This window comes from Spinacia oleracea, chromosome 4 (assembly GCF_020520425.1).
Source record: "Spinacia oleracea cultivar Varoflay chromosome 4, BTI_SOV_V1, whole genome shotgun sequence".
Classification (NCBI taxonomy): domain Eukaryota; kingdom Viridiplantae; phylum Streptophyta; class Magnoliopsida; order Caryophyllales; family Amaranthaceae; genus Spinacia; species Spinacia oleracea.
The window spans coordinates 151,135,976-151,208,064 of record NC_079490.1 but is presented as its reverse complement, the minus strand read 5'-3'; the positions used below and the strand labels follow the sequence as shown (position 1 = coordinate 151,208,064).

The 72,089-nt window shown below is 36.1% G+C and overlaps 3 protein-coding genes and 1 pseudogene across 6 annotated transcripts; 2 read left to right on the top strand and 2 right to left on the bottom strand.

The window, feature by feature from the left end:
- The first annotated feature begins 14,050 nt into the window (after positions 1 to 14,050).
- On the top strand, positions 14,051 to 15,764 carry LOC110783585 (uncharacterized). Of its 2 annotated transcripts, XM_021987939.2 has the most exons (2): positions 14,418 to 14,557; positions 14,634 to 15,764. In XM_021987939.2, exons 1-2 carry the CDS (start codon positions 14,553 to 14,555, stop codon positions 15,589 to 15,591), a joined length of 963 nt encoding a protein of 320 aa, XP_021843631.2. In that variant the 5' UTR covers positions 14,418 to 14,552; the 3' UTR covers positions 15,592 to 15,764. The 2 variants fall into 2 exon arrangements, with proteins under 2 accessions (XP_021843630.2, XP_021843631.2); XM_021987938.2 differs by having other exon boundaries at positions 14,051 to 15,764.
- Positions 15,765 to 26,093: 10,329 nt separating this feature from the next.
- On the top strand, positions 26,094 to 27,018 carry LOC110783625 (germin-like protein subfamily 2 member 1; annotated as a pseudogene).
- A 1,214-nt stretch (positions 27,019 to 28,232) lies between these two features.
- LOC110783626 (uncharacterized) lies at positions 28,233 to 33,017 on the bottom strand. Of its 3 annotated transcripts, none has more exons than XM_056827616.1 (10): positions 32,732 to 33,017; positions 30,764 to 30,867; positions 30,524 to 30,655; positions 30,360 to 30,433; positions 30,151 to 30,256; positions 29,638 to 29,706; positions 29,394 to 29,458; positions 29,153 to 29,251; positions 28,580 to 28,679; positions 28,233 to 28,500 (listed from the first exon to the last, which is right to left on the bottom strand). In XM_056827616.1, the coding sequence occupies exons 1-10, from the start codon at positions 32,886 to 32,888 to the stop codon at positions 28,423 to 28,425; spliced, it is 984 nt and encodes a 327-aa protein (XP_056683594.1). In that variant the 5' UTR covers positions 32,889 to 33,017; the 3' UTR covers positions 28,233 to 28,422. The 3 variants fall into 3 exon arrangements, with proteins under 3 accessions (XP_056683594.1, XP_021843670.1, XP_056683595.1); XM_021987978.2 differs by having other exon boundaries at positions 28,233 to 28,485; positions 32,732 to 33,015; XM_056827617.1 differs by having other exon boundaries at positions 30,764 to 30,887; positions 32,732 to 32,941.
- An 8,441-nt stretch (positions 33,018 to 41,458) lies between these two features.
- LOC130472030 (uncharacterized) lies at positions 41,459 to 42,520 on the bottom strand. Its single transcript, XM_056842436.1, has one exon. It carries the CDS (start codon positions 42,518 to 42,520, stop codon positions 41,459 to 41,461), a length of 1,062 nt encoding a protein of 353 aa, XP_056698414.1.
- Positions 42,521 to 72,089: the final 29,569 nt, after the last annotated feature.

The following is a 72,089-nucleotide window of genomic DNA, read 5'->3' as shown; positions in this document are numbered from 1 at the left end:
GATAGACATTTCTTAGTCACAGGACTGGTCCTGACAATCTATCTTGAATATATCGTCAAATTGAAGGGACTCATCATTTAATAAACCACAAATTAAATGGAAAAATGAATTCTTTTCATTTATTGTGAATGATTAACCAATAATGTTTTACAAAGATTTAAACTCTAAAACTTTAAAACATTAAACAGGAATATCAAAGCCATTCTCCAATATGCTTGATTCCCATAGCTGCAGTGTGCGAGTTGTGCTTCGCCTGCGGCAGAGGTTTAGTCAATGGATCTGATATGTTGTCATCAGTTCCCATCTTGTTTATCTCGACTTCTTTTCTTTCAACGAACTCTCGTAGAAGGTGAAATCTACGAAGTACATGCTTGACTCTCTGGTGGTGTCTAGGCTCCTTTGCCTGTGCAATAGCTCCGTTATTATCACAATACAGGGCTATTGGTCCTTTAATGGAGGGGACTACACCAAGTTCACCTATGAACTTCCTTAGCCATATAGCTTCCTTTGCTGCTTCATGTGCAGCAATGTACTCTGCTTCAGTTGTAGAATCCGCAATGGTGCTTTGCTTAGCACTTTTCCAGCTTACTGCTCCTCCGTTGAGGCAGAAGACAAACCCAGACTGTGATCTGAAATCATCTTTGTCGGTTTGGAAACTTGCGTCCGTATAGCCTTTAACAATTAATTCATCATCTCCACCATAGACCAGGAAGTCATCTTTGTGCCTTTTCAGGTACTTCAGAATATTCTTGGCAGCAGTCCAATGCGCCTCTCCTGGGTCTGACTGGTATCTGCTCGTAGCACTGAGTGCGTACGCAACTTCCGGGCGTGTACATATCATAGCATACATTATTGAACCAATCAATGATGCATATGGAATCCCATTCATTCGTCTACGCTCATCAAGTGTTTTTGGGCACTGATTCTTGCTTAGAGTCATTCCATGAGACATGGGTAGGTAGCCTCGCTTGGAGTCCGCCATCTTGAACCTATCAAGCACCTTATTGATATAAGTGCTTTGACTAAGTCCAATCATCTTTTTAGATCTATCTCTGTAAATCTTGATGCCCAATATGTACTGTGCTTCTCCTAGATCTTTCATCGAAAAACATTTCCCAAGCCAAATCTTGACAGAGTTCAACATAGGAATGTCATTTCCGATAAGTAATATGTCGTCGACATATAATACTAGGAAAGAAATTTTTCTCCCACTGACCTTCTTGTATACACAAGATTCGTCTGCGTTCTTGATGAAACCAAAGTCACTGACTGCTTCATCAAAACGTATATTCCAGCTCCTGGATGCCTGCTTCAATCCGTAGATTGACTTCTTTAGCTTGCATACCTTTTTAGCATTCTTTGGATCCTCAAAACCTTCAGGCTGTGTCATAAACACAGTTTCTGTTAAAACGCCGTTTAAGAAAGCAGTTTTGACATCCATCTGCCATATTTCGTAATCGTAATATGCAGCGATTGCTAACATTATCCGAATAGATTTTAGCATTGCAACTGGTGAAAAGGTTTCATCGTAATCCACACCGTGGACTTGCCTGTAACCTTTTGCAACCAATCTAGCTTTGAAAACTTCAAGTTTCCCATCCTTGTCCTTTTTCAGTTTGAAAACCCATTTGCTTCCAATGGCTTGGTAGCCATCTGGCAAATCGACCAAATCCCATACTTGGTTTTCAGACATTGAGTCTAATTCAGATTGCATGGCTTTTTGCCATTGCTTGGAGCTAGGGCTCGTCATAGCTTGTTTGTAAGTCGCAGGTTCATCACTTTCAAGTAATAGAACGTCATAGCTCTCGTTCGTCAAAATACCTAAGTACCTTTCCGGTTGAGATCTATATCTTTGCGATCTACGCGGGGTAACATTTCTAGATTGACCATGATTCTCACCAGATTCTTCTAAAGATCTCTGAGTTTCATCCTGAATGTCATCTTGAGCATTATCTAGAGTTTGTTGTTCGACTCGAATTTCTTCGAGGTCTACTTTTCTCCCACTTGTCATTTTGGAAATGTGATCTTTCTCCAAAAAGACACCATCTCGAGCAACAAACACCTTGTTCTCAGATGTATTGTAGAAGTAATACCCCTTTGTTTCCTTTGGATAGCCCACAAGGATACATTTGTCAGATTTTGGATGAAGTTTGTCTGAAATTAATCGTTTGACGTATACTTCACATCCCCAAATCTTCAGAAAAGACACATTTGGAGGCTTTCCAAACCATAACTCATATGGAGTCTTTTCGACAGCTTTAGACAGAGCTCTATTTATAGTGAGTGCAGCTGTATTTAGTGCATGTCCCCAAAATTCTAATGGAAGTTCGGCCTGACCCATCATTGACCTGACCATGTCTAGCAAGGTTCTGTTCCTCCGTTCCGACACACCGTTCCATTGTGGTGTTCCAGGAGGAGTCAATTCTGATAGAATTCCACATTCTTTAAGATGGTCATCAAATTCATATCTCAGACATTCACCGCCTCTATCAGACCGCAGTGCCTTAATCTTCTTGCCTAATTGATTCTCTACTTCACTCTGAAATTCCTTGAATTTGTCAAAGGATTCAGACTTATGCTTCATTAGGTAGACATAACCATATCTACTGAAGTCATCAGTGAAAGTGATAAAGTAGCTGAAACCACCTCTAGCATTTGTACTCATTGGTCCACATACATCTGTATGGATTAAACCCAATAGTTCATTTGCTCTTTCTCCAACTTTAGAGAAAGGTTGCTTTGTCATTTTGCCAAGTAAACATGATTCGCATTTACCATAATCCTCTAAGTCAAATGGTTCTAGAATTCCTTCCTTTTGAAGTCTTTCTAAGCGTTTCAAGTTTATATGGCCTAATCGACAATGCCACAGATAGGTGAGATCTGAATCATCCTTTTTGGCCTTTTTGGTATTTATGTTATATACTTGTTTGTCGTGATCTAATAAATAAAGTCCATTGACTAATCTAGCAGATCCATAAAACATCTCTTTAAAATAAAACGAACAACTATTGTCTTTTATTAAAAAGGAAAATCCCTTAGCATCTAAGCAAGAAACTGAAATGATGTTTTTAGTAAGACTTGGAACATGGAAACATTCTTCCAGTTCCAAAACTAGCCCGGAGGGCAACGACAAATAGTAAGTTCCTACAGCTAATGCAGCAATCCGTGCTCCATTTCCCACTCGTAGGTCGACTTCACCCTTGCTTAACTTTCTACTTCTTCTTAGTCCCTGTGGATTGGAACATAAGTGTGAGCCACAACCTGTATCTAATACCCAAGAAGTTGAATTAGCAAGTATACAGTCTATAACGAAAATACCTGAAGATGGAACGACTGTTCCGTTCTTCTGATCTTCCTTTAGCTTTGGACATTCTCTTTTGTAATGGCCTATTCCATCACAATAAAGACAGCTTGATGTGGACTTGTCCTGCTTTGATTTGGCATTGCCCTTGGACTTTCCACCTTTCTTGAACGGTCCCCTTCTAGCCTTGAGTAAATCTTTGGCTTCACAGTCCAGTATTATTTCAGCCTTTCTGACAAGGTGAACAAATTCTGCAACTGTTTCTTCTCTTGGTTCACTTAGGTATAGTTGCTTGAAGTGACCAAACCCACTGTGTAGTGAATTGAGCAAGATAGAGACTGCCATCCTTTCGCTTATTGGTGTTCCTAGTAGACTTAGGCGATCAAAGTATGAACGCATAAGATCCACATGAAACCTCAGTGGGACGCCTACCCTCTGTTTAGTGCGAAGGAGCTGAACATGTGTTTCTTGGACCTCCATCCTATAACACCTGTTGGGAGAACTAACCTTTAGACCAGACATTGATTCAATCAACTCATGGACGTTCAGGTCCCTGTCCTCCGTGCATCCACGACAGATATCCCTCAGATTCTTGATGAGCGTAAAAGGTTCATAGGCTACAAACCTTCTAGCCCAATCATCAGGGATATTGTTCAGCATGAGACTCATAACCTTTTTGAGATCCGCATCCCAGGCGTAAAATCTCTCAGGGGTCATGTCTCTGGCATAGTAGCTTGGCATGGGATGTGACAGTACATACTCAAGTCCATTGAGTTTGACTATTTCAACTAGCTTAGCTTCCCATTCAAGAAAATTTGCCAGGTTCAGCTTGACCATAAGCTCAGAACCTATGATGATGTTTTGATTGTTGTTTGCCATATTTAAAACTACAATTGAAAAGAATAAACAAATAAATAACCATTCACAGTTTCTCTTAATAAACTTAAATTCTAGCATACATGCATAATTCAATGTTTATTAAGCATTATATTCAAGTTATGTGTTCCGGCAGGTGTGAATAAAATGATTCCAAGATCCTAAAATCATTGAAGAACTAAGCACAGTTTGTCGACTTAATCCTAAAACATCTTAGGTAAGCAAAAGCCTTTTGCTAATAGTCTAGAAACTATTCTTGGTTGATAGGTACGTCTAAGAACTTATTAGGTAAACCTATCGATTTTGCCACGACATAAAAGGACTCCTTACTTATATCGTTGAGTTTCACCAAAACTAACATGTACTCACAATTATTTGTGTACCTTGCCCCTTTAGGACCAATAAGTAACACCTCGCTGAGCGAAAACTATTACTAGATTGATGTAAAGGATATCCAAGCAAGTGTATATTTTGGCATGGCACCTTTTAACTCAATTTTTAAGTTTGGAACTTAAGGCTCTTACTATGTTGGTTAGATTTTAAGTGAACTAAAGTCCTTAATCATGCAACATAATCAAGCTTTTAATCTCATGCATTTTAAGACATATTTAAAGCAATAAATAACTTAAAGCATACATAAGATAAATGTGATCTAGTATGGCCCGACTTCATCTTGAAGCTTTAACTTCAAAGTCCGTCTTGAAAATCTCCGTGGGAGGCACCATTTTCTTCAAATAGGATAAGCTATAATTAAAACTAATTACAACTATTTGATGGTACGCAGACCATATTTGAATTGAAAAACAACTTTGGTACTTTAGACCAATTACATTCAAATTAATGGTACGCAGACCATATTTTCTATCCTATTTGGGCCATACTAGTCACTTCATAACCTGCAAAACAGTACATATACAATATATACCATTCACCCATTCATTATCATGAATGGCCCACATAGCTGGTTAGTAAAACACATTATGCATCACGTAAACATTTGCAGCAATTAATCAAGGGCACCAATAATCTACCAATTATTCAGTCCTTATTAATTCTAATCAAGTTGTTTTAACCTTAAGGATTTGTAGACCTAATCAAGAGTTTATGACTAAAAAGGGCTCCCACTTAAACCAATAAATTCATATGCTTTACTAATTTTAAACATAAAAATGTATTTCTAGTCTAACCGGAAACATACAAATTTAATTAAAATTTAAAGCTCATATAAATTTATAATTGAATCCAAAAAGTTTAATTTAATTTCAGTCGTATTTAAATTAATTCATGATTTTAATTTTAGTAAAATAATTAGAATAAATAAAATTTATTATAATTACAATATTCAAAATTAAAATCCAAGAAAATAATTTAAATTATTAATTTTAAAATTAATTAAAATTACGTAAACTGAAAATTTCAAATTAAAATTTCAAAACGATCTAATCGCAACGCAACAACCCCACGCAACGTACGCCCATGGGCCACACGCACACAGCCATCGCTGGCCATGTGCGCGCAGCCCATGCGCTGCGTCGCATCGCTGCTGCTGCTTTCCCTCGCAAGGCATCACGCGAGCTGGTGCTCGCTGCGCGCGCCAGCACTCGATGCACGCGAGCCATCGCTCGATGCGCTCGCTCGCCAGGGCTCGCTTCATGCGAGCCAACGCTCGCTGCGCGCGCTTGCCAGCGCTCGCTTTATGCGGGCCATTGCTCGCTGCGCGCGCTCGCTGTGCGCGCTTGCCAGCGCTCGATCCTGCGAGCCATCGCTCGCTGCGCGAGGCATCGACGCTGGGCGTAGCACTCGTGGCACGCGAGCTTGCGCTCGCTGCGCGCGAGGCTCTGCACGCTTGCTGCCCACACGCGACTGCTGTGCCTTGCTTTCGCCCTCGCCCATTCGTCCATTGCTCACAGCCCACGACACAAGGCAGGGCTGCTGCCTTGTGCTCGTGCACCATGGCCTTGCTCATTGCATTCGTGCCGCATGGGCGACGAGCTCCCTTGCTCGTCGTCACATGCCCGCACTATACAACACCCCTTAAGGGTAACACGTAGCGTTCATTGCTTTGTGCGTGCAAGTTATATGGGCGAATCGCATAAAATTTAAAAAATTTATATTTAAAATTAATGACAAATTAATAAATAATATTAATTTCATAATTTTAGGGCGAAAAAATCGAAAATTTATTATTCAATTGATTTCCGATTAACATGGATTCAAGTCTAGGTCATAAAAATTTAAAATTTATCATAAATTTACAATTTTTATGGTGGTTTTTAATCATAGGTATCTAATTAAATTATAATTAATTATGAAAATCAAATTAATTCTAAATTATTCTAATTTTCAACAAATTAATCATAATTACAAATTAGATTGCATAATTAACAAGGCTAGGCATTCAAACTTGTTAAACATATACAGTAGGTCAATCAAAAATTCAAGATTTATCAACAAGAATCGCAAACATTTAATTTAACATCTTAAATTTACGAAATTTTGCATTCGAAAAACTAAAACCTCCGAAAAGTCATAGTTAGGATTCGAATTTGAGAATTCTGGGTTCGGCAGAAAATTACTATTTTTGTCAAAATTTTAGAATGCCTTTTACATGCGGAATTGACACAAAAATCACTCGATTTGGATGAGTAACGAAGAAACTGCCGAAAAACTGCGTACGTATAATTAAATAAACGCAATTTGCAATTAATTAACAATTACGAAAATTAATCACCCCTTTTAATTCTTGCAAATTTGTAATATTTAACCATGTTCATGCAATTTAGATTATGAAAATAATAAGAGGCTCGTGATACCACTGTTAGGTTATGATACATATGACAATTCATAAATCATGCGGAAAAAACCATTAAGCCAGGAATACATATTATTTACACATAATCATTTAGCATAGTTTAGATGCATATTCTTTGTTGCGTGCCTTCCCTAGCTGCGCCCAAACCGAACAAGAACAAGTCTTTAGGACTCCAAGTGTCGTCCCTCCGTAGATAGTCCACAGCACGTCCGGATCCGCCTTAAGATTGACCAATTAGAATCGCCCTTAAGGTACTCTGAATTTTCGGCACTTTATAGGCAAATGTATGATTGATTTTTGCTCTCAAAAACTCACTCTGAATAATTAAATGCTCTATGTAAATATGTGACCCTAGGCACCTATTTATAGAGTTATGGAAAAGGATTTGGAATCCTATTAGGATACTAATTTATTTAATTATAATCCTACTAGGACTCTAATTAAATAAACTAAATCTTTTAGGATTAGATTTAATCATATAACAAATCCCGGTAGCTTTAGGATTCGAGTAGCACACAAACACACACGCACGCACAGCAGCCCACGAGGGGCGCCATGCGCGCGCGCGCAGCCCGCGTGCTCGCAGCCCACTGCCGCAAGCCCACACGCTGCCGTAGCCTTGGCGCGCGCTGGGCCTGCCTTGCGGTGGGCCTGGCGCAGCCTTGGCTGGTGCGTTTGTGGCGCGCTGGCTTGCTGGGCGATGGCCCGGCTTCGTGCTGGGCCTTCGTCTGGCAGGCCTCGTCCGATGCTAATTCGTACGATACGCTTCCGATTAATTTCCCGATTCCGGAATTCATTTCCGATACGAACAATATTCAACATTTCCGATTCCGGAATCAATTTCCGTTTCGAACAAATATTTAATATTTCCGTTTCCGGCAATATTTCCGATTCCGGCAATATTTCCATTTCCGATAATATTTTCCGATACGTACCATGTTTCCGTTTCCGGCAACATCTACGACTTGGATAATATTTATATTTCCGATACGATCCATATTTCCGTTTCCGGCAATATCATCGTTTCCGGAGTATTCATTTCTTGTCTGTGACGATCTCAGCTCCCACTGAAACCAAGATCCGTCGATTCCGAATATCCATAGATGGAGTATTTAATGCCATTAAATACTTGATCCGTTTACGTACTATTTGTGTGACCCTACGGGTTCAGTCAAGAGTAAGCTGTGGATTAATATCATTAATTCCACTTGAACTGAAGCGGCCTCTAGCTAGGCATTCAGCTCACTTAATCTCACTGAATTATTAACTTGTTAATTAATACTGAACCGCATTTATTAGACTTAACATTGAATGCATACTTGGACCAAGGGCATTATTTCCTTCATGGTACCGTTCCTATATATCATGGGTTTGTATTGTTCCTATATATCATGGGTGGGTATTGTTCCTATATATCATGGGTGGTGGGGATGAGATGCGAATTTTAGGCGGGTACGCGCGGGTGTGGATGCTCCGCCCCGACTCAAAGTCATATCTAGACGAATAAAGTAAATGGTGGTGGTAGGTGGTAAATGATCGGGTAATAAGGTAGATAGAGTGAGTATTGAGTGGGTGTGACTAACTATCAGGTGTGTATGGTAGATGATCGAGAATAATTTTATATTTAAGACAAGTGATTAATGAGGATGGAATCAATGTTTTCTTTGTACTTTTATTGATTTTTTTTTTTTAATATTGAAGACACCCCAAAATGAGACAATAACAAATTTGTACATAATTGATTATTATTCATTAGGAGCATCCAAGCTCTATTTTGATGATAATTGTCTACCAATAAGCTTAGTTTTCCTTTTTATATTTAGATAATATATAAAGGAGGCGTATTTGCTGAAATATTAGAGCGCCACCTAGGATTACTAATGGTTTCGGCCAATGAAAAGTAAGTTTTCTAATTTATTTTAGAATTAAAAAAATCGAGTGCCACATAGATAATTAAATAGGTGCCACGTAGATATTTTAATTAAGTAATTATTAATACATACAACTCCATCTAAAATCAAACACACTAATAATTAAAAACTAAATCTAAAATAAAATTCATCCAAAATCAAACACTAATCTAAAATAAAATAAAATAAAATTCAATCCAAAATCAAACATTAATCCAACATTAGAGCGCCACGTAGGAGATACAATCGTTTCAGCCAATGGAAAATAAGATTTCAAAATTAATTTTGAATTAAAAAAAGCCGAGTGTGCCACGTAGATATTTTTTTTTTTGAAGGTATATTTGTTTTATTAATTAATTATTAATATTACGCATATACAATTTCATCCAAAATCAAACACTCTCATAATTAAAAAAAAAATCTAAAATGAAATACAATCCAAAATAAATTATTAATCTAATCTAATATATAAAATTGGTATATATAAGGGTTTGATTTTAACTTAAAAATTTAATAGAATCCGTGCATCGCACGGGCTAAAATCTAGTTATAAATATTTAAAAAGGAAAATACTATGTATTCACCAGGAGATGACACGTGTCATTCTTGGTATTTTTTTTAATATATAGTAATAATAGATAGATAGATTACTACGTGCTACGTACTACTTCGACTTACTAGCAGTATAACATATTAACATTGCCTGGTAAGCTCAATTGGTGATCTAATGGAGTAAAATTTAACTATGTAATTCTCGGAGAAATTAACTTAAGGTTAGGATTTGAAACACTCTAGTGATAGGACGGTGATGATTCGAGTGCATTAGCCCGCAACTCTCCTCGAATACCAATCATTAATATTGATGCATTTGGTCATCAATTCATTAAAAGGCCAGGGAGCCTATCTTTACAACAATGAAGGGATTTGATTTATTAAAAGGGGAAGGAGAATTAATATAATAATCCCTCTCATTCTGGATCTTAATTTCCTTCTCCATCCTACATCTTATCCAAATAATAATAAAATGTAACCCTCTCTTTCCCTCCAATTCTTCCTATCTAGACTTAGGTTCCGTTTGGTAGGACGTAAAACATTTTTCTAGAGAACAGTTTCTCTCTATTTTCAATTTACTTGTTTGGTTTGCAAAGGAGTGTAAAATCATTACAACAATGAAGGGATTTGATTTATTAAAAGGGGAAGGAGAATTAATATAATAATCCCTCTCGTTCTGGATCTTAATTTCCTTCTCCACCCTACATCATTATGATCCAAATAATAATAAAATGTAACGTCTCTTCCCCTCCAATTCCTCCTATCCAGACTTAGACTCCGTTTGATAGGGCGTAAAACATTTTTCTGGACAACAATTTCCCTCTATTTTCAATTTTACTTGTTTAATTTGCAAAGGAGTGTAAAATCATTACTAACAATGAAGGGATTTGATTTATTAAAAGGGGAAGGAGAATTAATATAATAAAATAGTAATAATAATCCCTCTCATTCTCGATCTTAATTTTCCTTCTCCCCCCAGCATCTTATCCAAATAATAATAAAATGTAACCCTCTCTTCCCCTCCAAATCTTCTTATCCAGACTTAGCTCCGTTTGGTAGGACGTAAATCATTTTCTTGGAGAATAGTTTCCCTCTATTTTCAATTTTATATTGTTTGGTTTGCAAAGGATCGAGTGTAAAATCATTTTCATTATCTCTCTTGTACACTCCTCTCACTACCTACTCACTTTTCCTTTCGTTTCATCATTTTTCTTACATGGAACTAAACAATGGAAAACTAATTTTGAAATTGTGTTTTCCATTGTAAATTGTTTACCATAAAAACTATTTTACACCTAAAAATGTTTTACACTCAATCAAATGAAACCGTAGTGTAAATTGAAAGCTTGATTTCTCGTCACCAAATTGCGGTCGTTCATCAATCCATTCTTTTTACATCCATCCATATGTATCCGTTCAGATACATGCCAACTTACCAAGTTAAATGGGTTAGGCAAACAAACTTTTTACATCATCATGTTTGTTTGTCAAATACGGAGTAACATTCAACACCCTTTTCTCTTTATTAGATAGTCTCATAGTCTACTTAATTTGTAAAATACTAGCTCTATCTCTCTTTTCTCTCTCTTTTTAGGGTTTATAAAAATCGGTTTTCTAGGCAGAAATAACCAATTTTCTTCGGAGATTTGGTTGTTTCCGCTCTTTCTCTTTCAATTCTGTTGTTTTTTTGCGTTAGATCTCAATAAAACTACATTGTTTCAGTGTAGTAAGTACCCCTATGGTGGGGTTGATTGTTTCAGTGTAGTAAGTACGTACCCCTATGGTGGGTTTGTTTTTAAGTTAAGTTTTGTGTGTTTAATTTAATTAATTCAGGTTATTTCTTTGGAAAATATTTATGCGGGATCGAAGAGGATGTCAATCTTTCGACTACAATCAGACGAATCAGACGGAAATCATATTTGTCACGGCTACAACAGATTTATAGACCCCCTCGTCAATGAAGGCTGTAAATCACAACGATATAAAAGAGGGTATACAGAATGTTTGATATACTACGATCATAGCTATGGTGAAAGAAAGTTTTTATTTGATTCCATTGTTATGTATTTGTTAGATTTAAATCTTTATGTAGATGTCGTATGATTTTTTATCAATGAATTAATTTGTTTATATAAAAAAAAAATAGGCTCATAGTCTTAAGTTAATTTTACTTAACCTTAATTTTGAACTCAATACCTCATCCTAAACACTCATTAACTCCAAATTTAATCAGTTAAACAGTTTCACTTGTCAAGTTTAAGCTTACATAATCCGTATTATTATGTCCGACATGCCTATTAACATCGTACCTACAAAATCTCCATCATGTCGATCAGATCGATCTACTTGAAAATTATCCATTCGAACCATGCTCCAAGCATGAAAATTAATCAAGATTAACACTAATTCTGTGTACCTTAAACCATAATCTACAAACATTACACCATATGCATGAATTTAACTGCCCTAATAGAAAAACAAAGGTTACATATATATATATATATATATATATATATATATATATATATATATATATATATATATATATATATATATATATATATATATATATATATATATATATATATATATATATATATTTACATGTATGACATTAATTAATCTTGCACTAAAGCAATTATGAATACACATTTTGCATAATAATATCAGAGTATGATGATTAAGTTAGATACTCGTAAAATACACTCGTGGCTGTAACAAATCGTCAGATCATCTCACTAAAAAAAATGTTGTATATTTCAGCGATATGTGCGAGAATACCTCTTTTGGTTTAATTGTGTACTCTTTATTAATAAATTGATTTTACTATTATTAAAAAATAAAAATAAAAGCTAGACAACATGCACACAAACGAACTGTCAAAATCAAAAAATAAATGCCAAAGCTACTACCATGGAAATCGATCTCTGAAAGCTAGAACAGATTTCGTAAAATATTTTTCTTTTTTTACGCATAGCACACCCGGTTCAACGGGGTCGCACACCTTGCTTATGGTGGGTGAGTCTCCCAACAAGAATTTCTGCATACGGCGAGACTCGAACTCGAGATCTCCTTTAAACGGCATCAAGGTGCTTACCACTTGAGGCAACTCTATATTGGTGATTTCGTAAAATAAATAGAAACATTTGAACAAGTTATGAGAAATGAAATCTATGTAGTAAAGTAGTAATCATCCGGCCCTGATAGTGGACGTACCTTCTTACAATCGTCAGTGATTCTCTTAAATGACTTGTACCTTGTACGTCTTTCCACCCATCAGACGAACCAATACCAATACCAATACCAATACCAATACCATACATCATTTTAACGCAACCCAACTAGTATCTAGTATCTACTATCTAGCATCTAGATTCAGGCCCTAAACATTTTAAATTAATACTCCGTACTCTCTTTATCGATGTCTTTTGCATTTCCAGAAATGGAACTCGAGACGTTAGTTTAACTGGAACAACTTCCTTACTAGCTGAGGCTGATCGATCTAAACCCGTGTTCATTCCAACAAACCACGTTCACGAGAGTAGTAAGAAACATTCCAGTAACCTTGGGTTTGGATTAGAAGAAAGGAATGTGTTAACTGGTAAGGGATTCTGGCCGGGCATAAAGCAAAAAGAGTAAACCAAACCAGAGGAACAAGGAAAAAAGCACAAAAAAGGAAACCCATATCAGTTATCACTTATCAGTAGAGCCTGTACACTGTTGGGGGGCCTTAATTATTTTTTTAAAATTGAGCATTATTTGTAAAAGTAGTTAGTTTTCATTGTCTTAAAAGCAGTGCGTGGAAAAAGAATGGCAAAAAGGCACTACATCAGACAATGGTCCATCATCCATGCTGCTAAAGATTTGTAGAACACTCACCTTTTTTTTCTTTCTACATATAACATATTCTGTTTCATTTTAATTGCACAAATAATATTATAGGCGTACCTCAAGATATCACTTACACTCATTTCATCAACTTTTCTTTTTTCAAATTCTTCAAATGAGAAAACATGATCAACTGAGGAAATAAATTCAGATTAACGTACCCGAGTACTCCATATAAGGAGCCAGGAGGTGTTAGAAAGCTGGATCTTGAAGTCATTGCACTCTTATTTTTTTAACTTGAGACAAAATAATAACTTGTATGTAACAACTAAATTGGACCTCACAATCACCCCATCATTTTTCCCATCAATTTTCTCAGTGGTACCAGATTTTGTAACAAAAGCATTTAATCATTTCCAATAAGTTCATTTAAATTCAAATAAGTTGCGATCAGGTCCAATAAGGTCAATAAGTTTAAATCAGGTCAATAAGTTCAAACCAGGTCCAATAACTTTATTTTCTGAAGTTCACTCTCTTGTATATTTTGTATATAGGTTCCAAAAGTTTCAATCATATTCAATCAGTTCCGATAAGCCCACAACTTATACGGTGAAGAAAAGACACTCTAAATTGAGACACAACGGCAAATAACAATTTTCATCTCACTCACCCAAGTAGGGTAAAAAAAAATTCCTTTTAGAAGGGGTACCCAAAGTAGGGTAAATAATAGCAGAGCATGCAGTATTGAAATTGATTATACTTTCATTCCTTCACTCAATTTCCATGACAACAATAATACCTGCAGACCTCATCACTCTCACTTAACGTAAAGCTAACGCCATTCTCTCTCCTTACTTTCCCCTCTTAAAGCTCAATCTTCCATTCTACTATCTCTTTCATATTCCCTTCTCTTTTCTTCCTCAAAAAACCCCCCAAAATTCTCCAACTTTTCCCTAAAACTATTCGAAAATCTCATAAACCCAGTTCAATTTCTTCCTCAAATACTCCAATTCTGCAATAATTTCACAACCCCAGAACCTAAAACTTAAGAATTTTAGGTCCTAAAAGTCATGAGAGACAGAGGAAAAAGAGAGCTTGAAGCATATAATAACAACAATAATGGAGAAGATTATAGTAACTTTGTTGGTGAAAACAATTATTTCCCAGAATTTCCATGCAAAAAACACCCAAATTCATCATTTTCTTCTTCTTCTGCAGGTGGGATTTGTGCTTATTGTCTTACTGATAGACTAGCTCAACTAGTTTGTCCACAATGTGGTGAGCAAAGGCTTTCTTCCTATTGTTCTTGCTCTAGTAATCATCATAATAATAATACTAATAACTTCTTCACTAGCTATGATACCTCCTCTTCCTCCACCACCACGGCCGATGTCGGAAGAATCTCATTCTTGCTTGAGAATGACAAGAGTAGTGATGAGATCTCGAGTTCGAGACCGAAAACCGGCCGGAAATCTTATAGTAACAACCATGATGAGTTCACACATCTTAGGAGAAGCAATAGCATTTCTACTGCTGCTGTGAACAACAATAATAATAACAATAATAATAATGGGTCAAGACCAGAAACAGGTAAGTTTTGGAAGATTGGGAGGTTGTTTAGGAAAAAGAAAGACAAGAACAACCACAGTAACAATCATTACAACAATGTTAATGTTGAGAGTAGTAATGTTAATAATAATGAGGAAAATCATGAGTGTAATGGGGTTTCGAGATCAAGATCACTTTGCAGTTTCAGGGGATTTTATGATACTGATCAAGAAAATGGAGGATTTGCAGTTTCATCTTCATCAGCTGCAAGAGCTTCGAGTGTAAGCACCGGGAATTTCGTCTTGGATTCAGCGAAAATGAGCTGTTTTAGTGAGTCTGAAGCAAGAATGAGCAACTTTGATTACTGTGATGCTTCTAATTTCATTGGTACAAACAAGAGTAATATATTCTCATTCAAGGAGACTGAGTTTGTTAGTAGTGAAGATCACGCTTTCATTGATTTGAAGCTGCATGATATGTCGTCAGAAACCTCCAGAGGGCCGCCTGATCTTGCTGCTATGAGGAGGAGTGGCCTTGGTTTATCTACCAAGGAATACGGGTATCGAGGCGGAGGTGGTGGTGGTGGTGGTGATGTTATGGGGCATCATGAGATGTTAAGAAATGGTGGAGGGTCTTGTAGAATTAGTAGTGTTAGTGAGAGGGAATTGAGGAAATGCAGAAAGAGTTACAAGGTTTGGAAATGGTTTTCTAGGCATCCGAATAATTCTGACAAATTTGATGATGATCATGCTTTCAATTCATGAGAATTAATTCATGTGTTCTTAATACTTTCCTAGTATCATTTCTTTTCTTTTTTTTTTTCTTTTTTTTTTAATTGTTTAAGTTCATTTGGAAGAAAATGAGGTAATGTAGCTTTATGTTAGATGAAGAAAATGCTAATTTTACAGCAACAATCAAAGGGGATTTCTGTTCTTAATGCTTGTTTTGTTGTTAGTATATAGAATTTTTCTTTTTTTTTCCGCATTTTCCATCGTACTTTGATTCTACAGAGCGCAACAAGCTGGCAAAAGAGCAATGATGTAAACAGAACTCGATGCTAGTTCTTGATTACCTTTTGTATATAATTGGAAGTGATTGTGTTGCATAACGGGTACCACGTTTTAACTTGGTCAAACTTTTGGTACGAGCATGCTAAGAATTATAATTTTTACAAAAGTAGTGGGCTTACTATTGTGTCAATTTTTTGTTTGGTTGGGATGTTCTCTTTTCCCTCGTGTCTCATGTCAAACATGAGACATTATTGCATCAAAAGTATGATTATATTTGTAGTTGCTGGATTCTACTGTCATATTCATATATTATGCTACTGGAGTCACATGCATGATCGATAGTACACATATTTTTCCAGCCCAAAACTACAATAAGTAAGGCCCGTCTACATGTACAATTGCAGTTAGCCAGCCCAAGATTCTGCCTGTGACATCAAACCTCTCAAAGATTCTTTGGCTGCTAATCAGTCAACACGTGGCCCAATAAGGTACTTAAAGAGCTGACTCAGCTATTGAAAAAGGTAAGCTACCACTTATCCGACGTGGCCCAAACAAAATTTGCCAAATTGCATTCACAAATTCTTATTTACAATGGGTGTACAATAAATATTGTACACCAAAGTAAAAGTTAACTCAAAATGCTTAAAAGTTAAGCTTATATATGTAAAAGTTATGTATTTTTTAGTGATAAATTTTTTAATTTTAGTAAAACTTATTTCTTTAAAATGACAAATAATGTATAAAATTAATCATTTAACCATTTAAAATGTTTATCTATCAATTTTTTTTATTACTAATATAAAAGTTAATCAAAACTAGGTTAAAGTTACAAAATATTGAGTAAAAGTTATCTTGGTGTACAATAAATTTATTGTACACCTAGTGCGCACAAGACCTTTTGAATTTCATTAGGAAAACAATCAGGTTTAACTGAAAAGTATAATACATGGCGAATATTCAAAAAAGAGAAATCACGTAAGTGATCTTAAGCGTGAGCAAATCCATACATCCATGCATGCGCTATTTTATCTAAACACATCTTCTCTCATTTAATTGACATCTGTATTTCGGAGATATGTTAAATTAGTGAATCTTTTACTGCCTTAATTGCGTTGGTTAATAAACATTTTGAGATGTTGATTGTTTTCTCCTTGGTATTTAAGATGGAATGTGTTAAAATTAAAGCAGCTTTAACTTTTTGTTTGGATTGATCATATGTGGATTACCTATTAGTAGGTAAAATAAAATAGATCTGTAAAAGTGTATTCTGTTTTGTTCTCACTTTATATACCTTAGATCATAACATCGAGATTATTGAACTACATACCTACTCCTTTGCAATTAGGAGCTGAGGTAGCCTGCACAGTCAATTGGATCGATCAGTTTTCATTTGGATTCGTTTAAAAATTATTCTAAAAGGTCTTATTATTTTCATTTTCGAAGTTAGATACTTTTTGAAAAAATTATATATTTTTGAGAATAGGTTGAAATTTTAAAGTCAAGTTAATTTTATTAACTGTAAATTTTATATCTATTCGTCGTAATTAAGACAATGAGAATATAAGAGGGAGTATGCTTTACAAAGGAGGCTTCAGGCTTGCACGATGCTTGAAGGTCAATTGTTTACACCTACTACTACGTAAGGCCTATTGACCAAATGGGTATAAAAGTTAACACCCTTTTACCACTTGGGTATAAAATTTATCAACGGCCACATTTGGGTATAAAAGTTAACACAAGGCGACGTTTTCACCTATTTTTTGGTCGAAACTCGCACGTGTCATACATTGTCCCAAACTCACGCGTTTTCTCCCTTTTTAAATTATTTTACTTACTTTTTTTCCAATTCAATGACTTCTCTTATTTACAGAGTTTACTTACTTTTTGTTATTTTTTCTCCCTTCATTTCTACTCTTTATTTCTCTGTTCTCACTATTTTGACTTATTAACAAAGATGATTAGGTTTGTACAACTTTTATGTCTTTTGGGTTATCTTTTAGGTTGTATTTTGTTTAATCAAATTAGCTTCTTTATGTGTTATGATCAAGTCAATACTTAATGAGTGTGTACCGGATTTTATAGATAAATTACTTGAGCACAAGATCCCTTTTATGAATGTTTGGTATGCTAAACAATTTCTTGAGCATATGTAGTACTAACTTTATTTTGTTACATTTAATTTCATACAAACCAAATATTTGTTCAACTTCTCTTTAAATTAAATAAAATAAAATAAACTCTAACGGATTTTTACCAGTGTAATTATAAATACTAGTTTAACGACAATCGAGCTAACTATCATAATTTGAATGAGTAGAAATAAAATAAAATAAATGGAGAAACAATAAAATAAGGTAGCAAAATAAAGTAAATTGGTAGAAATAATTTATATTGAATTAAATAGGTAGAAAGATAAGAGAATGAAGAAAAACAAATTAAATGGGTTGAAATAATAAAAGAAGGCATAAAACCATATTAGATGGTTGAAATACTAAAAACAAGCATAAAACCGAATGAAATGGGGGCAGTGTATGACACGCGCAAGTTTCGACGAAAAAATAGGTGAAAACGTCACCGTGTGTTAACTTTTATATCCAAATGTCGCCGTTGATAAATTTTATACCCAAGTGGCAAAAGGATGTTAACTTTGGTCAATTGGCCACTACGTATTATTAGTAATAATTAATGAAAATAAAAGAAAATGAGAACATGAATCTTAATTCTCGACGAGTACAATACATTTTACATCCCATACAAAGAATTCAAGATTTGACAAAATTTTTGTTAACTGTAGTACTCCGTAGTTTTTAACTTTCAAGAGTCGTAAGACAAGGTTGGAAATTACAAACAATTGAACGAGTTCTTTGGCTTAGATTGGTTAATGTATAAATTTGGGTTAATATCAAATTTTAATGGGAGTTTTTACGGAGTACTTCGACTATGTTTTAGAACTCGTTTTTACGAATTACTTTAGTTAACTAATTAACCAATGTTAATATGATTAGCGTTTTACAAATGTTAATATGATTAACATTGGGGGTCCTTAAGAGAAATGAGCACAAAACTAAGGGAAACTGATTTTGCTACATTAGTTTATTTGATTTTAGCACATCATTTGTGAGAGAATAAAAAATTGTGCATTTGTGCTCTACTTACATGAGGTGTGCTAAAATCGAGGTTGTCGATGCGGATATCAGTTATATATGGCAAATATATAACACCCCACAAAACGACAAAATAGAAAACAGGGCAAAATACCATTTATGTAAAAAAAAGCACCATTTTTGTAAAAACAGTACCATTTATGTTAAAAAAAAGTATAATTTCTTTTTTTTTAAAAGTACATTTTCTTTCAAAAAAGTACTATTCAATTTTTGTCTTTTTTCAATTTTGGTTTTTGTTGTGAACTTATGATATGCATGAGGAAACACATATAGTTATGTATTTGAGTTCCTCAAAATCAACCAAGTGGTATGCCAAATAATATTCAAAACTAAGCTACGTATGACATCATCGATTCATCATTCTTGTTAGTTTCACATAGTTCCTCAAGAGGGGGGGGGGGTGAATTGATAATTTAAACGATTAGGAACAGAAACAGTAAAGGATGCAAGCGAGATTTAGCGTGAAAAACTCTCTAGGCCCAATAGAGAGGAAAAAAACCATGACCCCTTTGGGGACTTAAACACATTCACTAATTAGGCAAAACAACTCAGTTTTTACAAACCTAATCTACTCGGGCAACAATCTGTGAATCGCCTCTGATTACAGATAACCAGGAACAACCCCTCGTTGTTCCTTCCCTTATGGAAACAGTCCCTCAACTGCTTCACCTCACATATCTCTCGTGAGATCTTCTCTCTTGCTCAAGTAAGCATGACTCAGGCTTATCATACAATAACTCAACACTTCAATCAGAAAGAATAGATATTAACTAATACCAACACAAGATACAAAACCAAGTAACAAATACTGCTCTATATGGGAACAGGAACAAACTCTAAAAATTAAGACTTTAAGGCGATACCTGAAAACTCCGGATTAATGCTAATAAGTCTGATAAATCTTTTCGTGAAGAACTTGAGGTTTATTGATATGATTCTAAGTGTTTAACCTAGAAACCCTAGATTCTAATTCAACACTAATTATGACTCTTTCAAAAGATAGATTTTTACAAATAAATCGTTAAAACGCGTTTTGGTAAAAATCTATCTCTACGATTATAAGAGTTGTAGAGCAACTTAAATTCTCAAGAGTATAACCTCAAGTAGGATAGTAAATTCAGTTTAAACTCGACTTATCCTTTTGAAAACAAAACCGAATTACTTTTGGTTTAAGATACGAATTTGACTAAACAAATAAATCTTGACTTGACTTTTACGAAAGACTCTGTTCCCATACTAAGCAATATCTTAAGTACATTGGTCTTATACCTTTGGTGTTTATAACACTTCCTTAGTTTCACTCTTCTTGATCCTCGATTTAATCTTTCTACGAGTCTTTGACTTGATTTCTTCATAGCTCCTTAGCTGACTTCTTCATCTGCTTTTGACACCACGAACACTGTGGACTTATAGTGACCTATTCCTGACATTCCTTAGATAACAGTCGTAAGTATAGTTTAAGCTTGTAATCATCAAAACCCAGGAATCAACAAGGAGAAGAGAGTACATGTACCTTTAAAGGGTAAAATTTGAGTCGGTCAAATCTCTAACTTATGGACCTGACGTAAATTTCTACTGAGTTCGGTTGAAATCGGATTTTGGTCAGATGATTCATGACAAGTGGTTCAATTAATTGAAAGAAAACGTTGACCAAATAATTACTTGAGAAAGTTGGGGGGTTGCGTTGATATTTGTAGGAATAGTAGAGTATAATTACTGAATACTGACCCATATATATGGCATAGTAATGGAGGGCACGGGTAAGATCTTGTCTACGTTACCAAAAGGCTAAAAGAGATCCCCAACTATCCCCAATTGTAGTAGTACGTACAGTAAGTTTGCATGCTTTAGTGTTTAGTCAGTCAAGCAATGAGCTGTTGTTTTGTTGTAAATCACAAGTCACATGTTTATTTATGACTCTCTTTTCTCCTTTCTCCCACCCTCTTATAAATCTCACAATACATTACAATAACCCAAAGACTTAACCTTCCAACATTATACTACACTTCGTATTCACAAAATGTCAATACTAACATTCTTCATCCTATTCCTCTTCCTTTCTCCTTTCTCGTCTTCGTCGTCGTCGTCCTTGGGGCTTGTCGAGGCCATAAGGCCGCTAATAACTTCAAGTTTCAAGGATAAATCCATGTCATTTCTTCCACGACCAATAATTGGGTCGCCCGTCCCTCCAAATGGGTTCACCGGTAAGGAGTTGGAAGATTGTCTACCAAAGAGGTTTCGACACAATTCCGCCCCTAGCCATTATGTCAACTACCACACCTTGGATCAAACGTTGTGTTCCAACGACAAAGGAAAATTACCAACTACCACACCATGAATTGAACAAGCGACTATGGCTTACGTTTCATCAAGTTATCCACGTTTATTCAATTCCAACACAAACTATGCAATACAAAGACAAATGCTGTTTATAATCGTTCAATTCATATACTATACAACAACCAAATGTGTGAAAAGATTTTATATTAATATTTTACATGTATCTTCTGAAATTTAGTGGAACGATATAATACTATGTGAATTAACATCTATTACATTACTGTACATAAACTATGGATTTTATTTAGTCATCAATTACGTAAATATAGCAATGTTTCAGTTTTATAATTTCATTTTTTTATATATTGTACAACTTTCAGAGAGGTGAGATATTTAGTCTACATTGGTCTGACTGACAGAGTGAATTAACTACATTTGATAGAGTCATGGTCTCATGGGGGTGGGGGTGGGGGTGGGGGCAAAGAAAGGAAAAAAACGCACTTCATGAATTCCTTCTTGCTTCAACGCTTTTAAAAGCTGGCGAATTTTACCAATGAAAATCTGATCCAGTGGTTAACTGTTTAAAACACTTAGACAATTCCAAGGCCACTCCTCCTCATAGCAGCAAGATCAGGCGGCCCTCTGGAGGTTTCTGACGACATATCATGCAGCTTCAAATCAATGAAAGCGTGATCTTCACTACTAACAAACTCAGTCTCCTTGAATGAGAATATATTACTCTTGTTTGTACCAATGAAATTAGAAGCATCACAGTAATCAAAGTTGCTCATTCTTGCTTCAGACTCACTAAAACAGCTCATTTTCGCTGAATCCAAGACGAAATTCCCGGTGCTTACACTCGAAGCTCTTGCAGCTGATGAAGATGAAACTGCAAATCCTCCATTTTCTTGATCAGTATCATAAAATCCCCTGAAACTGCAAAGTGATCTTGATCTCGAAACCCCATTACACTCATGATTTTCCTCATTATTATTAACATTACTACTCTCAACATTAACATTGTTGTAATGATTGTTACTGTGGTTGTTCTTGTCTTTCTTTTTCCTAAACAACCTCCCAATCTTCCAAAACTTACCTGTTTCTGGTCTTGACCCATTATTATTATTGTTATTATTATTGTTGTTCACAGCAGCAGTAGAAATGCTATTGCTTCTCCTAAGATGTGTGAACTCATCATGGTTGTTACTATAAGATTTCCGGCCGGTTTTCGGTCTCGAACTCGAGATCTCATCACTACTCTTGTCATTCTCAAGCAAGAATGAGATTCTTCCGACATCGGCCGTGGCGGTGGAGGAGGAGGAGGAGGAGGTATCATAGCTAGACTCACCAACGAATTTGTCTTGGAATGAAGAGTTACTTGGGGAAGGAATTTCTAAATTTTTAAATTGATTTTGACACTTTTTCTCAAGTAAAAAAAATGTGCTCCAATAGTGAATACCGAGTAACTTCATACTCCGTACAATATTTACAAAATATCAAATTCTAATTCGAAGTATTTCATACTCGAAAAGGCAAGTACGTGTATTTAATTTCAGAATTACCGAAGAATGGTGTCAAATATACGAGGGTGCTAATGTACTATACAGAATTTGGAGGGTGGTTCTGCCGCGAAGCAACACTATTATCATTTGTGCAATAACAAATCTTTTGTTTTCGATTTAGAAGAGAATTCTGTGATTAAAACATTACTACGTAGTATCACAGATTTGGATGAAACATTCAAGACTAGAGGGAATGTTTCCACCCAGGCACCCAAAAATGCCAGCCTTGAGTCTTTACCATTATTATCCTTGTCTAGTCATTTTGTGTTTCTTTAAACTAATTAGTAATTTCAACTAATCATACTTAATTAAGTGGATAGTAAAATCCAAGTAGCTTATAACTATGACATGCATTATACCAATTCTTTTGTTAATAAGTTTTTATTTGAGGAAGAAAAGAATTATTTGATGGAATGTGCATTATAACAGATTTTGTTGAAGTGGTCAAGCCTCAGGAATTGCATCTTGCCAGCCATACTTTTCGGGTAAGATAAACTGCGCTAAACTCACCTCTTCTAGACAAATTGCAAACTTAAAACTATCAAGATATTGATGATTTGATGCCTTGGGTTCATCTAAAGGCTGAGTAGTATATACTACCTCCGTTTCATAAAGATCTTACGGTTACTATTTGCACAAATAATAAGACAAAAATGAAAAAGTTAGTTGCAGATAATTAAATATGGATGAAGTAAGAAAAATGTGTAAAAAAGTGGGTGGTTGTAAGAAAAAAAATGAGTAATGTAAAAGAAATTAAGTGGAAAATTATAAATATTGCGGGGGTAAGAAAGGTAAGGTACTCTGTAGTAAATTTTATTTTCATGTCCAATAATAAAATAAAACAAAGTATAAAGAACATTATGAAATAGACTAAAACGGAAGTGTAAAGATCATTTTGAAATGTAGGTAGTATAGCACAATTAGGGTTGACAAAAGTTGACCCGACCTGATAACCTGACCCGAAAATAGCGGGTTTGAGTTCAGATTTTCAACCCGATTAATTAAATGGGTAGATACGAAGCCGACCTGAAGTTAAATGGGTTAGGTTAAGGTTGAAAATATCAACCCGAAACCAACCTGTGTAACCCGATTGTTTATATGGGTCAAAATCAAAAAGTTCAAAAAAGACATTGAAAATTTAAAACAGTAGTTTAAATAGTTTAGAAAAAACGATTTTTTTAAAAAACAACCGGAGTTTCTATATGCTAAGGAAAAACAATACGGAGTAGCTTGATGCACTAATGGCCCAAGCCCAAAGTTACTTCACTTTTATCCTAAATTTTTCTAACTACAAAACTTACCTAACCCTAAATTTCTACCCTCCACTCTCTCACTCTCTCGATCAGTCTCTCTCTCACTCTCTCAGGGGGCGTTTGGTTCGCGTAGTGATATGGGTTTGGAATCGAGAATGAAATCATGGTGGTATGGGGTTGGAACTTGATTCTTCATACTATGTATTTGGTTATATCCGGGAATGAACATTTTTCTTTTATTTGATACCTAAAGTTTGGAATGAGTCATACCTACCTCCCCCTTGGTGTTTCTAAAACCCATACCTTGTAGGTTTGAGGTATGGGTTTAGAAAATGATTTTTTCTAAACCAAACACAAGGTATATGTTTTGATCATTCCAAACCCATACCTCATACCAAAAATCTGCGAGCCAAAAATATTGCGCCGCTTCCTCTACTCAACAGCTCAGTGCACCGCTTCCTCTTCAGTCTTCACTCGGTAATGTTCTTACTTCACTGATTCTTTATTCATTTTCTTTGTTGTTCTTCCTCTAATATATGCTAATTTTTTTGATTTTTTTTGATTTTATATATGCTGAATTTATGCTAAATGTTAAATACTCCGTATATGCTAATTTTGTCGATTTTATGCTAATATATGCTAATTTTGTCGATTTTATGTTCTAATATATGCTAATGTTGTCGATCTTATGCTCAATATATGCTAGTTTTGTCGATTTTACTGGCTGATGTTAAATAAGTATACTAATGTGGATTTTTAATGGCTGATTTTATGTTGATTCGTGGCTATTGTTTGGACCTTTGGCTTGTTAATTTAGTGGTATACTTTAAGGAGTGGTTGATTACTTGATTTTGTGCATTTCGAATTCATGGTTGCTGATGTGGTTATTAATAGTTCATTTTAGAGTAATGTTTATAGTTATTTATCATCCAATGCTTGTGAGTTAAATGGCTGGCCATGAGAGCAACTCCAATGGTGGGCTACAAGGTGATGTAGCTAAGTTTGCCACATCATATTTCTAGCCACAATCATTTTAAGTTACAAACTTTCACATTGGTGGACTACAATCCCTTGTAGCTCCCTATAATATTTATTTCATATTTTCCCCTTTTATTTTTTGAGCTACCTGCCCAAAATAGCTACAATGTTTTAGTAGCTGTTGATGTCATTATTGCAACAATGGTGGGCTACCTGCTCATATGTTCTTTTTTTTAGTGAGCAGGTCCATTTTCCAACCATTGGAGTTGCTCTGAAGGGTCTGACCAAATAGAGTGAATGTAGAAGGGGATGATATTCTATTATCAATGTCACCACCAGTTGAGGCTCATCGACCATCCTCCTCCAACAATATTTGATGTTGTGTACTTGTTTTAAAAACTCTAAGTATGTGTAATTTGTGCCTTTCATGGCAATTTATATTTGGTCTATAAAACTCTTCTAATACTTTGTGCAAACTTATTTGGGTGTGCTAACTTAATGGCACCTTTAGCTCCTAGACCTTTAATACTTTAACTCTTTAAGAGTTTAACTTTTGTGTAAAATATTCAAGTTTAACTTTTGTGTAAAATATTCAAGTTGAACTTATCAGGAGCTGTTGCCTTTAGAGGCTGAATTCTAAATTTTTACTGTCTAAACTTGTTTGTAGTATGAGTATGTACTGTTTGGGTTAACCTGAACCTGAACCTGAAAGTAGCAAGTTTGGCTTGATTTTTATTGTGATTTTTAAAATATATGAAATTTTCAGGTCAAAACAGTTCAGATTCAGGTTGACCTGATAGTCAACAGATGAGGTTCAGGTTTAGGTTTTCAACCCGAATATTTAAACAGATCAGGTCCGTGTACGGGGTAGTCCGACCCAACCTGATCTGATTGCCACCCCTAAGCAGAATGCTTAGTTATTTGTTTTCTAGCCTAGAGACTTTGAGTATGATTATTCTCTTGTACTCTTGTCCATGCTTATCGCAGCGGTGGTTCTTCCCTCTTGAATTTTATTTGAAATGGGGGGCACTACAGCAGTCTTGGTGGTTCCATTGGTGGCAATTTCTATTGGAGCCTCTGCTAGTGATCCTGACATGCTTCAAGATGTTTGCGTTGCTGATGGTATCAGGTAAGTCTTCATCATAAAATAGTTGTTTTAGAACTCTCGTATGATCAAATAAGAGGTGTATGATCTGTAGTATCAGGAATACTAGTGAATGGGTTTACCTACAAAGATATTAGCACAATATCCCCACTAGACTTCTTCTTCACTGGGATTTCAAAACCAGGCCAAATCACAAACACTATCCTTGGTTCAAAAGTCCATGGTTCATGCTGACTTTGCTCCCTATGGTCTAAACCCACCTCACATTCACCTCCATGCCACTGACATGCTCTTTGTTCTACAAGGAGAACTATATGTTGGCTTCATAACCACCAGCAATAAGCTTATTTCCAAGGTTGTTAAGGCCGGTGAAGTATTTATTTTCCCTAGAGGTTTGGCTCACTTCCAGAAAAACATGTCCAAATACCTAGCTGCTGTTTTAGCTGCCTTCAACAGCCAACTTCCAGGCACTCAACAGTTTGCAGCTGCTCCCGTGCCTAATGATGTGTTGGCTAAGGCCTTTAACATTGACCAACACAATGTTGAGAAGATCAGGGCTGGCCTTACTCCAAAAAAAGTAAGTTTTTTCCTTGGCTATTTAACACGAATCTTAAATTCACGTGTTAGTTTGTGATATTGGCATTGATTTGGCAATAAGGAATTAAGGAATGTTAATAGTTGATTGAATTAATTTTTTTTCGTTATTGAATTATTTTGTGTTTTCCATATTGTTGAGACTGTTGTTCTTTATTGGTGTTGATTAATACAAATTGTTGGCTAAACAAATCTGTATAATTTGGCAATATGAAATACGTTGTTTCTTGTAGTATCCAAGATAAAATGGAAGCAAAGACATTGCTATGACTGCACAAAGCAATTAGTCAAGTGTTTGGCTTCCGAAGTTATCAGATCACATAATCAGATTTGCCACCAAGTTACAAATTTTGCGCCATGACAGTATCCAGTTTCTTCATATCTTTTAGTAAATTGTGATACTCCTGCAGTCCTGCAGCTCCTGAACTATTCTTCTTGTTCAAGGAAGGACTTTGTATGGAGTATAAGTTTCTAGAAAGTGCCTTGTTAGATCACAAGATTTGAACCGAGGGCTTAATTATGAAAAGTTTTTAGGAGGCGTTTGTTTTGGGGTCTTCGGGGTAAGGGTAAGAACATCAACAAGGCTGATTTCCTTAAATGTTGTTTGTTAGGTCAATTTATTTACCCCTCCCTCCTCTTATCCCCAAAGTCCTCTAACCCCATCCACCCCACTTACCATTTCTCTCCTCCGGTCACCTTGACCACCACACCACCGCTCGGCCCAACAACCAGAACCACCCCCAGTCCACGGCTTCAACCCCACCACCAGTCCACCCCAATGCTCAACCAGATCACAAAGAAACCCATCTAACATCCATAGAATCCACCCATAACCAAACAAGCCACCACTTGGCACGAAATACACCCACTTAATCAAGGCAATACAAAACTTATGTAAGAGTTGTGATCCAAATTAACTAAAATATACTACGATTATTAGTTGACTTAGGTTTATGCTCTGTTTCAAGTAATAGATCAATTATCGTACTACTGATCTCCATGTCCTTAAATAATACTCTGCACTTCGTATGCCATACTACAGTAATAACTTTTGTTTATGTGGTCTGAAAGTTGTTCAAGAGTTGTTCACTAAGAACATGAACAACTATCAGATCTACCCCCCCCCCCCCCCCACCCCCCCCCCCCCCCCCAACACATATAAACCAAAAAAGAACAGAAAGTCTGAGACTTAACCTAGTTCATACCATCATAGTAAGACAGTGTGATACTTCTAAAATAACACTTTACAAGAAAGGTCACTGGTTTAAAACTCTTTTCAAATTGCATGTATATTAATTATTTTTGTATTTATTTCTTCAAATACAATACTCCCACAAATTCAAAGACATGAGAAATAAAAAATCTAGTACGTGTATTACATATTAGTTATATTAGTTGATGTATGTACTTGTACTACGTATTAGTTATATTAGTTGATGTATGTGACAAACTAACAAAGTGAAAATGAATAAAGCATTTGCAATATACTAAAAGACGACGAGTACTCTAGAATTTACCAGAGTTTATGATCAGACGTGATGGATTTGACTGGAAACTTGGAAAGTAAACCCCTCTGAACAACATATTTGAAATATTTGTGTATATCACTTTAATACCTTCAAATACAGTCATATATCAGTCAAAGCTCGCTACAGATACCGTATAAGTTCAACTGCATATTTTCCCTTCTTTGTTGTAATTATCTCGCCGATCTGCAAAGCGATCAACTACAACTCTATTAAAAAAAAAAGTTGCAACAGTAAATGGCATCAGCAGAAAATCTAGTATGCAAATTGCAAAACACACCTTCAGTCTCCCACTTCCACTGACTGAGACCATGTCACCAGTCCTAAGTGTAGCTCCATTTTTCGTCACGGTATTCCAGTTTATGCGGACATCTCCTTTGCTACAACAGGTACAAAGTTCATAATTAATGATCGGAATAGTATTGTAAATTTTACTTCTAGCTCATATATCATACATTTAGCATATAACTACTCCCTCCATTCCCAAGTAACAGGCCATAATTTCTATTATAGGTTGTCCGTCATGTCCCAATATGGTATATAAACCCTTTCTAGATCAAGTTAAATCTAAAGAAAATGAACAAATTTACATCGACGATATTGACATAATGGAAATTCAGAATAAAGCTTGCAACAGCAAATGCTAAGGACACTTTACAGCCAGAATCAATGGCTAAAATCCTAAAAGTTGTAGTTTGAATGGTGAGACAGGGTAATTGCAGTAAAAGTTTCCAAACAAAGCCGAGAAAACTGGTGAACAAGATGACATCCATAATCAAACATTATCCACCCACTATCCATTGTAAAAAACAGCATCCACTGAAAGATAAATGAAATGAAAGAGTAAGCTTACCTTATCAAGTCAGAAAATTTTGACCGTGAAATTTTAAATCCAGCACTAGCTATAGCATCAACTCTCAGTGAAGACTCTACAGTCTTTAGTGTCTTGGTGCTGCATTGAGCAAAAAAAGATGCCTATGGTATCGATACGAACAGATGTTGAAGAAGATATAACTAAAAAGTAAAAACTGATACTTGTACTTACGGTGTCGATTGTATTAGACGCGAAAGAACATTAACCAAAAAAATCCTACCTTGGTGGTTCATACTCGAGCTCTTCCAACGGTATCAATGTACAGGAGACAGGAACCTTTCCAACCTGCCACAGAAAAGCTGCTCACAAAAAGATTTTGGACATATTTTATTCAGTGATACTTAAATGTGTTCACCAGCCATCTTAAAGCTTCAACACCACAATCGTACAAATAAAACAGCTGAATCTCTCCTCTGAAGTCATGTGCATAAAAGGGATCCAATAGAAAGTACCCTAGTCCCTACCTTATCCAATGATGAAATCATATAATCAACAAGCTCGGGAACAATAAGAACTTGAGCACCCTTTTCGCCCTGTAAACCCGAAAATTTATATCAAGATACATCTTAAGAGTCATGACCATATATCATACATTAGACAACAACACAAATAATAACTTCTTGCAGCTTACTTATCATTTTCGAAACAAATCAGTGAATCACCCCCCCAACCCCCAAGGGTACTCTTTCAAGAACTAACTCACATGTTCTTCCACGCAGACAAAAAAATAAAACAAAAATGTCTATTTACCAGATTTAATTCTGACTAAGAAACATCATGCACCAAATTCATGCAAATTGTCAAACAGTACAGCTAACAACCAGTTACAGCAAACTATGTCAATAACCAGGTGCGGAAAACTAAGTCAGTAACCAGGTGCAGCAAATTGTCAAAATCTCCCATGCCTACATCTTTCTATTACTGTGCAATTGTCAAGAAATGTGGAACATAAAAGTCAAACGTAATTCATAACATACCTGAAGGAGGATATCTCCAAGCTTTTCTCTGGCAATCCCTGTGCCTAAAATTGAGCCAAGGAAGTCCCCGTGGGTCGGTGGTTGATACCCGAAGTTTCCTGTAATGCTAGACAGTAATCATCAAGCAATATATAATATTAAATAGTTATACGTTATATCCTTGGCTAGCAAAAGTTGGAAGTTAGGACATAGAATGCAAAATGATCTACCTTAATGCTGCAACTGTATCAGGATCAGTTCTAAGAACTTCTGGATGCCCAACTGAAAGTCGACACCGCTCTGCCTATAAGATTCAAATAAACTCAATTAAGTTAGAAGACGACTTTCAAAAAACAACAATTAGACTTACATTAGCCTCAAGAAAAAAATTGACCTCGAGATACCCGCCATTAGGAATAGCATTCACATCAGCTAATTTTTTCAAGGCTGCCATAGCCTCATTCAATATAGGTGGGGTAAGAAAATCTGTATGCAGGACTTCTCTTCTCAACGAAGCCCGATTTGCCTTGAATATAAAGCAAAAAGATCCAATTAGACTATCTGCGGATGTTGAGCTACAAGGCTTACAACCATGATTCCAGACTATAAGATAAGAGAAAGGCAATGCACGTACCATATCAAGAATGTGCTTGATCTGTTCAACAAGACTTCTGTCACTAATTCCTTTAAGTAATACATCCATGTCATTCTTTGTAGCGTGAGTTACTTGGCATACGTCTGCATGTTTGTCCCATAGACTGTTAAATTGAGATGTATACAGAAATAAGTCAAGAACTGATAGACGATAATTATGTAAATTAATTATTGTTATAATTGTTGATTATCAGACATGGTGGGTTGTTTTAGAGAAACTTGAGAGGAGAATAATGGAAGAAGAGGGAGGAAGGGGTGAAGATGGAGGCTAGGCGGTTGGAGCCTAACCGTTGGACCGCTGGAAGGAACGCTGACCTCCTCTGATACAGTTATACCATGTGAGAAATAATTCCTTTATGTTCCTAGTCATTGATTGAATGCTATATGCATCATACAAACTACAATTTAGGTTATAACTTAGGAAACTAATTATACATGCATATATACAAAAATAACAATAATTAATTTACATAGTTATCATCTATCAAGAACTTTTCTCATTTCTAGAGGTTAACGGCCAGTGTGAGTTCAAGAAAGCCTAATGATCCTATCATATACAGTAATCACATTACACACGGGTAAAGTTTAAAGACCAAAAAACAGAACATGCACACAGAAATAACTTTGTGTAGCCAATTAATTGCTTGCTTGTCAGCAAAGGTGACGCCTGAAGCTCAATCAACCTTTGCTAGATATACACATGTGGCCATATAGGAATCCTAGTGGGATACACCTCATCAAAGGAAGAATAATATAAACTAACCCATCCAACCAAATATATGTCCCTCCCTCGTCACTCTCTTTTTCGTTCTTCTTCCTTGGCCTTATACACGTGATCTCCTCCGTCCTGCCCACTACCAACCATTTCCTAACACAAGCTAGTTTGTAAGACTCGTGCAGCCTTATCCTGCCAACTATGCTGATTAACTATAAACTTAGATCTCCCACACCCTCTGAAAAGAGAAGCATGTATCCCTATTCTATAAGGGAACACATGAGATCTTAACTTTTTAGCGTCCGGTGTGAAATAACTATTACTCCGTATACCCTTACTAACGTGTTAAATTTGTTTAAATGAAGAAAACAATTAATTCATCTATTTCTAGAAAAGTATCATTTCAAACCAAAAATATACAATTTTCTATTTGTCAAAGCAATTACATACTACAACATTCATATGAAATGCCACACCCGCATAACACAAGTCACGGTAAATTCAAGTAGTCAGCACTATTTTACAGTTGTCTTTTTACGATTAATCATATAATAATGTCCTGTACTCAATGCATTCTCCTGAATCCACCTCAATAAGAAGTGAAAAGCTATTATTATTTGTTTTGAAATAAAAGGAGAAATTGGCCTTCTCAGGTTGGTAGGGGAAGATATTTCTCTAAGGCAATAGCACACTATACCAACAGTTAGGCTCCAAGCTTTCGACAACCATTCATAACAATGCCATCAAGTAATGCTACGGTGCTACCCATGATCTCCAAAGTCCATCATCTAGAGCTAAATTTCAACTCCAAATCCTTACAACATGCACTAACTTCAAAATCTTTTCATTAATTCATTCATACATTCATTCATTTTATATTTGAGCAAGAACTACGCAGTCTACATCACCTAAGCAAACGTTACAGCTTAAAATTCTTGTAATCCACAGAGGCTTTTCGTCGAACACTTAAAGTTCAATACAGAAAACCCCCAAGAAAAAACCATAAATGGGGTCAAAACAACAAATTCCAAATTCTTCACAAGAGGAACTTCATCATTCAATCCTCGGCAACAAAACATAAGCATATTACCCACAAAATATAAACAATTTGTCATTAATTCAACTTTTGTTGAAACTGCAATTTCTGGGTGCAGGTGAATCAGATGGCTTCTAAGAGAAAAATTGAAGAACTCAAATTGCGGAATTTTCAAAAAATGATACGAATTTGATTACCTGAAGGAATTGGTGATGAGGAGAGTGAAAATGGACGGAACGTTGGGCATTGAAGAAAGAGAAAGTTGCGATTAGGAACAGCGTTTGATAACAATCCTCTGTTTGGATTGACAAGAATAGTGGCAGCCATGGATTGAACCCGAGAAAAAACGCTCATTGTTTTTGATGGGATTGATGGATAGACACTCACTCGGTTACAGTTTACAGTTTACAGTTTACAGTTTAGTCAAGTCACAGGCTCGCAGCGTTTTGCAAATTGCGACCTTTCTGCAGGAAGAAGACCAAAATGGAAAATGGTTGATGTTACTCCCTAGTAAAGTACGGAATAGTAGGGGTTGAGTACAATAGGGCTAGCTGTCAAAATTTTAGAAATTGGAACTTGTTGCAATATGTTCTGAAGATGAGAACCAGAACTGCGGGAAGTCTAGAACAGTTACAGTTCAGAGTACCTTGTCATTTTAAAAATTTAAATTAATTATTGTTAATTTATTAAAAAAAAAAAAAGCTAATTTATGGTTTGAGCTTTGATGGTTTTATAGGTTGGGCTTAAACCGTAATTCTATATTTATATTTTCTAAAAATTGGCTTGAATTGTTTTATATTTTGGGCATATGAAGTAGTTTATACGGTCTGGCCCTTATTTTGGGTATTTCATACTCCCTCCGTCCCTTAATACTCGCACCGCTTTCCTTTTTGGGCCGTCCCTTAATACTTGCGCGCATCGCTTCTATAAATGGAAATTTTTATCAATATAATATTATTTCTCACACTTATCTACTACCCCACCTACACCCTATTCTTTACAAAATATTATTTAAAAATTCACATCCTCCACTCACCACTCCCCACTTCTTACACACTTCCCACTAACAATATTAAAAAAATACCCCACTATCAACTAACACCATTAAATTAATATGTCAATTTAAATGTCTTAAACTCCGCACCGGTCAAACCGGTGCGAGTATTAAGGGACGGAGGGGGTATTAGAATTGGTGTATACAGGATACCCAACATGGTACCCGTTCTGAAATTGAGAACCAGAACTGGAACTTGTTGCAACAGGTTCCTAATTTTGTTACCCGGAACCGGAACCTGCACAACAGGTTCCGATTTCGGAACCGCGGGTTTCTAACAGGTTCCGGTTCCGATTCAGAGTACCCTAATTTTTAGCTCACCCCTACGGAGTAGTATACCCAAACTGACTGGACCCGAAGAATCCATTTGCCACCCACTACTATTATACGATTTTTAGGGAGGTGAGTTGATGTTATTAAAATAAGATAAAGTAGGATAGTGGTTTATTGTTAATTGTAAGAAATTGATAGTGGATGAGTTATCTATTGTGAAAAAGAGAGGATGTAAGTAAGTGAGATGATCATAGGAGGAGAGTAATATTATTATAATTGTGAGTGAAGATCATGGCATACCAAACATAGTAAGTGTAACTCATATTAAAATACGATCGTTTTAGAAAGTATAACTCATATTAAAATACGGAAGTAGTATAAAAAAATGAGTGCCCGAAACGTAAATTGACCTGACTCGAATTCGAAACCGACCAGAAATTGATTTGACCCAAAATGACTCGATACCTGAATCGACCCGAAGCAAACTAACTGGACTGCTAAACCGAAATAACTCACACCGAAAATAACCTTAAACTTTGCATAAACCCCAATCCGATCCTAAACCGACGAAATCGATTCGAAGCGTACTCAAATTTACTAATAGTTTAAACAAATAACACAAATTATTTTGCTTTAATAAACTAGTTTTTTGCCCGTGTTTTTACGATTACGTTTATATGGATTTGGTATTCGAAAACCAATTTATTCAACACTTATGTGAAACGGATAAAAATTAAAATTGCCACTCTATCTTTCCCTCAAAGAAGATATGAAAGACTAACAAAAATATTGATGAAAAAGTTGAAGGTGATGACTGGAGGTTATGAATATAAATAGTTTTTTAATTAAAATTTAAGAAGATCAATTAATATATTTATTTTAAAAACAAAAATGAAAATAAATAGATCTTTCTCAGATGACAAGTGGCATATAAGTTTTTGTGTTTTAAAATACTAGGTGTCGGCGCGCGGATGCTCACCAAAGAAAATGATGAATTAAGTTTTGCACCTCATTGCAATTAGATTAGCCTATTATTGATAGACGGGCAATCTATGCTTTGTTATAAAATAAGAATGCAAAGAGATTAAATCTTGAACAATGATTGTTTTTTTAGTATTAAGTTAACTCTTATACAAACATAAAACATATAAAAATATATGTGTAGCTAATGGGTTCTTTGTCATAACACAAACAAGTATTATTCTGAATTTCAAAAATTCTTTTTAATAGAAATACAGTGTAAGCTATGTAACCAACTGGACAATACGTCTGTGAGGTATAGACTTTTATACATATCTCACATTACATCTGATATACAAATAACTGCATCAGCATATCATTGCTCGTAACACGGCCCCGGACCAATAGGACTATAGGAGAACGTTGAACATAATAGTTAGTAACCGGAGAAGCTTGAAACCCGCGCACATTGTGCTTAAAATCATTTTGTCAATACAACCTTAATAGTTATTGTAATACGTAACACTTATAGAGTGTCAGTAACAACTTATTGCCAATAAATAAATATATAGAAAACAGGGCATAAAAAAGTGTTACAAATTAAGCTTGAAAAACATGATTTGCATTTGTTACGTAAATAGACATAACCATTGAAAAGACAAAGCAGAAACCGAAATGAACAAAAGGAAAGTTTCCTTTGTTGCTAGTGATACTGTAATGTAATGGTACTGATAATTTGCTACTGTTGCATTTACATGAAATGAATTGCTGGCCATTCAAGTTTTATACTAAATTACAGAAGGAAACATTCAACGTCTTCTCATTCAAACTATAGAAATACTACCACTACCCCCTGCAGCAACACCACGCCCAACACACTGCCAATAGCAGCCAAACAGAGCAGAATAGCTGCGCAACAATCAATCACTGGCCGTATGCCACCTTCGTCTGACCTACAATCCTTCCAGCCTCCCTGCAAAACAAACAGCCTGCTGCAGTAGCTCTGCAGCCACCAGAGACCAACACCAATCTGTAAAACACCTATATCAGCCATTATTGTTGCACTTTAAAACCCAGTAGAGCTAGCCCGAAAGAGCAGTCCAATCAGACCCAAAAGACATTCAGGAACCTAACTCAACAGAACAGACTAACCACCACACACAACCCACTACTGCAACCAAACGACACAACAAGCCAAATCTTAAGTACCTACCCTATCCTAAACCACATATGTTTCCTCTAAAATGTCACAAATCTAGTAATCTACTTGCGTAATTTAGAAACTTATTTTATCATGCAATAACACATTAGAAATCAGGGCAAAACTGTGAATAGGCACCAAACACTATGATCCAAGTATAGATGTATTTGTACCTAGGGCGTCAACCCTTGATTAAGAAATCAATAGGCAGAAGTTGTCAAACAAAATAAGCATTGATACATGTATAGATGTATTTGTAAACTGAACATATCTGAATATAAGTGAACCCAAAGCTCGTTTATAAACTTATGCCCCCTCCCCCCACCAGATTGCTTGACATGCGTAAACTAATTGAAGATAAAGAAACTTTAAAGTTTTTTCCAGCAAGACCACAGACGTATATGAATATAAACCTCATCGAAATGACTTTGCAAGTTATCAAACATGTATTTCATTCTATCTGAATTTTCAGCTAACACTGACTTTCTTTTTTCATCTCTTGAAGTGACCAGCATATGTCTCAAATGGTTTGCCAAGGGTACAAGAGTTGTCCCACGACCATCCACATCTGATGCACAATAAAACTATGTATCAAATCAAGATTCCATAGGATAACCATAAACACAAATAATTTGTTTACCAAAAACGAAGGTCATGCACCACAGATAGCAGGGGTTAAAAAGAGATACATTTAGGGCTTAGAGATTAGACCTTTAATCGGCAAGAAACACTCTTACTTTTGACCCCTTAATCTGACACCCCCTGTCTTTACTTTCTTTTTCCTTACTTCCCTCGCCCTTATTTCTCTCTCTTTGCTTCCTCTTGCTCCTTCACTCACGCTTCTACGGTTTCACATTTTAGAGCAAGAATTATACTTGCTTGCTTGTGTCATTTTTTTTTAAAAATAACGATCTTAAAAGTGTTCTTCGTGTCTCTACATTTCCCTCTCTATATCCCTCCTCTGTCTCACTCTCTCTCTCTCTCCCCCACACCCTTTCCTTTTTTTTTCACTTTTTTGGGTTTTATAATTAATTACCGCAGTCCTCCAATTTAATATGAAGTATAGAAGGCTGAACATTAGTACATAGGGGGTAATGAGTAAGAGTAAATGAATACAAAGGCTTGGAAATAATAGAGACAGAGTGAGACAGGGGGGTGATGATATGAAATTGAAGCAATTATATTGGTTCTAAGTGATAGAGGAATAGAGGCACAAAGCATATAATGGCATTGATTTACCCATAAAATTGTTGCATTGCCGTCACTTTAAATGGATATATATTGACAACCAAGGATGAGTATATCCCCATTAAAAAATGATATTTATAGTTGATACACGGAGTATAATAAACATATGTAGGAAATACAAAGAAGGGCAGGAAGACAACAAATTTATAGGTATATACAGAAAATATCAAGAACGCTAACCTTGCTAGGCTGATGGAGAATTTTGATGCGTCTAGCCTCTTGAACTTCCTTCAATAATTCTTCATAGCCCTGATCATGCACATGAAAATTTTAGAAAATAGACAAATTTTTTTACAGCAGGCTACCAACATAAATACACACTACTATGATTCACAATGGCCCATGAAATGAAATGAAATGAAATGATTCACAATTTCCCCATGAAATGAAATGTGCCAACCTAATAAAGATGCTTAACAGTTCTAGCTCAATAAAAAAAAATATCCCCTAAAACCTTGAATACATGATACAGAAGAATATATCAGTTTTCACCTCTTTGGATGAAAACTATTCGAGAGAATTTGAGAGAAAAATGCTAAGTAGAATAGAAATTTCTATTTCATTAAATGAATGAGAATAATTACAGCAGGAAGTATATTTATACAATCTGAATACTAACTTCTATGAGGTATTTCAACTAATCAAAAATATCTAAATGTACAGCTCATCACTGTTAGTTTATTGCCTAAATAAATCAGAAACTAACAACTCTAACAGCTCTAACTACCTTCCTTATTTCCAGGGGAAAATCAGTTAGTCATTGCTTCTAGAAGTTGCTGAGCTGTCCACTGTGTGCTTGAAGTTGCTGCTACTTGTATTGCTTTGCTTAATATGTTGATTGCTCGTGTAAGAGTGACAAGGCTGAATACCAACCCCCCCCCCCCCCCCCCCCTCAAACTGGGCATGGGAGAGACATTGATCATGCCAAGTTTGGTAGATAAGTTTATGTGTTGAGAACTTGGTAGGATCTTTGTGAATATATCAGCCAATTTATTTTGAGTAGGCAAATAACTTAACTGAATTAGACCCTCTAGGATCTTGTCCCTTGTGAAATGGCAATCCACCTCAATATGTTTAGTTCGTTCATGAAATATTGGATTAGTTGCAATATGAATTGCTGATTGGTTGTCACAGTGAAGCTCTACTGGTTTAAGATTGTGAACACCAAGTTCTTCTAGTAACCTGACAACCCATGTAACCTCTCCTGCAGCCTGTGACATGGCTCTATACTCTGCTTCAGAAGAGCTCTTGGAGATGGTAGATTGCTTTTTAGACTTCCAACTTATAGGAGAGTTTCCCAACAGAAGAATGTAACCAGTAACAGATCGTCTTGTAGTTGGACAAGAAGCCCAATCAGAGTCAGAATATGCTTGAAGGGTGAGCTGATCTGTAGCTCTCAATAGAATTCCTTGGCCAGTAGTCCCTTTGATATATCTTAAAGTGAGTGAGTGCTTCAACATGCTGTAAGGTAGGGGAGTGCATGACCTGACTTAAAGATTGAACAGCAAAAGAGATGTCAAGTCTGGTGTGAGTGAGAAAGTTCAACTTTCTCACATAGCATCTATACAATTCTGCATTGTGATATTGTTCACCATCAGTTGTCAACTTCATGTTGAGAGGAAAAGGAGTGGCAGTAGGTTTAGATAAATCCCATTCACAATCATGAAGAAGTTCCTTTGTATACTTCTTATGTGTTAGAATATATCCATCAGAGGTTTGACTAACTTCAATCCCAAGAAAAAAGTTTAGAATCCCTAGATCCTTGATACTGAAAGTATGGTGAAGGTGTTGTTTAAGAGCAGTTATTGTAGCTTCATTAGAGCCAGTGATGATGATATCATCAACATAGACAACCACCACTGTGATGTCTGTAGAGTCATGTTTGATGAAAAGAGAATAGTCACTCTTTGATTGTATGTAGCCTTGTGATTTGAGCTCACAGTGAAGCCTAGCAAACCATTACCTTTAAGCTTGTTTAAGGCTATAGAGAGATTTGTTTAGCTTACATACATAACCATTTGGAGCTGTAACACCTTCAGGTACCTTCATGTATACCTCTTCTTCAAGAGTGCCATGAAGGAAGGCATTATTTAATGTCTAATTGGAAGAGTTTCCATTGTTTGATGGCAGCAAGACTAATAAGGCATCTCACAGTAGCCATCTTGACAACAGGAGAAAATGTTTCATGGTAGTCAATACCATATTTTTGTGTGAATCCCTTAGCAACTAATCTGGCCTTGTATCTTTCAACTAATCCATCTGCATTCTTTTTGATCCTGTAGACCCATTTGCACCCAATAGCCTTTTTACCTTTAGGCAACAGGACATAATCCCAGGTTTTGTTATGTTGTAATGCATTGATTTCCTTATCCATTGCATCAATCCATTTAGAATTTGTAGCAGCTTCAGAGTATGTAGTAGGTTCAACCAGTTCCATATGTGCAGCAATGAGAAGTTTGTGGTGATCTGGCAATTTGTCATACGCCACAAGGTTGCACCAGTGCTTTGGAGGTTTGTGACAAACATAGTCATTGAAATAAGAGGGTGGTTTGATAGTTCTGGTAGTTTTCTAGGTGCTGGTGGAGAAGTTGGTGGAGTAGATGAAGTGACAGGTGATTTAGGAGAAGAATTTGTAGATGTGGGTGAATTAATGACAGGAATAGACAAGGGAGTTGTAGTTGTAGTTGTGGAACTGGTGGAATCAAAATCCCGAGATGAAACATCAGGCAAGTCTGAAGAGTAAGGAGTGATTATTGGTAAAAAGAATTGATTAGAGTAAGCAACTGATGGATCAGGTGAGAAATGGAAAGGAAAATGGTGTTCATGGAACACAACATCCCTGGAAATTACTGATTTCTTTGTGCTAAGATTGAGAACTTTATAAGCTTTCTGACTGGGAGGATATCCAAGTAGAACACATGGATCTGCTCTTGGATCAAACTTAAAAATGTTGACCTTAGAAGTAGTAATATAGCATAGGCATCCAAAAACTTTCAAGTGAGACAAATCAGGTGGTTGTTTGAACAGCTTCTCATATGGTGTACTGAACTGGATACTTTTTAAAGGCATTCTGTTAATCAGAAAAGTTGCAGTTAAAATGCAATCACTCCAATACTTATCAGGTAGCTTAGATTGAAAGAACAAAGCTCTTGCAGTCTCAAGGAGATGTTTATGCTTTCTTTCAACCACACCATTTTGCTGAGGTGTGTGGCTACAACTTTTCTATTGTAGAATCCCCTTGCTAAGGAATAATTCCTTCATTGCACCTTCTGTCAAGTCAGGTGCATTGTCTGATCTAACTGCTTTGACTGTAAAACCAAATTGATTCTCAACATACAGTAAGAAATCAGTCATAATCTTGACAGAATCTGTTTTATTCCTCATTAAATGAGTCCAAGTCATTCTAGTGTAATCATCCACAATTGTTAGAAACTGATTGCATCTAGAAGAATCATGTACAGAATAAGGTCCCCATACATCTATATGTAACAGGTCAAAGGGCTGTACTGACTTAATAGTGCTAGTAGAGAAAGGAAACCTTGTTTGCTTAGCTAATGGACAAATCTGACAAAAACATTCAGCTAAGCAACCTTTGACATCAATGCCTTTAATATTCTTTATTTTGCCAAAAGAAATGTGTCCTAGTCTAAGATGCCAAAGTTTAGATTCTTCAACCTCAGATGCCATGATGGAAAGAGCATAGTTGTTTGATATTGTACTGCTATCAGATGCCAACAATTATTCATTCAAACAATGCAGGCCTTTGTCCAATCTACCAAGCAGAATATGCTTGTTCCTGGAAAGTTCGTGCGCAAAGCATTCATTATGTGTGAATAAAACTGAACACTGGATATCATTGCACAGGTGAGAGACACTAATCAGATTGAACTGAAAACCTGGTACATACAACACATTCCTAAGTGTTATATTATTCCCTAGATCAATTATGCCTCTGTGTGTTACCTGTAATTCAGTTCCATCACGAATTGTAATGGTGTGTTGTTTATCATCAACAGATTCTAGTTTACTGAACATGCTTTTATCTGAACACATGTGATCACTTGCACCACTATCTAGGATCCACTTAGTTTTGAATTTAGAAAAGAGACAGAATGTACCTCTCAATTGAGTAGTAGTTGCCAAGCCAAGAGAACCAGAACTAGAATGTTCAGCTTGGTTAGCAACTTTCTAAGTGTTAAGCAAGCTTAAAAGCTTATTGTATTGTTCTTCTGTAAAGGTGGCATGAACAACTCCTGTATCTCCCTCAGTTGGACTTTCCTTTTCAGTAAATTCCTCTAGCTGAGCAGCTACTGCTACTCTTTTGCCTTTGCCTTTAAAATCCTTAGGATAGCCATGTAACTTCCAACATTTATCAACAGTGTGATTCTTCATTCTGCAATGCTCACAGTATAAATTGTTTCTACTGTAAGTGAAGTTTCTTGGCTGATTTCCACCTGCATTTTGTATGCCAGAACTGGAACCATAGTTAGATTTGTATGGTCTATTATCAGTGAACTTTCTTGCAGTGAACACAGTAGATTCCAAGTTGTGATTTATGTTGCTGTTGACTTCTTTCTGTTGTTCTTCTTGAAGCAATAATCCATATGCTTTTGAGATTGTTGGAAGTGGACTCATCATGAGAATAGTGCTCTTAGAGTGATCATACTTTTCATTCAGTTTCATCAAAAACTGAATCAACCTTTGATTCTGTTGAGACTTCAGAAGTTTCTGTGTGAAAGTACAATTACAGCCAGTGCACACACAAGATGGTAAAGGATCCAAACCATCTAGTTGATCCCAAAGAAGTTTGATCTTAGTGAAAAATCCTGAGATTTGCTCATCATCATCTTGATCCAAATCACATAGTTTCTGCTGAACTGAGAACAATTGTGGACCAGATGATAGACAAAATCTTTCTTCAAGATCTAACCAGATATCTCTTGCTGTTTTGAGATACAGAACACTTCTTGCAATTGAAACTTCAAGAGATCCTAACATCCAAGAGATTACCATATCGTTGCACCTGTTCCAGATTCTAAAATTTTCTGAGTTTGTTGCTGGTTGATCCAATGTTCCATCAACAAAGAACAATTTGTTTCTAGCAGACAATGCTATCATCATAGACCTTTTCCAGTCATTGAAACTCTTACCATCAAACACTATATTGGCCAATTTTGAAGTATTAAAATCATTATTGCTGAGATAGTAAGCTGAATTTGGATTGAGTGAAGGATCAACATCAGTAGGCATTTTGAAGATCACAGAATAAAATTCTACAGAATTTCAGCTGCTGAAAACAGAATCAAAAAATTCGAAAAATGAGAGCAACTTGATCAATTGATCAAGTAATGAAGAAGAAGAAGAATATAGATGAAGATATTTGCGGAAACAATTTGGCAGGATCTAAAGATCTTGCTCTGATACCATGTCAGTTTTCACCTCTTTGGATGAAAACTATTCGAGAGAATTTGAGAGAAAAATGCTAAGTAGAATAGAAATTTCTATTTCATTGAATGAATGAGAATAATTACAGCCAGAAGTATATTTATACAATCTGAATGCTAACTTCTATGAGGTGTTTCAACCAATCAAAACTCTCTAAATGTACAGCTCATCACTGTTAGTTTATTGCCTAAATAAATCAGCAACTAACAACTCTAACAACTCTAACTACCTTCCTTATTTCTAGGGGAATCAGTTAGTCATTGCTTCTAGAAGTTGCTGAGCTGTCCACTGTGTGCTTGAAGTTGCTGCTGCTTGTATTGCTTTGCTTAATATGTTGATTGCTCGTGTAAGAGTGACAAGGCTAAATACCAACAGAATAAGCAATGGAAATACCCAATGTCAGTGCCAATTTGTGGAAAGAGTTAACAATGACAAAGAAATGAAGGTGTGAGATCACAACTAAGTTGGATAAATGCGAGGACCCCTCAACCCAAAGTTACATACAATAGGAGGGAGGGGGGAGTTTAAAGCATCGAAACCAATTCCATTATCAACCTGCTTTCCTGAAGCTCGAGACATTTGCTCGTGTTCCAGAGTGACTTCTTTTACACGTTGAATAATTGCTCTAGCATTTTCTATTTAAGAACGAGCAATAGATCTGTCCTCCTCAACAAGCCTTTTTGCTTCTTCATACCCCTAATTGATAAGCAACAAAAATGATGAACTTTAACTATACTGCTTTTTGCGAAAAAGAAAATGAACGAAGTTCAAATTTTCTCAGAACGAGGATTTAGGCATTAAGATTAAACTCATCATATAAAAATGTGAAACACAATATTAAGCAACTTCAAGAGAACCAACATCATCTGTTCATATTCAGAATACCAAATTCTGAAATATGACAGCATACCTACTTAAAAATGTGTGCACGTGCTAGCATTTTCACCTCCTCCTTTTCGCGAAGCAATTATCCTTCCCTTTTGGCTAACTAAACAACTAAAGCCATAACCCGGGATACAATAAAAGTCATATAACACAAAATATTTAGCTTACTAATCCATATTGATCTTTAATTATTCCTTATGCTTCAGATGGTTGACTTGATTTCCTAAATGGACAATATTCAAGCAAACAAGTCAGAATGATGGACTATGGAGCTATAAAAATGAAGAGCTTGAGCAGGATAGGTGTAATAATAACAATATCAATAAACAATAGTTCGTAACAGCAACACTCAGGAATTCTAGACCTTAAGTTAGCAATTGTGATAAAGATCAATTAAGCAAGTTTTGAACTTTTCCGAATTGTTAGACCTTAAGTTTTGAACTTCATATATATCATGAGAACAATTTAAGATGTTCTAGAAGACCTTAAAAAACCCTTTGGCAATCAGAAGCAGCAATTAATTAGCAATATAACTGATACAATATTTAAAAATAAAATAAAATATGTCACACAAACATGACACTGCAAGTAGGATGAAAGAAGTCTAATGTCTAATTAAGATAACAAAATAAGATATCAACAAACTTTCTAAACAACTTCAAAAAGGAAAGTTTGTCCTATTTTTCGGGACCGTTGTTATCAGATAAAAAAATATCGGCATTGTAACGCCCCGACCTCTAATTCAATTATTAAAGCATAATTAGCAGCGGAATTAACCTAATTTGGTCGGGACATTACCTGTCGTAACTCCCTCTTGGGAATTACAAGGCAACCATCAATCATAAGCTATTAAATCCCAAAATTAATATAATAATTCTTTATATTACCAAAATAAAAGTGCATAACTTACTAAAAGTCTTTAATTAAACTATTAAAACATTAAGCATAAACTAAGTGAATATTATTCAAGTGAAATTCCTCGCCACTACTCGTTTCTATCGTTCCCCGCAGTACCTAAAACAGAAAACAAAAACGGTGAGCCGAAAACTCAGTAACGAACTATTCTAGCAACGTAAATTCATTTCAATTCATTTTATTTAATAACACAGGGAGAATAGAATAATGTAAAATATTTTATAAAGTCCTTTATTTAATTTATTCGTAACTTTTGGGTGCACATGCTAGCCGTGGCAAGTATGACATGGTGGAACGTCTTTCACGATGGACCGCTGTCCATAAAACATGGGGCCTTGGCCCGAAAACATGAGAGCCTTAGCTCAATGGGCGGATTCCCCATGGGTACATGCATTACCGAGAATCATAACATGTGAACATATACTGCCAAGCGGACTAGGTCTTTCACTTTCCTTTATCATGTTTCGTTTAATTTTACATTTTAGCCTTTTTACTTCAGTTGAAGTAACATAATTCCTTTAGATCATGAGATCATAATAAAACATCCTTTCTTTCATGGTTTCTTATAGACATCATTTTATAAGAAATTCAATCAATCATATTATAATAAATAATTCAATCATATCATGTTCATTTCCCGCAATTCATAAAATATGTTAAAACATTCAGTTCATACATCAATCATAACGTTGTAATTTCATAATCGCATTTATAAGGGAATTGCGGGTACTAGAAATAGTCGTTACCTCAATTCCGTGCTATGCTATGCTTTGTCCTTGGTTCGTTCGTCCTGAGCTCCGAGTCCAATTTCTTTCAAAAGATTAAATTATTGAATTAATATTAAAACGTAAATATTGCACAATTAATATATTCTTAATAATGTTATTAAAATATGATTAGATTCCATTTTCATAGAAATTCATTAATAAAGTATATCTTCCTTGTGTAAATAATAAATAATTAATAGTCATTTATATAAACAAAAGTTAATACATTTGAAAATCTGAAAATAGAGAAGTAAAATGACTTACCAAAGCCCAAGTATTAGAGTTGGGCCTTTGTTTTGGGTTTATTAAAGAAAAGAAGCAAAGTCAGTTTTTGGGATTCCTGACTTGTTGGAAGTCGACCAAAAGAGGAGAGCAACAACAGGGGAGCACGACAGAGGGAGGAGAGAAAAGGGGAAGGTGGGCGGTGGCCGACGACGGAGAAGGGTGGCGTGTCTAGGTGCGCAAGGAAGGGAACGGCCGAACGGTTGTGGTTGTGGTGGCTGTGCAGTTGCGCGGAGGAGAGGAGGCAGAAAAGTTGGGCGCGGGGCAGAGGACGGAGAAGGGGGGGTGCGTGGCGGTTCTGGGTGGTCGTGGAAGTGTTGGGCAGTCGGGTAGTGCTGGGTTGTCGTGGTGGTGGTGGGTGCGGCAAGTGGTGGTGGTGGCGGCAGTCACGATGGTGGTGGTGGTTCAGAATTTATTTTAGGAGGTAAATTAGAAATTTAAAATAAAAATTGAAATTGAAATTGTTAATCTGATTTGTGTTGCATTTGGGGATGATTGAGCAGCTATTTATAGTTGTTATGAGGCTCCATAGATGCAACAACTCAGCTTGATTGTATTGGCTAGTGGAAGAGATTGAATCAAGGAAATTGATGAATAAGATGAGCTATTCTAGTTCTAGATTTCCAGATATTCAAATAGGTTTGATGAGTAAGGCTTGAGTTGCATTGTGGTAGTGACAGGTAGATTGAGTTGCCTTGTGGTAGTGACAAGTAGAAAGTGGAGCTTTTGACTCCCATGGCCAAAGTGACGTGAGGAAGAAGAAGAGAAAAGAGAAGCTGACTTTGTTTTATTTAGGTGCTAATAAGGGAAGTTTAGTAATTTTTGTGCTAATTTTCAGAATTTAATTACTAATAACTAAAATTAAAATAACGATCTTGACTAAATTAATTTTCGAAAATAATATTTATAAAATGCAAGTAATTAAATTTACTTTCCAAATAAGTCGTTAACGAAAACGTTATTTTAAAATCTTTTATAAGTTACGAAGTATTTAAAACGTAATTATTCTCGAAAATACGATATTAAATTTTATAATCTGGAAAGTAAATCGTGAAGTAATATTAAAAGTTACAAATAAAACTTTTGTTAATAAAATGTGAAATTACGATTTAAAACGAATTTTAAGCGAATAAAAATAATTAAACTTAATTAATCGAGCTTTGAAATTCCGGGGTATTACATCCTCACCCCCTTAGAAAAAGTTTCGTCCTCGAAACTGGAGCTCAGTTGAACATGCCATTCTTAGAAATCATACATGTCATACTTAATCGTCCTATTCGTTATGCAAATATGATAACATTATAACATAATCATTAAAATAAGATAGTAAAGATTAAAACATCCTATCATTTCTAAGCGACTAACTGGGGATATTTCGATCTCATTTGCGCTTCGACTTCCCATGTAGCTTCAGATGTCAAGTGATTGTCCCACAAGACTTTAACCATTGGAATTACTTTGCTTCTAAGCCGTTTCTCTCTTCGTTCAAGAATTTCAATTGGTTTCTCCTCGTAAGTTAGATCGTTACGCAATAATAAGGGTTCGTGCGTAATCACATGACTTGGGTCAGGAACATATTTTCTTAACATCGACACGTGGAACACATTATGCACCTTTTCTAAGTCGGTTGGTAAAGCAAACCGATACGCTACTTCACCTATTCTTTCCAATATCTCGTACGCCCCAATGTATCTTGGGCTCAATTTCCCAGATTGACCAAATCTCATTATTCCTTTTGTTGGTGAAATTTTCAAGAACACGTGATCTCCAACTTCAAATTCTAATGGTCTTCTTCGTTGGTCTGCATAACTCTTTTGCCTACTTTGTGCTGCCTTCATTCTCGATTGGATTAAACAAATCTTGTCAGTAGTTTCTTGAATCAATTCAGGTCCTATAACACGTGCTTCATCAATATCACTCCAACACAACGGTGTTCGACATTTCCTTCCATAAAGAGCTTCGTACGGTGCCATACCAATGGTGGTCTGATAACTATTGTTGTACGAAAATTCAACCATAGGTAGAAACTTTTCCCAAGTTCCTTGAAAATCTAAAACACATGCTCTCAACATATCCTCAACAATTTTATTAGTGCGTTCTGTTTTTCCATCAGTCGTTGGATCAAATGCAGTACTAAAGTTAAGTTTTGTTCCAAGAGCTTTCTGCAATTCTTTCCAATAGGTGGATTGATATCTCGTATCACGATCAGAAATAATCGAACTAGGCACTCCATGCAATCGCACAATAGTATTCACATATAGTTCAGCAAGTTGATCTAAACTCGAATTGTTCTTCATTGCTAAGAAATGTGCTGACTTTGTCAATCGATCAACAATAACCCAAATAGAATTCATTCCCTTGGTGGACCTTGGTAAACCTAAGATAAAATCCATCGACATGGAATCCCATTTCCATTCTGGCACATCCAGAGGTTGCAACAAACCTGCTGGTCTTTGATGTTCGATCTTGATTCTCTGACATGTCAAACATTTAGCCACATAATCTGCCACTTCTTGCTTCATATTGCTCCACCAATACATTTTCCTCAAATCTTTATACATCTTGTTTCCTCCAGGGTGAATTGAGTATGGTGAACTATGAGCTTCTTCTAAAATTCTCTTTTTCAACTTCTCAACATTAGGCACACATAATCTTCCCTGAAACCTTAACGTGCCATCTTCTTGAATGACAAAACCAGGTGACTTCCCATTTTCTACTCCACTCCTTATTCTTTCTAATTGCGAGTCCTTACATTGAGCTTCCTTAATCTCATCAATCAAAGTTGGCTTCATTACCAACACATTCAAACAAGCACTTCCTTTCTTGATAAACTCAAATTCCATCTTTTGTAGATCATCTTGGTTGGCTCGAGGAAAAGTTAGGACTGAATTTAGGTGAGACTTCCGACTTAATGCATCTGCAACAACGTTAGCCTTTCCAGGATGGTATTGTATATCAAGATCATAATCTTTAAGAAGTTCCAACCACCTACGTTGTCTCATATTGAGTTCTTTCTGGGTGAAAATGTACTTAAGGCTCTTATGGTCAGTGAAAATTTGACACGACGCACCATACAAATAATGTCTTCAAATATTGAGAGCGAAAACAACAGCTGCAAGTTCGAGGTCATGGGTAGGGTAATTTTGTTCATGAACTTTGAGTTGGCGTGAAGCATAAGCTATAACTTTTCCATTTTGCATCAAGACACATCCTAACCCATTCTTAGAAGCATCACTATAAATCACAAATCCGTCAGTTCCAAATGGAAGGGTAAGTATAGGGGCAGTGGTGAGACGTTTCTTAAGTTCTTGAAATGCACATTCACAATCATCATTCCATAAAGATTTGGTATTCTTTCTAACTAACCGGGTTATAGGTAAGGCAACCTTAGAAAAGTCTTGAACGAATCTTCGATAATATCCAGCTAAACCCATGAAACTTCGTACTTCGGGTACATTAGTTGGTCTAGGCCATTCCACAATTGCTTTTATTTTCTCAGGATCAACAGATACACCTTTCTCATAAATAATATGACCTAAAATTGATATCTCCTTAAGCCAGAATTCACATTTCAACAACTTAGCATATAACTGGTTTTCAATCAACATATCTAACACTTTTCTCAGATGCTCCTCGTGTTCCTCATTACTCTTAGAATATACTAAAATATCATCAATGAAAACAACTACAAACTTATCAAGGTATGGTTTGAAAATGCGGTTCATTAAATCCATAAATACGGCTGGTGCATTGGTTAACCCAAAAGGCATTACAACGAACTCATAGTGACCATATCTAGTTCTAAAGGCTGTCTATGGAATATCCTCAGGTTTAATTCGAAGTTGATGGTATCCAGACCTCAAGTAAATCTTTGAAAACACTTTTGCACCTCGAAGTTGGTCAAACAAGTCATCAATACGGGGTAAAGGATACTTTTTCTTGATAGTAATCTTGTTTAATTCTCTATAGTCTATACATAACCTTAAAGTTCCATCCTTTTTCTTCACAAATAAGACAGGGGATCCCCATGGTAAAATACTAGGTCGAATATATCTTTTTTCAAGCAACTCATCTAATTGTTTCTTTAATTCTTGTAACTCGGCTGGTGCCATTCTATATGGTGCCTTAGAAATAGGGGTGGATCCTGGAATTAATTCAATGCTGAAATCTAATTCTCTTCGTGGGGGCATACTAGGTATTTATTCTGGAAAAACGTGTGGGTATTCACAAACAACATGTATGTAAGTAATGGAAGATCCAGAGGTGTTTAGGTCAACAACACTACACAGATAACCAGATAAACCACTCTCAACCATTTTACGTGCTCTCAAAGCATGTACAATTTGAATCGTTGGTTTTCTTACTAACTTATGGAATAAAACTCTTTCTCCATTTGGTGTTTTAAGGGTCACACTTTGCCTCGAAAAATTAAGGTTAGCTTCATACTTAGGAAACCAATTCATTCCCAAGATTACATCAAATTCAGAGAGGTCAAAAGCTACTAAGTCTGCTAGAAACTCCATTTTCTCTATTACAATGGACAATCTCTATACATGGTTCTACATTTCACGATTTCTCCACTAGAAAGGGAAACACTCATAGCATGAAAGTCACAACATGGTTTCAAATTTAAACATTTAGCAAACAATGGAGAAATAAAGGAGTGTGAAGCACCGGAATCAAAAAGAACATGGGTAGGTGAATTATGGATAGAAAAGGTACCAGTGATAACATTATCATCTTCATCTGCTTCATCTTGCCTCATCACAAACACTCTTCCATTTAGCGGTGGTCGTGGTTGATTGCGGTTCGAGCCTCATGCGTTGTTGTTGTTCCGACCACGGTGGTTGTTAGTTGGAACTGGTCTTCTCATGGTTGACGTCACTTGATTTGGGAAATCTCTGACGTAATGATCATGAGTTCCACATCGGTAACAAGCATTTGTGCCAACACGACATTCACTCTCAACATGACTCCTTTTCCACATTTGGCACATCCTTGCGACCGATTGTTCCTTCCTTGAAATCCTTGTCCCCTATTATTTCCTTGATTGCCATCATTCCTCCTTTGATTTCCCTGATAACTTTGGTTAGGCTTCTTTTCTCCTCCTTGGCTTTGGTTATCATTTCTCCTTTTATACCCAACATTCTTCGCTTCGCGAAGTAATACCACTCGTTCTACATTAGCTACAATATCAACCATATGGTGATATGAAGTAAACCTTTGAGTGGACAACCTATCATGGTACTTAAGGTGCAGACCTCGCTCAAAGGGTTCATCCTGGACTGCTCTGTCGACACCAGGTCTGGTGCAAACCTTGACAGCTCCACGAACTTATTTGCGTATTCCAAAACGCTCATTGTTCCTTGTTGCAAATGGAGAAATTCATCTTCCTTTTGTTTCCTTAAGGATGGTGGATAAAACTTAACTTCTGGAGTTGGTTCCAACCATATCCCGACACATTCTTTCGTTCCTTGTTAACTTTCCACCATAATCCTGCTTGGCCCGTTAAATAAAACACAGCAAAGTCAACTCTCCATTTCTTCGGGCATTGCAGGGTTTCAAACAACTGATCAATGCAACTTATCCAATCCTCGAACTCAACTGGATCAGGCTTGCCATCGTAGGATGGTGGGTTGAGCGATGAAAAGTTCTTGAACATCGTTGCGCTCTCGTTCCCACTTACATCTTTCTTTTTACGAGAATCATGGACTAACTCGGCCAACAGTGCACTCATATTTTCCAACCGTTCCATTCTCTCCTCATGGCCATCAATATGGACATACTCCTCGTGGATAATATTGTTATCATCATGAACATGGTGCTCATTGTGAGCTCCGTTGGTGACATCATTGATAGCATCGATAGTCGACATTATGCATAAGATATCTTATCAGATTGAAGCGAAAATATAAAATAAGCCCTTTGATCCCGTTCCTACACTCACACTCATATTCATTTTAACTTAGCAAGATTTTAGAACATTCTTTTTAACTCATTCCTTAAAACTCTTTACTTAAAGCCTAATGAATTCTATTCGTGCGAAAACCCGTCAGGTTTAGCACTTATGGTCCAGAACCTTTGCTCTTGATACCAAACTGTAACGCCCCGACCTCTAATTCAATTATTAAAGCATAATTAGCAGCGGAATTAACCTAATTTGGTTGGGACATTACCTGCCGTAACTCCCTCTTGGGAATTACAAGGCAACCATCAATCATAAGCTATTAAATCCCAAAATTAATATAATAATTCTTTATATTACCAAAATAAAAGTGCATAACTTACTAAAAGTCTTTAATTAAACTATTAAAACATTAAGCATAAACTAAGTGAATATTATTCAAGTGAAATTCCTCGCCACTACTCGTTTCCATCGTTCCCCGCAGTACCTAAAACAGAAAACAAAAACGGTGAGCCGAAAACTCAGTAACGAACTATTCTAGCAACGTAAATTCATTTCAATTCATTTTATTTAATAACACAGGGAGAATAGAATAATGTAAAATATTTTATAAAGTCCTTTATTTAATTTATTCGTAACTTTTGGGTGCACATGCTAGCCGTGGCAAGTATGACATGGTGGAACGTCTTCCACGATGCTAGCCGTGGCAAGTATGACATGGTGGAACGTCTTCAGTTGAAGTAACATAATTCCTTTAGATCATGAGATCATAATAAAACATCCTTTCTTTCATGGTTTCTTATAAACATCATTTTATAAGAAATTCAATCAATCATATTATAATAAATAATTCAATCAAATCATATTCATTTCCTGCAATTCATAAAACATGTTAAAACATTCAGTTCATAAATCAATCATAACGTTGTAATTTCATAATCGCATTTATAAGGGAATTGCGGGTACTAGCAATAGCCGTTACCTCAATTCCGTGCTATGCTATGCTTTGTCCTTGGTTCCTTCGTCCTGAGCTCCGAGTCCAATTTCTTTCAAAAGATTAAATTATTGAATTAATATTAAAACGTAAATATTGCACAATTAATATATTCTTAATAATGTTATTAAAATATGATTAGATTCCATTTTCATAGAAATTCATTAATAAAATATATCTTCCTTGTGTAATAATAAATCATTAATAGTCATTTATATAAACAAAAGTTAATACATTTGAAAATCTTAAAATAGAGAAGTAAAATGACTTACCAAAGCCCAAGTATTAGAGTTGGGCCTTTGTTTTGGGTTTATTAAAGAAAGGAAGCAAAGTCAGTTTTTGGGATTCCTGACTTGTTGGAAGTCGACCAAAAGAGGAGAGCAACAACAGGGGAGCACGACAGAGGGAGGAGAGAAAAGGGGAAGGTGGGCGGTGTCCGACGACGGAGAAGGGTGGCGTGTCTAGGTGCGCAAGGAAGGGAACGGCCGAACGGTTGTGGTTGTGGTGGCTGTGTAGTTGCGCGGAGGGGAGGAGGCAGAAAAGTTGGGCGCGGGGCAAAGGACGGAGAAGGGGGGGTGCGTGGCGGTTCTGGGTGGTCGTGGAAGTGTTGGGCGGTCGGGTAGTGCTGGGTTGTCGTGGTGGTGGTGGGTGCAGCAAGTGGTCATGGTGGCGGCAGTCACGATGGTTGTGGTGGTTCAACGAAATTAGGAAAGCAGGAAATGAATTTTGTGAGTTTGACTTGTAAAAATTAACAAAGACAAAAATCTGTCAGACACTTACATGACTTTCCATTAAGAAAAGAATGAGATTGTAAGCTGCACCAGCCCAAGCAGTCTTAGACTCCCCAATAACCACACCAGTGGTCTTAACGATTTGGGATGATAGAGGAAGTATCAGGAACATCCGCGATAAGTACTGGAAAATCAAAATAAATCGTAGCACATGCTTTATGTTCATCATAATATATCAACTTAAGTTTGGAATTACTCCCCATATCAACACCTAATCCAATTACATTCATAAAACTAAATTAACAATAAAAAACCATGTTTGACAAGAACTACAAATAATGCGGTCACTATTACAAAAATACCATTGAGAGAGCGAGTTTGGAACCACTCATAAGGTATAAATGTTCTTAGTGAAGGAAATAATGCCCTTGGTCCAAGTATGCATTTTATGTTAAGTCTAATAAGTGGGGTTCAGTATTAATTAACAAGTTAATAATTCAGTGAGATCAAGTGAGCTGAATGCCTAGCTAGAGGCCGCTTCAGTTCAAGTGGAATTAATGATATTAATCCACAACTTACTCTTGACTGAACCCGTAGGGTCACACAAATAGTACGTAAACGGATCAAGTATTTAATGGCATTAAATACTCTATCTATGGATATTCGGAATCGACGGATCTTGGTTTCAGTGGGAGCTGAGATCGTCACAAGCAAGAAATGAATACTCCGGAAACGATGATATTGCCGGAAACGGAAACATGGATCGTATCGGAAATATAAATATTATCCAAGTCGTAGATGTTGCCGGAAACGGAAACATGGTACGTATCGGAAAATATTATCGAAAATGGAAATATTTCCGGAATCGGAAATATTGCCGGAAACGGAAATATTGTCAGAATCGGAAATATTATCGGAATCGGAAAATAATTCCGGAAACGGAAATATTAAATATTTGTTCGAAACGGAAATTAATTCCGGAATCGGAAATATTAAATATTGTTCGTATCGGAAATGAATTCCGGAACCGGGAATTTAATCGGAAGCGTATCGTACGAATAAGCATCGGACGAGGCCTGCCGGACGAGGGCCCAGCACGAAGCCAGGCCATCGCCCAGCAAGCCAAGCGCGCCACACGAACAGCCAAGGCCACGCCAGGCCCAGCGCAAGGCCAGGCCCAGCAGGCCATGGCAGCGCGCGCAGCGCGCGCAGCAATGGGCTGCGAGCTGTGCTGCTGCTCGCGTGGGCCGAGCGGCCGTGTGGGCTGTGCGCGGGCATGGCCTGCACGCTCGTGGGTCATGCTCGTGTAGAGTTTGTGTTCACATACGAAACCTAAATTGTGTAGGATTTGTTTGATGATTAAATTCCTAATCCTAAAAGGATAAAATTAATTAATTAGAGTCCTACTAGGATTCTAGTTTAACTAATTAGTATCCTAATAAGATTCCAGTTCCTTTTCCATACCTCTATAAATAAAGGCCTAGGGTCATTATTTGCAGGGACGATTGAAGTATTCAAAGGGTAAGTTTTTGAAATAAAATTAACCATACACTTGCAAACACTAGCCGAAATTCCTAGTAACCTTAAGGGCGATTCTAGTTGGTCTAACTTGAGGCGGATCCGGACGTACTGTGGACTATCTACGGAGGGACGACATTTGGAGTCCTAAAGACTTGTTCTTGTTCGGTTCGGGCGCAGCTAGGGAAGGCACGCTACAACATGTATGCATCAATTCTATGCTAAATGATTATGTGAATATAATATGCTTTCCTGGCTTTATGGTTTTTCCGCATGATTTATGAATTGTCATATGTATCATAACCTAACAGTGGTATCACGAGTCTCTTATTATTTTCATAATCTAAATTGCATGAACATGGTTAAATATTACAAATTTGCAAGAATTAAAAGGGGTGATTAATTTTCGTAATTGTTAATTAATTGCAAATTGCGTTTATTTAATTATACGTACGCAGTTTTTCGGCAGTTTCTTCGTTACTCATCCAAATCGAGTGATTTTGTGTCAATTCCGCATGTAAAAGGCATTCTAAACTTTTGACAAAATTAATATTTTTCGGCCGAACCCAGAATTCTCAAATTCGAAGCCTAACTATGACTTTTCGGAGGTTTTAGTTTTTCGAATGCAAAATTTCGTAAATTTAAGATGTTAAATTAAATATTTGCGATTCTTGTTGATAAATCTTGAATTTTTGATTGACCTACTGTATATGTTTAACAAGTTTGAATGCCTAGCCTTGTTAATTATGCAATCTAATTTGTAATTATGATTAATTTGTTGAAAATTGGAATAATTTAGAATTAATTTGTTTCATAATTAGTTATAATTTAATTAGAAACCTATGATTAAAAACCACCATAAAAATTGTAAATTTATGTTAAATTTTAAATTTTTATGACCTAGACTTGAATCCATGTTAATCGGAAATCAATTAAATAATAAATTTTCGATTTTTCGCCCTAAAATTTTGAAATTAATATTATTTATTAATTTGTCATTAATTTTGAATATAAATTTTTAATTTTTATGCGATTCGCTCATATAACTTGCACGCACAAAGCAATGGACGCTACGTGTTACGCTTAAGGGGTGTTGTATAGTGCGGGCATGCGACGACGAGCAAGGGAGCTCGTCGCCCATGCGGTACGAATGTAGAGAGCAAGGGCATGGTGCACGAGCACAAGGCAGCAGCCCTGCCTTGTGTCGTGGGCTGTGTGCTATGGGCGCATGGGCAAGGGCGAAAGCAAGGCACGAGCAGTCGTGTGTGGGCAGCAAGCGAGCTGCGCCACAGCGCGCACTGCCTCGCGCAAGCGTGCGGAGCCTCGCGAGCAGCGAGCGCAAGCTCGCGTGCCATGAGCGCTACGCCCAGCGTCGATCGCAGCGAGCGCCAGCTCGCATGCCGCTGCCTCGTGCGATGAGCGCAAGCTCGCGTGCTAGAAAGGCAGGCGCGCAGCGAGCGATGGCTCGCATGGATCGAGCGCTGGCAAGCGAGCGCAGCGAGCGATGGCTCGCATGAATCGAGCGCTAGGGCGCGCAGCGAGCGATGGCTCGCGTGCATCGAGCGCTGGCGCGCGCAGCAAGCACTGGCTCGCGTGTTCGATTGATGCCTTGCGATGGGGAGCAGCAGCGATGCGACGCAGCGCATGGACTGCGCGCACATGGCCAGCGATGGCTGTGTGCGTGTGGCCCATGGACGTGCATTGCGTGGGGTTGTTGCGTTGCGATTAGATCGTTTTGAAATTTTAATTTGAAATTTTCAGTTTACGTAATTTTAATTAATTTTAAAATTAATAATTTAAATTATTTTCTTGGATTTTAATTTTGAATATTGTAATTATAATAAATTTTATTTATTCTAATTATTTTACTAAAATTAAAATCATGAATTAATTTAAATACGACTGAAATTAAATTAAATTTTGGATTCAATTATAAATTTATATGAGCTTTAAATTTTAATTAAATTTGTATGTTTCCGGTTAGACTAGAAATACATTTTTATGTTTAAAATTAGTAAAGCATATGAATTTATTGGTTTAAGTGGGAGCCCTTTTTAGTCATAAACTCTTGATTAGGTCTACAAATCCTTAAGGTTAAAACAACTTGATTAGAATTAATAAGGACTGAATAATTTGTAGATTATTGGTGCCCTTGATTAATTGCTGCAAATGTTTATGTGATGCATAATGTGTTTTACTAACCAGCTATGTGGGCCATTCATGATAATGAATGGATGAATGGTATATATTGTATATGTACTGTTTTGCAGGTTATGAAGTGACTAGTATGGCCCAAATAGGATAGAAGATATGGTCTGCGTACCATTAATTTGAATGTAATTGGTCTAAAGTACCAAAGTTGTTTTTTCAAATATGGTTTGCGTACCATCAAATAGTTGTAATTAGTTTTAATTATAGCTTATCCTATTTGAAGAAAATGGTGCCTCCCACGGAGATTTTCAAGACGGACTTTGAAGTTAAAGCTTCAAGATGAAGTCGGGCCATACTAGATCACATTTATCTTATGCATGTTTTAAGTTATTTATTGCTTTTAAATATGTCTTAAATATGCATGAGATCAAAGCTTGATTATGTTGCATGATTAAGGATTTTAGTTCACTTAAAATCTAACCAACATAGTAAGAGCCTTAAGTTCCAAACTTAAAAATTGAGTTAAAAGGTGCCATGCCAAAATATACACTTGCTTGGATATCCTTTACATCAATCTAGTAATAGTTTTCGCTCAGCGAGGTGTTACTTATTGGTCCTAAAGGGGCAAGGTACACAAATAATTGTGAGTACATGTTAGTTTTGGTGAAACTCAACGATATAAGTAAGGAGTCCTTTTATGTCGTGGCAAAATCGATAGGTTTACCTAATAAGTTCTTAGATGTACCTATCAACCAAGAGTAGTTTATAGACTATTAGCAAAAGGCTTTTGCTTACCTAAAATGTTTTAGGATTAAGTCGACAAACTGTGCTTAATTCTTCAATGATTTTAGGATCTTGGAATCATTTTATTCACACCTGCCGGAACAATAAATTCGAATAAAATGCTAATAACTTGTTTGAATTGCATGATTGCTTTAATTTTCAAGTTATTATTCATGATAAATGTTTAGACTTTGCATGCTTCAATGAATGTTTTAATTATTGTTTATAATTAAATATCTTGCACTGCAGTAAATCCTTTTAGAAAGGTAACAGTAAATTTCCTCGATTGGTAGTGAATCCAAGAACGATTCACGGAAATGAGAGAAAATGAGCAACTTAAAATGTACGTTTCTTATAGCGACTTTTATGGTTGTTTTCGAATATCAAAGTCGAATGGCAAATCGATTGGTGCTTGTGAATTCAAAATACAATGTAGTTTTGAGATCATAAAGCATTGAGTTTAAACACTCAGCTTTACCAATGGTTAACAACCTAAAATCCTTTTCCCATTTAATTATCGAATGAGTCTAGTTCCTAGACATTCGAATAGATCGATGCTTAGAGAACTTTAGAAGCTTCTGGTAAGATCATCTAGTTGAAACAGAATATTCAACATAAATGGTAAGAACTTTGATAAAATGACATTGGACATGTCTAACAAAGTATAAAAGTCAACACTAAAGAATTCAATTCTTAAGACTATAAGAAAGGGTTCAAGAAATAGGAAAACAAGGAACAAGTGAAAGGAATTTACGATTCCATTTCTATCTAAAAGTTAATATTTAAAGAGAAGTGACCTAGCAATCAAACTTCCTTAGTATCATATACCGCTTGAGGTTCTTACTTCGGTAATAACTCAAACAATGGAAGCTAGGCTACACTAATGACCTACAAGTGGGAAATGAAGCATGGCAATGCTACATTAGTTGTAGGATCATCTAGTTTGTTTTAAGTCCTTTCAAAGGCTGGAACTTAATGGCTATTTTGTTCCATAATCAGCATACCTAAATTTCTATTTTCAAACACAGAAAGACTCACATTCAAGAAAACAAAAACAATGTTTGTTTGTTTATTTGAATGAAATGGTCAATTACGGGTTGAGTCAATATGCTTGATTAAAACAAACAACTCTTTAACAATAAAACTTTACTAGGTTCAAATCAACCCCTTGATTTGAGTTCCGCTAATCTTTGGCATTGTTGCTTAGACCATATCAACAAGTTAACATTCAAAAGTTCTATTTTGATGGACTTTTGAAAGTTGATTGATTTCTAGATCAATTTAAGACAACTAGTCTTACTTGTTGAAAGTAACAAAAGATATGAACTATTGTTAGAACGCCTAGACGATAGAGTTCAAAGCTAAAGAAAGGTTTTATGACTTTATTATTTCACACAGATTTGAGTGAATATAGGTTTATTTACTCAATGTGATATAAGTTTGAATCTGTTTGGCTAGTTCAAAGATTTAGAAGTATAAATCCCACTTGGCAAGAAATCATAAAGATCTAGGTTAGATCATGTTGATGATTACTTGAGACCAAATATGATCATCAATGATTGTGTGTTGTAATTTCACAATCTAGGTCCATAAGATATGGCATATCTTAGTTGGAATAATTGAAGTCAATTAGTACTTGATTCGATTAATGATGAATCATAAAGACTTTTCCTATAATTTCTAAAACAAAATGCTCAACTACCACCAAACTAAACCAAATTCGTCAAAGCTATTGAAAAGTAATTTCAGAATAACTTTTCATAAAATATATCTAGAGAGTTGCAAAACTCAGTGGGAGCTTAGTGTTTGTCATTCGACAAACTAAGGCCCAAGTATAGATATATGTTTCATAGTGATTTATTCAAATGAGACACAAGGGTATTGTTTCTACCACGAATTTTTGAGAACATAATGTTTGTTTGCTCGAAATAATGTCCTTTTGGAGATTCGTTTCCAAAATGACAAGTGGGAGAAAATAGACCTCGAAAGTTTTCGAGGCGAACAACAAACATAAACGGACATTCCGAAGGCTTTTCGAAGTGCTTCAGAAAATCCGAACTTATTCTTTAAGGACTTTAGAAGTGGCTTTAAAGAATAGACATCTCTTAGAAGACTTTACAAGTGCTTCAAGGAGAACAGAATATTCAAAGGACTTTCAAGTGGCTATTGATATTCTATTGTTTGATGTTCTATACCCAAGTAGGCATAGAGTTCAAGTCACTGGAACTATGATATTCTTCTATTGGATAGTGAAGAAACATGGAGTTCAGGTCACTAAAGCTATGCGATTCTTCTATTAGATAGTGAAGAAACCTACAACTTGCAGTCAAACTATTATCATATAGATTAATGAGTTTATAACCTGTGAGAAAGCTATGACAAAACCCAGATTCCCTAAAATGGTTAGAGGCCATATATAGACTCAAATGTTTTAAATGGTTAGAGGCCATAAAACATACTTAATGTTTAGATGACAAAATTGAAATTTTGTTGATTTGCAAGAATAGTTTCACACCTATTGGTTGCAAGTTTGTTTTAAGGATAAAAACCATCAAACATGAAATTATGTTCACACACAAAGCTAGATTATTTGCTAATGGTTACAAGCAAATTCACGGCGTGGATTGTGTTGAAACCTCATGCATAATCGTAATGCTCAAGTCTATAAATCAAGCAATGATCGCATATTGGTACATATGGCAATCGGATGACAAAACAATTCCTCAATAAAATGTTGGAATAAACTATGTAGATGGTATGTCATAGGATTTGTGGATCCAAATAAATGCTTGAAAAAGAAAGCTAGCTTATGAAATCTAAGTACAGATTTAAGCAAGCAATTGGGAATTAGAAATGTATTTTAGTGAAGCTAATAAGTATTTTAGTTTCATAAAATGTACATGATTCTTATAGATATATAAGAAGTTTATTGGGAGTACATAAAAACTTAACTGGTCCTGTGTGTATCACACACATATCTCTCTATTGTAAAATAACATTCAAATGCTAATGACTTAGATTTGAAATTATTCATCAATGATGGACCAAGGCGAAACTTAGTACATACTGGGTATTAAGATCTATTTACAAAGATCTTATATTAATGTTTTGGATTAAGTAATGGCATTTACTAAATCAAACACGAAAGACTCCATTGGAGATATTCGACCCATGTGAATAAATCTAAGTAAAGAATGTTTGAACTATGTATAAGCATTTACTAAGTTAACATCAAAGAATCTAATGAGATTCTTCACCTATATTTTATGTCAAAGAATTTAGCTGGATTCAGTATCTACTGAAATTGAATAAGCTAAAGTTACATGAATAGAATTCAATTGGGAATTATTCTGCAAAAGAATTTATCATGTATGATATAATATGAGGATCGCCAAAAACGTATCGTATGGCTTTAGGCATGACGAACATATACCAGTCTCTATTGATCTAAGTGAAGATCAACTAGATTGAGATCAAGAATACTTATGGTACTTGAAAAGGTACATAGGAATAGTTCTTGATTCAAGGAAATAAAGATATGCTAAATATTGATGCTACACGCATAAACACTGGCAAAGGATCAAGCAAGACCCTTTGGAGTTAACCATTGATAAGGACGGGCTATAGAGCATCGTGTTTTGAAATGGCAACTTGGATCGGAGACCATGAGTTGTTGCGTGGGAAATTAAATATTAATTTCTATGTTCTAAGATACAGTTGGAAAGTCTTCCACATATCTGTGAACTGCTTGGATAAGTAAATCCAAACAAAGCATCACTAGCAACCTAAATAGTTGAAGTAAAAGTAATTATTGCCTGAACTTGTGTAGATCACCTATCTGCTGGCTTGATGGTTCTTCATTGAAAAATGCGTAGAACCACTCTTGAAGCAAGAAAAACGTCTGCTAACTTGATGGTTCTTCATTGCAAAATGCGTAAAACCACTATCAAAGTAAGAAAGACTAGATCACATAATAAACTCAAAAAGATCTTATCATCATATCTCGAAGAACATTCAATGAAAAGGATATTAAGATTAGCAAAGCATGATAACTAAACCTATGCAACAAGTGAGAAGCAACATTCACATTGTAGCACTGGAAATCAAGCATAGCTTTGAATTCCATGAACTGTTTTAAAGATGGGTTTGAGGCCCATGGTTGTAAAACATTGGGGTTGAACATTTATCATATATGAAATGTATTTTCATATTCCATTTAATCTTGGTTTAGTATTAAATGATGAGTCCCTTCAATTTGACAAAATATTCAAGATAGACTGTCAGGACCAGTCCTGTGACTAAGAAATGTCTATCAAGTGAACTTGAATGTCAAAAGTTGAAAATGGTCCCTGGTTGGAGTTTTCTATAAAATTGGACGCATAGAAAACGTTAGACGACTAGAATGCAAGATGACTAGTAGTTCTGTTTCTTGAACTATGTAGACATGGCAATGTCATAATCATTTGCATAGATACTTACTTTGGGAAGACTAGTATCGGACAGACCTATGAAACTTTACTGTAAGAGATGAAAATCTGTCATAAGTAAATTTCATTAAAATTATTAGACACTAAATCCTCAATACCTGAGTGATTTGAGATTACTTGTTTGAGAACTGGTTACTTTGACGTTGACCAACCGTCGCACCGTAAAAGGAGGCTATAAAGGCAACGCTCAGGTAATCACCTATCAAACGAAGTCTAATCTCAAGATCGCAATATTGGGATTGTCCTCCCATAAATCGGGATGAGATGCTTAAAAGTTGTACAAGGCCACTCGGAGAGCTAGAAACTGTGAAATGCATGGCCGTGCTCGGATGAATCATAGGCTATGATTATCTGTTTATTTGATCAGTTGAACTCTGAAACCGAGGAACACCTCTGGACATAATAAGGATGACAACTCTTACCTTATGTTCAAGAGCAAGCATCGAGCGACAAAGGAATTAGGAAATGCACACTTGTCCCTAAGGACAAGTGGGAGACTGAAGGAAATAATGCCCTTGGTCCAAGTATGCATTCTATGTTAAGTCTAATAAGTGCGGTTCAGTATTAATTAACAAGTTAATAATTCAGTGAGATCAAGTGAGCTGAATGCCTAGCTAGAGGCCGCTTCAGTTCAAGTGGAATTAATGATATTAATCCACAGCTTACTCTTGACTGAACCCGTAGGGTCACACAAATAGTACGTAAACGGATCAAGTATTTAATGGCATTAAATACTCTATCTATGGATATTCGGAATCGACAGATCTTGGTTTCAGTGGGAGCTGAGATCGTCACAAGCAAGAAATGAATACTCCGGAAACGATGATATTGCCGGAAACGGAAATATGGATCGTATCGGAAATATAAATATTATCCAAGTCGTAGATGTTGCCGGAAACGGAAACATGGTACGTATCGGAAAATATTATCGGAAATGGAAATATTGCCGGAATCGGAAATATTGCCGGAAACGGAAATATTGTCAGAATCGGAAATATTATCGGAATCGGAAAATAATTCCGGAAACGGAAATATTAAATATTTGTTCGAAACGGAAATTAATTCCGGAATCGGAAATATTAAATATTGTTCGTATCGGAAATGAATTCCGGAACCGGGAATTTAATCGGAAGCGTATCGTACGAATAAGCATCGGACGAGGCCTGCCGGAGGAGGGCCCAGCACGAAGCCAGGCCATCGCCCAGCAAGCCAAGCGCGCCACACGAACAGCCAAGGCCACGCCAGGCCCAGCGCAAGGCCAGGCCCAGTAGGCCATGGCAGCGCGCGCAGCAATGGGCTGCGAGCTGTGCTGCTGCTCGCGTGGGCTTGCGGCTCGTGTGGGCCGAGCGGCCGTGTGGGCTGTGCGCGGGCATGGCCTGCACGCTCGTGGGTCATGCTCGTGTAGAGTTTGTGTTCACATACGAAACCTAAATTGTGTAGGATTTGTTTGATGATTAAATTCCTAATCCTAAAAGGATAAAATTAATTAATTAGAGTCCTACTAGGATTCTAGTTTAACTAATTAGTATCCTAATAAGATTCCAGTTCCTTTTCCATACCTCTATAAATAAAGGCCTATGGTCATTATTTGCAGGGACGATTGAAGTATTCAAAGGGTAAGTTTTTGAAATAAAATTAATCATACACTTGCAAACACTAGCCGAAATTCCTAGTAACCTTAAGGGCGATTCTAGTTGGTCTAACTTGAGGCGGATCCGGACGTACTGTGGACTATCTACGGAGGGACGACATTTGGAGTCCTAAAGACTTGTTCTTGTTCGGTTCGGGCGCAGCTAGGGAAGGCACGCTACAACATGTATGCATCAATTCTATGCTAAATGATTATGTGAATATAATATGCTTTCCTGGCTTTATGGTTTTTCCGCATGATTTATGAATTGTCATATGTATCATAACCTAACACTTAGGCTAGTTCTCACTTAATCTAAGCCTCTGGCCTTTTGCATAAAATGTACTCCGTATCGTTTTATTATTCGGATGGAACACGTACAAGAGGGGGGGGGTGGATTGTAATTTGGAACTTGCTTCTAACTTTTGCGGAATTATAAAAAAAACTTAAAAGCAAGTATAGCAAATAATGCAAGAGAGAATTTAGCGTGGAAATCTTCTTGAAAATTATCAAGAAGACAAAACCACGACCACGAGGGATTTTAACGACGATCTTTCATTCATCAAGCGAACGACCCTGTTACTAACTTAATTGGAAACTCTATCAACCCAAGTTCCCCGTCAACTTAGGATCCCATACAAAGAGTATAACATTCACGCTCAGTTGTGTTTAATACTCTCTCAAGACTTCACTCAAAGCCTTTCCAAATACAATAGAAACTCACTCAAGTTCCTAACCCAAACTTGTTACAATATATGAGAAGCGTAGAAGAACTGTAAATGAACAAGAACTTTAGTGTAGGAACTGAAGGAACTTGGAACTGAGGAACTGACTCATAAACGTGGAACAAATATATTTTCTTTTATTACCTTCCACGTAAACCAGACTCTGTGGAATGACCGAGAAGTCAGACACTTTGGAATGAATGCTAAGATCCTCTTTTATAGTGTTGGAGCTCCTAACTAACAGCCATATTACCATGTTCCTAGGCATGTACCCATGACCTCTATAGTTGATGAGAACGTGGTATATGAACGTGGAATATAATGTACTTGAGGAACAAGCCAATACCAGGTAATGACTATTATCAGTTATATATGCATCCTAGTTTCTAGGCTTGATCCCCATGATCCTAACACCAACCCACTAATTGTCAGTTATATTAAACGTAATTTATTCTATGACTCCATAGGATTCTCAAGTAAATAGAAACCTAACTGTTTTACTTATAAACGTTTATTTAGTCTTGACTACCTAGGATTCCCTATTTTATAGGACTCTAATAAATTAAATAATTAATTAATTAATTCTAAGATACCCCAATAAATAGGACTCTAATTAATTAAATTAATGATTTCCAAAACATAAAACATATTATCTTATTAAGAATCCTAGACTTAATCAATTACCTTATTTATCTTATTAAGACTTTTAATCAAATTAAAACTCTTAAATAGATTATCCTAAATGCACGTTTATATTCTAAACTTACTGACAATTAGATTGATGCATACTGACATTATATTTAGGATGCAGACCAAGTTCCTAGATACGAGTTCCTCAGACACAAGTTCCACTTACACGAGTTCCTTTACATTGAATCCCATAATGTAAACTCATACGCTCCAGATTTCTTCTCTTCGAGTTCCCCCTCGGGAACTGCTGCTTCTCTTTCGGAGTTCCTGTAGCTCATTTGGAGTTCCAGTTCTCCCGCAGGAACTTTATAACTCCCAACTTCTCTAGAGTTCATCCTTAGGAACTGCTCTGCAATTCCAGCTCTGGATTTTATACTTCTTTGTTATAAGCATCTCACAATCATCAACTTCCAGTAAGCTATATTATTAATGACTTGGGCACAACTATTCATTAATGATCCTTGCACACATACAACTTGAAAACCACGTTAGTTGATTACTTTAGTTTGTCATCATCAAAACCATATTGGCTCAACAATTTCCCCCTTTTTGGTGATGACAAACCAAGGCAAAGTAATAATAAAAACTAACAGGAACTTAGTAGCAAGATCATTATTTAGTAGAGAATAAAACATAAATAACTATTAATCATTTTATAAAAGTAGGAAATAAGTATCTTTGCCTTTTCTCTTCCCCCTTTGACATCATCAAAAAGTGTACTTCGTTTCAAGGATTTATAAACAATCTTCCAGACGTACATTGACACCACACCACCAAGAACATATAGTTAATGGTCAAACACAAGGCAAAAGAAAAGATTAATTTTCTCAAACGTCAATCTAGTAATATTAGCCATCCTCACGCATACATCAATAAATCAGTCAAAGAAGCTAAAGTGTAGTTGTCAACAAGTATAATCTCATTTTCACCAAAGTGCAACACATTAAAAAGAATAAGTCAAATGTCCAATGAGTTCCAAAGAAAATAGATAATTGATGGAAAAATTTATGAAGAGATAGGCAGGCTAATGGGATGAATAGATTTATTCCTTTGTCACTTGTTTCTCAAGCATGCCTCCCTTTTTCTCGCAATTTCAACAGAATTTCCTCCTCATAAAATACATTGTTGTTCATTTTCTTTCTTTTTCTACTCTTCTTTAGCAGTACATAGTTTCCTTTTCTTCTTTGTATAATTTATTTGAAGCTTTTTGATAGTTCCTTGATTCAATAATTTTTGTAGGAACTTACGTTTATGGTGTAAGTTCCCTTGTGAATCATTAAAGAACTTGATATTTTTGAAAGATAATTCTTTGAGATACTGATAGCTTCATTTGCATTTCAACTTGTAAACTTAACTTCTTGTAGGAACTTCTTATCCCTTCTATTTCTTCCTTCACATAGCTCTCCTTTTGTTCCCCTCTCTTTTTTTCATTTTTCTTCTGCCTCCTTTTTATTTTTTTCATCTCCTTTATTTTTTCCTTTCAAAATTATATATGACATCTCTATTAATCACCTTCCTCATTAGTTCCCCCTCAACAATTGCTACATCATGTAAGTGACAAAGGAGAAATATTTAGTATAGGACTTTTATACAGTGATGAATTTTTGAAAAGAAAAATAAATCAATGTGTGATATTAATTGATTTTGGATCTCTAATATGTTGTAGAGATATGGTAGGAAAAGTATAGGAAACATATTTGTGAGGAACAAGAGTTTAATTGGTGGATACCATGGAAGAAATAAATTATCACACATTACAGGATTTGGACATTCTTAAGAGTGCACATGGATCGAATGAAAAAGCCTTGTTTTGTTCCATAAGGAAATGGAACTTCACTTTTTGCTTCTTTTTCCTTTTTATTAACGCATAAGCAGTTTGGAAACCAAGGGTAATATTACAAAGGCATCAGTGGGTCCTTAATTCAATTCTAGCTCATTACTACGTACAAGGCATAGAAAAATTGTAGTGTCAATTTTATAAGGAAGACTATTCACATAAACTCTACATGTATAATACACAATTCAGTGAGTCTTAAGAGAAATTCACAGAAAATTCAACGAATTTCAAACTTATATAAGATTTCCCTACATTATTAATAAGCCTTTTAGTGAGAGAATAAAATATATTGCTAATGAATCACTAGGAACAACTAGTGCCATGCGTTGTTCCCCCTCACTTAAGCATTCATATAGTCTAGTTATTAAATCAAGGAACACTAATTTGCTTAGGTTCCATATTAAAATAAATAATAGATTGTTGAAAAGAAACATACCTCATGTTTAACTCAAAGTCGGAATTTTTCCTTAAACATAGTTGAGAATCTTGAGGTGGTCCTTTATCCGGAAGTTCCTCTTCGGATTTTGACCTTTGTTCCTATGCAGGGTGCTGATGTAACGTGCCAAAAAAAATGCCGCACCCTCGTGAGTTCCTAAGTATAGCTCGTGCGTCATCAATGATCTAGCGAGTTCCTCAATGTTGAACTTAAACTCACATGAACTAGGAAAGAAACTGGTACGTCAAGTCTTTGACAGATTAGTGTGCACATTTGCTTGTTCCTGTACCAATTTCTTAGTCAAGGGAACCCAACATGATTTGGGTCCCTTCTTGTTAGTAGTAACTGCTAAGAATATAATTAACACAACTACTACTACCAAGATACTATATGCATTCATATAAATGATATTCAATATATTCATGAATGATAATTGTTAGGCAGAAAAATAATAAACAGAGTATAACGTTGCCTAAAAACTAAAAACTCCAAGTTCCTTGGGAAATTGTTGGAGAATAAGATGAGCGTGGTCAGCAGAGGGGGTTCCTCATACACGAGTTCCTCATACACGAGTTCCTCATACACGAGTTCCTCAGATACGAGTTCCTCATACATGAGTTCCTCATACACGAGTTCCTCGTACATGAGTTCCTCATACACGAGTTCCTCGGACACGAGTTCCTCATACACGAGTTCCTCATACACGAGTTCCTCGGATATGAGTTCCTCATACACGAGTTCCTTTCTTTTTAGCAGTAGCAGCTTAGAAATTTTTTTATTTTAAACCGCTAGATATAAGATTCAACATGCATACATATAATAAATATTTAATATACTCATGATACATGGAAAACCGTTCTTTGTAAAATAAATGATATAACATTAAATTAAGTTTCCAAAAGAATAAAGTTCCCTTCGCACGGAAACCAAGTTCCAAGAGAGGTTATATGCATTGTCCCTTTATCTTGTTTTCCTTGAACCATTATTAATGTACTGTAGTTTTAAAAAATAAATTGAAATATCGTCTATTAAAAACAGATTTTAGATTTTTCAAATTCGATTTAAAATCAAAATAAAACAGTATTTCCATTAGAAACAATGCAAGGAACACGCAATAAATTAATGTATGCACACAAATAAAGTCTAAAGGAAGATATATTTACCTTAGAAGATCGTCTGTTACACCTTGACTAACCTTTATTTAACAATGAAATTCGGATCTCCCTTTTTCCTTTGAATATGTAGGACCGAGTTCCTTTCATCAAGTTTCTTGTAATTGTTCCTCCTTCCAGGAACTTAACTCAGCAGGGTTGCCTGCTTATCAGCGAGTTCCGGCTCTGATACCAACTGTTATTCGGATGGGACACGTACAAGAGGGGGGTGAATTGTAATTTGGAACTTGCTTCTAACTTTTGCGGAATTATAAAAGAAACTTAGAAGCAAGTATAGAAAATAATGCAAGAGAGAATTCAGCGTGGAAATCTTCTTGAAAATTATCAAGAAGACAAAACCACGATCACGAGGGATTTTAACGACGAGCTCTCATTTATCAAGCGAACGACCTTGTTACTAACTTAATTGGAAACTCTATCAACCTAAGTTCCCCGTGAACTTAGGATCCCATACAAAGAGTATAACATTCACGCTCAGTTGTGTTTAATACTCTCTCAAGACTTCACTCAAAGCCTTTCCAAATACAATAGGAACTCACTCAAGTTCCTAACCCAAACTTGTTACAATATATGAGAAGCGTAGAAGAACTGTAAATGAACAAGAACTTTAGTGTAGGAACTGAAGGAACTTGGAACTGAGGAACTGACTCATAAACGTGGAACAAATATATTTTCTTTTATTACCTTCCACGTAAACCAGACTCTGTGGAATGACCGAGAAGTCAGACACTTTGGAATGAATGCTAAGATCCTCTTTTATAGTGTTGGAGCTCCTAACTGCTTCCCCCATAATCTCCTCAACTAACAGCCACATTACCATGTTCCTAGGCATGTACCCATGACCTCTATAGTTGATGAGAACGTGGTATATGAACGTGGAATATAATGTACTTGAGGAACAAGCCAATACCAGGTAATGACTATTATCAGTTATATATGCATCCTAGTTTCTAGGCTTGATCCCCATGATCCTAACACCAACCCACTAATTGTCAGTTATATTAAACGTAATGTATTCGATGACTCCATAGGATTCTCAAGTAAATAGAAACCTAACTGTTTTACTTATAAACGTTTATTTAGTCTTGACTACCTAGGATTCCCTATTTTATAGGACTCTAATAAATTAAATAATTAATTAATTAATTAATTAATTCTAAGATACTCGAATATATAGGACTCTAATTAATTAAGTTAATGAGTTCCAAAACATAAAACATATTATCTTATTAAGAATCCGAGACTTAATCAATTACCTTATTTATCTTATTAAGAATCCTAGACTTAATCAATTACCTTATTTATCTTATTAAGACTTTTAATCAAATTAAAACTCTTAAATAGATTATCCTAAATGCACGTTTATATTCTAAACTTACTGACAATTAGATTAATGCATACTGACATTATATTTAGGATGCAGACCAAGTTCCTAGATACGAGTTCCTCATACACAAGTTCCACTTACACGAGTTCCTTTACGTTGAAGCCCATAATGTAAACTCATACGCTCCAGATTTCTTCTCTTCGAGTTCCCCCTCAGGAACTGCTGCTTCTCTTTCGGAGTTCCTGTAGCTCATTTGGAGTTCCAGTTCTTCCGCAGGAACTTTATAACTTCCAACTTCTCTAGAGTTCATCCTTAGGAACTGCTCTGCAATTCCAGCTCTGGATTTTATACTTCTTTGTTATAAGCATCTCACAATCATCAACTTCCAGTAAGCTTTATTATTGATGACTTGGGCACAACTATTCATTAATGATCCTTGCACACATACAACTTGAAAACCACGTTAGTTGATTACTTTAGTTTGTCATCATCAAAACCATATTGGCTCAACACGTTTTCACTTAATCAACACATTAATTAGACATTACTCCAAAAATAACCCGTAAATTTAAGGTAGTAAGGGTTCTGAAATTGCATCATATTAATGGATTTGTAAACTAAGCATAATTTGGGACCAACTGACATAGGTAAATTTCTAGAGCATGGATTGGTTGTTCAGCATTTGTCATGCCAGCGTACCTCTCTCATTTCGAGTCTTGCTTTAACCTTTTCACGAAACTTCTCACCCAAGTTCCTGCATGACCAATTCCAGGTTTGATTAGCAACCACATACAGAAAAAGTAACAGTCTAAAGTATTAAGCATATGATATAAACCATCTCGGAAGAAATGATGCATAAGTCCACAAAATCAAGTAACAAGATTGCCAAAGACATCAGGTTCTACCTAAACTAGGCAACAAGCAGACGCATACGAATCTGTACCTATCCAAAAAAGTCACATTTCTAGATCATTGTAAGTATCAAAACAAAGATACAAACAACCAAGACACCTGAAAACGCAGGAAAGTAGTGAAAACCCCCCTTCACATTTCTGTTGTCAAATAATTATCCCATGGAAATTTCACTGACAACTTATGATTCAAATTAACCATAGTGCTGATACAGTCTTTGCAAAAAGCTCCATCCCAGATTGATCAAGACATCAACAAAACATTTACATGGACTATAATGAAAGTGATTAATTGAAAGATCCTGAGTAAAAGGGCAGTCTCTAAACAATAGTCAATTCTCACTGTATTCTCAGACTTCTAAGACTTGTTTGGTAGGGAGTAATGGATGGAAAAGAAAGGCAGGGAAAGTAAATTACTTTCTGTTAGGTTATGATACATATGACAAAACATAAATCATGCGGAAAACCTTAATGCCAGGAAACATATTATTTACACATAATCATTTAGCATAATTCAGATGCATACACTTTGTAGCGTGCCCTCCCTAGCTGCGCCCGAACCGAACAAGAACAAGTCTTTAGGACTCCAAGTGTCGTCCCTCCGTAGATAGTCCACAGCACGTCCGGATCCGCCTTAAGCTTGACCAACTAGAATCTCCCTTAAGGTACTATAAATTTCGGCTATTATAGGGCAAGAAAGTTACTGATTTTTCTGCTCAAAATCACTGTTTTTTTGTATGAATACTTGTTGAAAACTCGTTCCTAAAATTATGACCCTAGGCATATATTTATAGGACTATGGAAAAGGAATTCGAATCCTGTTAGAATACTAATTTATTAATTAGAATCCTATTAGATCTCTAAATAATAAATTTCATATTTTAGGATTAAGATTTAATCAATGCACGAATTCTGATAGCATTAGGATTCGTCACGCACACGAGCAGCGCACAAGCACCTCACGCCCGCATGCAGGCCTTGCGGCCCACGCCGAGCGCACAGCGCTGAGGCCCATGCTCGCAGCCCATCGCTGAGCTTGTCGCGCGCGCCAAGGCTTGGCTAGGCCTGGCCTTGCGTTGGGCCTGGTCGAGCACTTGGCGTGTTGGATGCATGTGGCTTTGCTGGGCGTCGGCCTGGCTTCGTGCTGGGCCTTCTTCTAGCAAGCCTCGTCCGATGCTAATTCGTACGATACGCTTTCCGATTAAATTCCCGATTCCGGAATTCATTT

Coding starts and splice junctions, on each gene's coding strand:
- LOC110783626 (XM_056827616.1), bottom strand. CDS start 32,888: ATGAGCGTTTTTTCTCGGGTTCAATCCATGGCTGCCACTATTCTTGTC. Junction 30,434..30,523: donor CTAATGGCGGGTATCTCGAG/GTCAATTTTTTT, acceptor TGAATCTTATAG/GCAGAGCGGTGTCGACTTTC. Junction 29,707..30,150: donor TTGGAGATATCCTCCTTCAG/GTATGTTATGAA, acceptor TCGGGTTTACAG/GGCGAAAAGGGTGCTCAAGT.
- LOC130472030 (XM_056842436.1), bottom strand. CDS start 42,520: ATGCCTACTGATGTTGATCCTTCACTCAATCCAAATTCAGCTTACTAT.
- LOC110783585 (XM_021987938.2), top strand. CDS start 14,350: ATGAGAGACAGAGGAAAAAGAGAGCTTGAAGCATATAATAACAACAAT.